The sequence below is a fragment of the Triticum urartu genome, chromosome 4A (genome assembly GCF_056163025.1).
Source record: "Triticum urartu cultivar PI428250 chromosome 4A, HENAU_Tu73, whole genome shotgun sequence".
In the NCBI taxonomy this organism is placed as follows: domain Eukaryota; kingdom Viridiplantae; phylum Streptophyta; class Magnoliopsida; order Poales; family Poaceae; genus Triticum; species Triticum urartu.
This window is the reverse complement of record NC_141876.1, coordinates 332,450,898-332,522,986: the sequence shown is the minus strand read 5'-3', so window position 1 is coordinate 332,522,986 and position 72,089 is coordinate 332,450,898. Positions and strand designations below refer to the sequence as shown.

Here is a 72,089-nt window from a genome sequence, read left to right as displayed (position 1 = left end):
TTCCTATTCGTACCTTGTTGCTTCATTCATCAACATTTATTTGAGTGGCTTCTCACCTTAATGGACGTGTGATGATTTACTTTGGAACTCATTCATTCAATCCTTGTTCGAATGTTTATTATGAAGACTATATGTTGCAATTTCTATCCGTTGATTCAGCTTGTCTATATGTATATCAAGATTCTAACGGATGTCACCCTCTTCAGGATGGCTCCTACAGCGCGTCTGAATCCGGAACGCAATGATGGGAGTCAGGTGAACCCTCCGCCACCACCTCCACCTCTGGAGGCATGGCAAGCTGTCATGGCAGCCACCAATGCCAACACCCAGATGATTTTTCAACTATTTCAAGATCACAACCAAGGTCAAGGAAACCAAGGAAATCAAGGCCAAGGGAATTTCAACAATCAGCCTCAGTTTGCTACCCTCAACTAGTTCCTTGCAAATCAGCCGAAGTCTTTCAGCAACTATGCCGAGGCCACATACGCCAATGTTTGTCTCGTGGACATCTGCAAGCATTTTGAATGTAGCAATGTCAGGCCTAAGGACTTTGTCAAGTTTGCTTTGTTTCAACTCAAGGACCAAGCTACTGATTGGTTTCAACAATACAAAGATTCCAGAGGAGGTCGTGTGATTACCTGGGATGATTTCTGCCGAGACTTCAAAGCTCATCATATTCCAACGAGTGTTGCTGAGAGCAAGCGTAAGGAGTTCCGCAATCTCAAGCAAGGCAGCATGTCCGTGTACCAATACAACATCTAGTTTTAGAAACTTGCTCGCTTCACAAGACATGATGTTCCTGATGAAAAGATCATGATCTATCACTTCAGAGGTGGCCTCAGAGAAGATCTGCAGTTAGCACTCGTGCTTCTTGAGCCTACTAAGTTCGATCAATTCTATAACATGGCCCTCAAGCAAGAAGGTGCTTAGCTCAAGTGTGAGGCTTCTAAGAAGAGAATTAGGGATGCAGTCCAGTCTTCTTCTTCCTCACAAGTGGCAGCTAAGCAGCAGAAGTTCTGGCTTCCTCCTCCTCCATTTCGTCAGCCCTACCAGCAGAAGAACAAAGGTGGCCATGGATCTTCCCACCCACCCAACCCAGGCTATCAGAATAAGTCTCAGACTCAAGCTTCAAGGTCAAGTGCTCCTTATCATCGTCCGCTCTCAGAGGTGACTTGCAAAAAGTGTTAGCAGAAAGGTCACTATGCAAACAAGTGCTTGAACCAAAGGCGCCTTCCGCCTCCTCCTCTTGTGAGATCTTCCAGCAATGCAGTGGTCAAGCATAATCCCAAGCATGCTAAGGTGAACATGATGAACGCAGCTCAGGCGGAGGATTCTTCAGATGTGATAATGGGTAAACTTTCAGTTAACTCCTTTCCTGCAAAAGTCTTATTTGATATTGGTGCATCTATTTCATTCATATCAAGACCTTTTGTGTCCATGCACAATTTGCATATTGTCGATCTGCCCAAGCCGATAGCGGTTTCCTCTCTGGGTTTGTTCATGAACACCAAAATGATGGCTCCGGATGTTTCCATCAAGATGGGCAACTATAAATTTCTGTCTTCTCCAATGGTCCTTGGTGACTTGGATATTGATCTAATTCTCAGGATGGACTGGCTTTCTAAGCACAAGGCTCAACTTGATTGTGCTGCCAGGGAAATTCAATTGACACACTCTTCTGATGATGTGATCATCTATGCCGCTCATGATGAAACCATCCGACTATTTTCCCTCAATGAGAAGGGAGAGTTGGATGCAATCTCTCAGATTCCAGTCATTTGTGAGTACCAAGACATCTTTCCAGAAGAGCTTCCGGAAATGCCTCCTCACCGGCCAGTTTAATTCGTTATCGATCTTGAGCCTGGTACGAGATCCGTTTGCAAGCATCCAAAGAAGCTTGGACCAAAGGAGTTGAAGGAATTGAAGAGACAGCTCGATGAACAAGAGCATCTGGGTTTGATCAGACCGAGTTCATCTCTGTGGGTTTGTGGTGTTCTTTTTGTCCAGAAGAAGGATGGCACGAACTGACTTTGTGTTGACTACCGTCCATTGAACAAGAAGACAATAAAGAACAAGTATTCACTTCCCAAAATCAATGATCTATTCGAGCAACTTAAAGGTGCTAAAGTATTCTCCAAGCTTGACCTCCGTATGGGTTATCATCAGATTTGCATTCGAGAACAAGATATTCCCAAGACAGCATTCAGAACAAGCTATGGTTCTTATGAATATACTGTCATGTCTTTCGATCTTGTCAATGCTCCTCCAACGTTCTCTCGCATGATGAACTTCATCTACAACCCTTACACAAATGAATTCATCCTGGTGTATCTCGATGATATCTTGGTCTTCTCCAAGAATAAGAAGGATCATGCCAAGCATTTGAGATTGGTGCTCGACAAGCTCAGAGAGCATCAATTCTATGCGAAGTTTTCCAAATGTGAGTTTTGGCTTGATGAAGTTCTTTATCTTGGTCATATCATCTTCGCCAAGGGCATCGTTGTTAATCCGGAAAAGGTTTCTGCAATTGTGAATTGGAAACCTCCTCAGAATGTCAAGCCGCTCCACAGTTTTCTTGGACTTGTGAGCTATTGCTGAAGATTCGTTGAGAATTTCTCTAAGATTGCAGAGCCTCTTTCCAACCTCCTACAGAAGCATGTCAAGTATGTCTGGACACCTGAGTGTGAATTTGCTTTCAACACCCTCAAAGAGAAGCTTGTCTCAGCTCCTGTCTTGACTCCGCCTGATGAATCCAAGCCATTCGAAGTTTTCTGTGACGCCTCTTTGCAAGGTCTAGGCACTATGTTAATGCAAGAGAAGAAAGTTGTGGCTTATACCTCTCGTCAGTTGAAGCCCAATGAAAGGAACTACCCCACTCACAACCTTGAGTTGGCGGCAGTTGTCCATGCATTAATAACATGGAGACATCTCTTGTTGGGAAGGCAAGTGGACATTTTCACAGATCACAAGAGCCTCAAGTATATCTTCACTCAAACCAACCTCAACCTCAGGCAAACTCGTTGGGTCGAAATGATTCAAGAGTACAATCCGAGTATTGAATATACTCCAGGCAAGGCCAATGTGATTGTGGATGCTTTGAGCAGAAATGCTTATTGCAACAGCTTAATCCTCAAGCCATTCCAACCGGATCTTCGTGAAGCTTTCCACAAACTCAACCTCCAAGTTGTTCCTCAAGGCTTTCTTGCCAACCTTTAAGTTACTCCTACTTTGGATGATCAAATTCGTGAGGCACAACTCCTTGATACCGTGGCGAAGAAGGTGAAATGTGGTATTGCCAAGGGCCAACCCAAATACATGTGCTATCGCATTGATGACAAAGACACTTTATTCTTCGAGGACTGGATTGTGGTTCCTAAAGGTGATCTAAGGAAGGTAATAATGAACGAAGTGCACAATTCTCTTATGTCCATTCATCCTACCAGTTCGAAGATGTACCATGACCTCAAGCAGTCGTATTGGTGGACTCGAATGAAGCGAGAGATTGCTCAGTTCGTGAATGAATGTGATGTCTGCCGAAGGGTGAAAGCAGAACACCAACGACCACCTGGTCTCCTCCAACCTCTTGCTATTCCAGAATGGGAATTTGATCATATTGAAATGGACTTCGTTACTGGATTTCCTAAGTCCAAGCGCGGGAATGATGCTATTTTCGTTGTCATTGACAAGCTTACAAAAGTGGCTCATTTCCTTCCAATCAAAGAATCTATCAGCTATACACCTCCAGAAGTGTCTACTTGCACGTTATTCTGCAATTGATCTCTTCAGACCATGGAAGAATTTTCACTTCTAAGTTCTGGGACTCCTTCCAGAAGGCCATGGGCACCAACATTCTCTTTAGCACAACCTTCCATCCTCAAGCAAGTGGGCAAGTCGAGCGAGTAAATCAAATCCTCGAAGATATGCTCAGGGCTTGTGTCATCTCTTTCGGTATGAAGTGGGAAGATTGTCTTCCATATGCTGAGTTCTCCTACAACAACAGCTTCCTTGCGAGTTCGGGCAAGGCCCCATTCGAGATCCTATATGGCAGAAAGTGCTGTACTCCTCTCAATTGGTCCGAGACTGGTGAACGCCAACTTCTTGGCAACGACTTGATCACAGAAGTTGAAGAAATATGTAAAGTCATCCGTGAAAACCTCAAAGCCGCGCAACCGCGCCAGAAGAGTTACTATGATAGCAAGCACCGTGACTTGGCTTTCGAGATTGGAGACCATGTCTACCTCCGCGTCTCCCCAATGAAAGGCACTCGTTGCTTCGGTATCAAAGGGAAGCTTTCCCCTAGATATGTGGGTCCTTTCAAGATCATTGGTAAAAGAGGCGACCTCGCCTATCAACTTGAGCTTCCGTCCAACTTCACAAACGTGCACGATGTGTTTCACGTGTCACAGCTTCACAAGTGCTTCAAGACCCCCGAACGCACTATCAACTTCGAAGAGATTGATCTTCAAGAAGATTTGTCTTATCATGAGCATCCCGTTGCTATTCTTGATGAAACCGAGCGCAAGACTCGCAACAAGTCAATCAAATTCATGAAAGTGAAGTGGTCACATCATTCCGACCGAGAAGCCACCTGGGAACGCGAGGATCACCTTCGTTCTGAATATCCAGAGTTCTTTCAGTCCTAGATCTCGGGACGAGATCCTCTTGTAGTGGTGGAGTGTTGTAACACCCCGGATGTAACTTTCCATATTTGTAACTCCGACTCTTGCCATTTTTGGATATGTGATATGATATTCCCTTCGTGGTTGAGTTTAGTCTGAGCTTTGCATTTTTTTCATGTCATGCATTTCATATCATGTCATCATGTGCACCTCATTTGCATTCATGTTCGTCTCATGCATCCGGTCTTTTTCCCCGTTGTCCATTTCACAATCCGACGCTCTCTGATGTACCCCTTGCACCCTTCTAACCTCGTTTCGTGAGTGGGAGAAAAACGTCCTCAAAATGGGCCGAGATTTGTCGAGTAGCCTTGGTACATCACTGGTAGGCCGCCTGTCAAATTTCATTCCATTTGGAGGTCGTTTGATGCCCCAATGGTTAACCGGGTAACTGTAAAAGCCCCTCTCTTGTTGCAGCCCAACACCCCTACAAACAGCCCAATAACCCATCTAAACCCCCTCCATGCTCTCCGCCGTTGGATCACGATCGTGTGGGCGAAAACCGCACCTCATTTGGACACTCCTAACTCCCTCTACCTATAAATATGTGCATCCCCTGAAATTTCGTAGTCCAAACCCTAGCCTAGGTCCCTCCGTGGCGCCGGACATGTCCGGGCGCCACCGGACGAAAATCGCCGCCGCGCCCGCGACAATCGGGAGCCACCACGTGGCATGCAGCCACCCGCGCCGCCACGGCTCGTGCAGCCCGCGGCCGACCCGCTCCCCGCCGTTCCGGGCCCACGCCTCCTCCTCTTGCGCCCGTGCCCCTCCGTCGCGCCAGCGTCGCCCGCCGTCGCGTTGCCGTCGCCACCGCCGTCCTTCGTCACCGACAGTGCCGCCGCCCCTCGTCCTCTCCTCGCGCTCCGCGCTAGATCCAGGAGCGGCCACCCGCGCTGACCCTCGCTGGCACCGCTTCGCCCCCCTCACTGGCAACGTCGTCCCCGAGCTCCGGCAATGTCTTCCTCCTCTCCGGCGCAAGTCCGGCAATGAGCTCTAGCTGCCTCGGGATGTGTGCCCTGAAACCCTAGATCCAAATCCGGAGGGTAAAAATCGCCTGTCTTTTCCCTGTGATATTTTTATGCCCCCTTTGACATGCCATATCTCAATGACCGTAGCTCTGTTTCATGCATATGATATATCAAAATGTTTGTCTCGTGATGCTCTTCATGTTAGTGTCATTTGAATGCATGTTACTATCCATTTTGATGCCATTATTGTCATTGCAAGAGTGCTATAAAATGTTAACTGCTAGTTCTTAACAGAACATGGTGATTTGTCATTTTCGTTACATTTTGGGTGTGCATCCTATGAGCATGATGTCTACATGTTTTATGATCTGCATCATACCGTATTTACAGGGGTGCAAGGCCTGTATTTTTGTGAGCTATGTGGTGACTAGAACAAGCATGCAAAGTAGGCTCCATAGTGTTGCTGATTTCAGACAGTGATTTTGCTAAGTCCTTTTCCTGATGTTATTTTGATGCCATGTAAACTTGTTGCTACCATGAGATCCATGCATATTTTAAGATAGTTTAGTAAGAGTGTTTGTAGACATGATATTGCTCTATACATTCATGCCTCGGGTTGCAATTATGGAGCACTCTAGCATGTCAGTTCCTTGCTCTACTTTTGCTAAATAGTGTTCCTGGCAGATTGTTAACATGATGATCAATATTGCCATGTGTTTCTGCTAGTGATGCATGTACCCTATGAACTTGCTCTTGCCATGTTTAGCTTAATGAACATGTCTAGTGTTGGTATGCTTGTGTTGTCATGAAATGCTTTGTAGTGAGTGGCATTAGCTTGTAAACTTGCTATCATGAATCTGTTTCTGCCATGTCCTGAAATTCCACTAAGTCTGAATCTGTTTATATAACTTGCTATGTTTGCATGGGTGTAATCATATTTTCTGTGCCTTTTTGGCTAATAATTAGTAAGGGAGTTTTGTTAAGTGTGTTTAGCACTAGCATGACATGCCTTTGTTTGCCATGATATGTTCCAGTAGCATGTTGTTTGCTTCTCTAAACAGTGCTTAATGATGTTGTTTCTGACATGTTAGTATTTTCACAAAGTTTGTGAAACTGGTATCTTTTGCACTTTTGCTATGCTTGTTTGAACCTGTTCTATTGTGATTTAGGTGTAGCTCAGTGTTTATGTTTTGTCAAGCATCTCTTGTACATCACTTCCATGTACTTTGTTGCTATGTTGGAGTGCAGTAGCTTAGTTTCGTGTTGCATTCTAAGTGCTATCATGCTATTAATCGTAGATTTGCATCATCCTTGTATTGCTTTTCATTTGCAAACCGTGCATCCGTTTCCGGGGATCCTTATATCGATTTCGACCGAAATTACCTCATCTTTCCAGCGGCTTACTTGGTTTGCCAAGTTGATGCCTTGATCATCCTTTCCCTTCTGGAGCACTCATGTGCATTGCATATCATATCTTGCATTCCATGCCATGTATTGCATCATGTTGCTTGTGCATTGCACCGTGATTGATTGTTGTTCCATTTCCTGTGTTCTTGATTTGGGTAGAGCCGGGAGACGAGTACGTGAATGAGGAACCTGTTGAGTACGCTAACGAGGAGCAACCTTTGGACAACTCAAATAACATTGCAGGCAAGATGACCATACCCTCGATATCACTTCTATCTTTGCTTTCTAATTGTTTGCTCTATCGCTAGGTCGCGCTACCTACCACTTGTTTATCATGCCTCCCATATTGCCATGTCAAGCCTCTGACCCACCTTCCTAGCGAACCATTGTTTGGCTATGTTACGGCTTTTGCTCAGCCCCTCTTATAGCGTTGTTAGTTGCAGGTGAAGTTAAAGTTTGTTCCATGTTGGAACATGGATATGTTGGGATATCACAATATCTCTTATTTTTAATGAATGCATCTATATACTTGGTAAAGGGTGGAAGGCTTGGCCTTATGCCTAGTTTTTTGTTCCACTCTTACCGCCTTAGTTTCCGTTATACCGATGTTATGTTCCTTGATTTTGCGTTCCTTATGCGGTTGGGGTTATGGGACCCCCTTGACAGTTCGCTTTGAATAAAACTCCTCCAACAAGGCCCAACCTTGGTTTTACATTTGCCTAACAACCTATAACATTCCCTTGGGTTCTGCAGACCCGAGGGTCATCTTTATTTTAACCCCCCGGGCCAATGCTCCTCTGAGTGTTGGTCCGAACCGGGCAACCTGCAGGGCCACCTCGGGGAAACTTGAGGGTTGGTTTTACTCATAGCTTGATCTATTCGGTGTGCCCTGAGAACGAGATATGTGCAGCTCCTATCAGGATTTGTCGGCACAGTCGGGTGGCTTTGCTGGTCTTGTTTTACCATTGTCGATAGTCTTGTAACCAGGATTCCAAGACTGATCGGGTCTTTCCGGGAGAAGGAATATCCTTCATTGACCATGAGAGCTTGTGATGGGCTAAGTTGGGACACCCCTATAGGGTTTAAACTTTCGAGAGCCGTGCCCGTGGTTATGTGGAAGATGGGAATTTGTTAATATCCGGTTGTAGAGAACTTGACACTTGACTTAATTAAAATGAATCAACCGCGTGTGTAGCCGTGATGGTACCTTTTCGACGGAGTCCGGGAAGTGAACACGGCTTGAGTTATGTTTGAACGTAAGTAGTTTCGGGATCACTTCTTGATCACTTATAGCTTTTCTATCGTTGCGTAGCTTCTCGTCTTACTCTTATTTGCATATGTTAGCCACCATATTTGCTTAGCGCTTGCTGCAGCTCCACCTCATTACCTTGTCCTACCCATAAGCTTAAATTGTCTTGATCTCGTGGGTGTGAGATTGCTGAGTCCTCGTGACTCACAGATATTTCCAAACAGTTGTAGGTACCGATGATACCACTGCAGGTGATGCTATCGAACTCAAGTGGGAGTTCGACGAGGACCTTGGTCGTTACTATTTTTCGTTTCCTGATGATCAGTAGTGGAGCCCAGTTGGGACGATCGGGGATCTAGCATTTTGGGTTGTCTTCTTTTATTTTGGTTCCATAGTCGGACCTTGATTGTACTCTCGTTGATGTATGTTTTACTTGTTATTTGTGTGAAGTGGCATTGTAAGCCAACTCTTTATCCCTTTCTTATTCAGTACATGGGATTGTGTGAAGACTACCCCTCTTGCGACAAAACCACCATGCGGTTATGCCTCTAAGTCGTGCCTCGACACGTGGGAGATATAGCCGCATCGTGGGCGTTACAAGTATCTAGCATAGTAAAAACACGGTCTTCAAATAAAACAGTGCTACCTCTTGGTGGAGATAGCACCCCGGTTGTACATGCATGAGAACCAGACCTACCACACATAACCTAGACTCTCGCAGATTGTACCCCTACTGCGATGGTCAGAGAACCAACTTCACCCAATCTAACCCCAACCCTAGTAGATAGTAACCCGGTTCCTGTTGACACAACACCATCTCCACCATAGAGCTCCCAAACAAGAGCAGTTAGTAAGGCAGCTCCAGTGCCCAAAGGGCCAATACTACCATGGTGAACCCCAACTCCACCAGTTAGTACGCCTATTCCCGTGGAGGAAGCACAACCAGCAAGTCATAGTTTAGCATCTATCGCATTTGATGTTGTTAAATCCTATGTGCGTATCTTCCCATCTTGGAAATGTTATACTGAAGATGAAGGAAAATGCCAGTTGCAGGTGTTTGTCTAGGAGTTATGTGTAAGTAATGTTATTCATGGCAATTACTTTGCTTTGTCCCATACATTCTACCTCCATGATGGTTATAATACAACAATTTTCCCCATTTTTCTCTATGGAGAAGGACCAATTTGGAAACTCAGGATGAGGTAACCTGTGCTAATACCTCTGCTATCTTCAAGAATTCTTGGTGGCAGTATTGGAATTACCTGAAGAAAACATACTTCACTGGCAAATAAACTCATCAAATTCCCTTATGTTCTCCTAAGACACATTTACTGGACGATGACTGGGAATGCCTTGTTCTGTACTGGCCCCGAACCAAGAATGTGGTAAGGTTTATGAGCTCATTTTTTTAAGTATTGTATCTTGTGTCTTACTATACTCTGTTCATGTAGAACAAGTGCTTAAACTTGAAGAACAACTATTCTAATTTAAGATTCCATTGCTATTGTGCATACTGCTTTGCTCTTGTATCACTGTATTTACTCATACAAACTTATTTTTAAATTGAAGGATCCAATCGAAACTCCAATGGCACAACAGGTATGTTCACACATGTTTATTTAATAGGTTTGCTCTTATCAATAGCTCTGTTGATTACAATTTCAATTGTGTATACATTTGACTTCTCATATCATGCACATTACTAGCATTACAACAGAGCCAATAGTGTTGTTGTACATGTAGATCCGTGGTACCCATCTGAAATCTCGTTGTGCCGTGTAGTTTCCCACGCTTTGTATTCTTTCACTGCTGCTTTGTCTTGAATTGATATGATTTGAACCGTGTCTCTATTTTTATTTGGCAAGACAATGCAGTGACCATAGGACGTAGATATATGTTTGTTTGATGCTTTTATTATGTACTAGTACTTGGCAATAGTAGACTTGGTAGTTTAATCCTGCCCACCTTACTAATGAACTGGTTCACCAAAATGAGTTTCATATAATAGTACATGCTAAACCTGTTATGTGTCTGCTTGTTTCTTCTTTTAGAATGCTGACAAAATATTGGGGAAGAGTGCCTTATTAAGCAATGGTAAAGGAAGTAATGCAGATAAGGTTCAGGATAGTGAGATATCCTTGTTGGTCTCCAACAAAGCTAATAAAATAGCTAAGGAAGACTACCTTGAAGACAGTGAGACAACCCCAAAGTCCTATCTTGGGTTAGTGTTCGAGTTACTGGCCACTACCGGTTGCACAAGCTATTCAAACTCACTGTTTGAATTAGTTCGGTTTCTTGAGTCTCAACTGCAAGCTGAAAGACATCGATCAGCCGTGCTGTGACAAGAAGCGGAAGGACTGCGGAAATACCTAGAGCATTCAGATGCATACTTTCTGGTGCAACAACAAGCGTTGGAGGATTTTAGCGCCAAACAGGACGAAGCTAATAAGCTTGCTAAGCTTATTGCCAGCATGGTGGATACCCAGAATAACATTTCTTGAGCTCTTCTGAAATTGTTTTAGTTATGCTCTTGTTTTGCTGCCGCATTTATTTGCACTTGTGGCCAATTTTGACGGCCAGTGTATGTAATATGCTGCTTTGTTCCCTATATTTGCACTGGTGGCGAACTTTGATGCCCAGTGTTTGTAATATGTGTAATAGCTATAATAGGCTAGCGTTAGTTGCTTGCTTATTTATTTCCTTATTGTCTTGTTTAGTTGTTTGCTTGTACTCACTGCAGTTCTTTTTCCGCGTTTTCTAGTGGACACAATAACCTATTTTTGGTAACTAGGCCACAATAATCATGGCAATACATGGACTGTTGTAACCATGGGCCTCCTGCAGGCCGTAGGATCCATGGGCCTTCTACGGGCCGTAGGATCCATGGGCCTTCTACGGGCCGTAGGATCCATGGACTTTCTACGGGCCTTATGATCCATGGGCCTTCTACGGGTCGTAGGGTCTAATGGTCTTCTACGGGCCGTATGATCCATGGGCCTTCTACGGGGCGTATAATCATTTTGCCAAACATGGGCCGTACTATTCATGGACCATAACAGGCCGTTAATAGGCCGTATTTGATAACGCTATGAAAACAACCTAACGGGTTAACGGGCCACAAACAGGCCCAATGTAACCACGGGCTAAATTTGGCCCACAAACGGAACATGCCAGTAACGGACGGTAACTAACCGAATTCTAGAAATGAGCCCAAGAATAAAATGGGCCCTTAGAAGGCCTAAAGTTAACACGGGCTGGAAATGGCTGACAAAATAATGAGCCGTTAATGGGTATAAAGCGATACACTGTTTATTATGGGCCAGTTTCATCTTGGGCCTTTATTGGGCCCAGAGTTAGGAAGGGCCTCATATGGGCCAGAAGTAACAATGGGTTGGAATCATATTGGACGGCCCAGATGAAGCTACTGGGCTTAATTCCGATTGGCCGTTACGGGCCGGGAGTTAGCGGGCCGTAAATAGGCGATATATGAACATGCCGTTAATAGGCTTTTCGTGGGCCAGCCCGTTACCTTTTGACCAAGTCAAACGGGCTGGCCTTTTCATCGGAATGGGCCTCTGTTGGGCCATGCCACGTGTCGACGTATCATAGGCGCCTCCTGTCCAATCAGTGGATGACATATGTCCCAACGGTGAGCCAAGATGTGTTTCCTCTGGACAATGAGAATTTTACACGTGGAAAATTCCCATTGGTCCGGGCTGTTAACGGGTTATCGGATCCAAAACCGGACCCTATAGCTTAACGGCGACCTGTTACGGTGGATGCCATGTGTCGGTCACCCTTGAGGAAAATATTTCTATGACGCGCGATTTACCGTCATGGAAGTGAACACTTCCGTGATGATAATTTTTTGGTAATGTCATGGAACACTTCTATGGCAGCATAGGTATGACTATCTTGATTCTGTCATAAAATCGTCATGGATGTACATGCATCACAAAAAACGTGACCTACTGTGACAAACACGTATCATCACCGAAGTGTCTTTTTTTTGTAGTGTCCCTCTTTTTTAAGTTGGTTCCAAAACAGTAGCATATTTTTTTAGGAAATCTGGTTTCATGAGTGCCCGATATCCTTTTTATGTTCATTCTCATATGTAGCAAGTTCTTGCTATGACAATTGTATTTATAAAAATTATTTTTCATGCATTTCAGGAGGTACACATTGTTTCAACATGTCAGAAATAGTGGGCTGGATTCAGTTGTACACTTTAAGTTATCATTAGTCACTATTCATGCAACAGACAACACTTTCATGCTGCCTTCCATTATCGCCTGAAATAACATATTTTAGTTCATGCAAGATGGTTCATGTTAGTACTAGCATGAAACACATTTATTTAAACTTTTAGAGTTCGTACAACAATTTATTTCAATACATGTACATTAAATTTTTTCTAAAGCATCTTCTCTTCACACACTGTAGTTGTTACTGCAAGCATGTATGTATTGATATATTGTCATTCAACCTGAATTTGCTGGCATGACCATCTAAATTAAGTTACTACATATGGATGTTCCATTTTTAATCTCTTAGTATCCTTGGATGTGTTCCATAAAGCACTTTCCTACGGTTCTTATTTCACTCTGAACTTTCATGTCTGTCAAGTGTGACAACAAGTAATATTAATGTTTGTATTCATTTGTACATGGAACAAGGATGTAAAAAAAGAGAAGCAGATCAAGTAGCACATGCAAGGAAAAGAACCAAGGTATTATACATATCGTTGCAACTATTCCTTTTTCAAAATTATTAAAATCCTCTACTGAGCTGCAATGGGCTTGTTCATTTCGTTTTATGTTTTGTTTCACTTTCTTTACATGCAGTGCAATCAACTTCAGCATGTTGAAGCATTTTTGAAGCTCACATCTGGTATATCTGATAATTGCAAGCAACGTATACATAGAATGGGTTTCAGGTCATTCCTATAAATAACTAGCATGTCCAATATAGACTCTATTTACCTATGGCTTGCAAATCATTTCAACGCAACTTCGTGCTCTATTGAAACACCAAATGGCTTCAAATTCTGAATTACACCTACAACCGTTCAATTTTTTTTGGCATTCCAATTGGTGGATATCCTATAACACTACAAAAAATACACTTCCGTGATGATACGTGTTTGTCACAGTAGGTCATGTTTTCTGTCATGCATGTACATCCATGACAAATTTATGACAGAATGAAGATAGTCATACATGTGCTGTCATAGAAGTGTTCAATGACATTACCAAAATTATCATCACAGAAGTCTCCACTTCCATGACGATAAATCGCGCATCATAGAAGTGCTTTCATCAAGGGTGACCGACACGTGCCATCCACCGTAACGGGACGCCGTTAAGCTATCGGGTCCGGTTTTCAATCCGATAACCCGCTAACAGCCACGACTAATGCCGATTTTCCACGTGTAAAATTCTCATTGGCCGACGAAACCACGCGTCAGCTCCGTGTTGGCACAGGTGTCACTCATCGAACGGTCGAGATGGGCCTATGATATGTTGACATGTGGACGGGCCCAAAAGTGGCCCATAAAGTTTAAATGGGCCGTCCCAACTAAAGGCCCACAAGATTTAGCGGACCATAATGGGCCAGCCCAGCTAAAGGCCCACAAGATTTTGCAGACCATAATGGGCCGGCCTAGCTAAAGGCCCAACATTCTCAGTTAAGGCCCGTACGGCTAGTGTCAAATCGGCCCGTCAACGGCCTGTCCTAAACTTGTCATCAACGCGGCCCATGGTCACTTCTAGCCCATTAACAGTCTGCTAAGTATATGGGACGAATTACGACCCGATGTATTTCTAGCCTATTAAAGGTCCTGCTTCATTTGGGCCCATTTACAGGCCATTGAAACTTTCGGCCCACAAACAACCATGAAGGATTTGGGTCATATTCGGCCATGTCTGACATTCGGCCTGTTAGAGGCCCACTATAGATTTGGCCACTTTCGACCTGTTGTGATTTTCGGCCTGTTGTGATTTTCGGCCTGTTAAGTTAGACAAAATCCATGGGCCATATGTGGCCCAATGTCACATCGGGCCCATTAATGGCCCATGTAAAAATGATGATAATCTAGCCCGGCCGAACTTCCGGCCTGTTAAAGGCCCGTGCATTAGGTCGGCGCATTTATGGCCCGTCCGAATTTCGTCCTGTGAAAGATCCGCATCATAAATGGGCCACCATTTAGGCCTGCTAAGACCAGTGGGTTATTTGGCACAATCAGGGCCCAATCTCACTTTCGGTCTATTAAAGGCCCATTTTTTTATGGGTTCGAGATATTTACACCTGTAAACGGCCTATTGTTACCGAGGGCCCAAATTATGTTTAGGCCTATTAAAGGCCCACTATGGGCACAGGCCTACTAGAAAAATATGAAAGCTTATGCTGATTTAGGCCCAGATATTTTTAGTGGGATACATGCAAATTTCGGCCCATAATCGTTTCTAGCCCAATTGGAATGGGCCCGACGAATGTTGGCATGTTGGGCTCCTATGAAGTTTTCGGCCAAATACATTACTAAGATAAACCTACAAACTACAAAAATAGCATCATAATTACTGCAGCCTTTGGCAGCATCATAAATGCTGTATCACAACAAAATAAATTCCAACCATACAACAAAAGGCATGTTGGCATAAAGTTTACAGTCCTTGCAGATAAAAGCACCATCAGATGTATAGAAGCACATATCATTTGACCTGAGTGCTAATGTTTCAGGCTGTAGAATCTGATGGAGCAACACGATCTTCACCTTTTTCCGCCATTACTCTTGAACAACGAAGCGAATGTCTGATAGTATGGTTTCAAAACCATTCATATCTTGATGACATTTGTCAACCACTATTCTTGTTTCCAAAATGACGTCCATTAGGGATTGGACTTATATATGGAGCACAGATATATCATTCTGTCTAGCAGGAAGATTTTGTTCAGTAGGCAATTTGGATGAGGTTACCTTGATAACCAACCCAGAATTACGCAGTAAGGTGCTTTTTTGCACTATTAGTGGAGAGATACTGACGCACTGCAACAACAAGTGACATTGTGCCTGTGTTAGCCTCGTCACCTTCAGGTGGTTGTGGTTGTTCAATCATTTGTTCCATAGCTTCCTGAAAGTTTGAACTTGTAGATTAGTGTACAGATAAGTTACTAATGAGACAAAAACAAACAAAGTAGGTTATAGTTTATACATAACTTATTTTGGTGAACTACTGTAATACATTAGCCTGTATTGTAGTGTCAACTACATAATAAAATCACTTTCGGAACATATGTGCATGTAGCATGCCTACTGTATTGTCTATTTCCTCACATTCGTTGACATCTAAGGATAAAGAGACATGGTTTAAAGTAGGATGAACACAGTATGACATCATTCATATCATGGGCAAACAGATATAAAACAAACAGGCTATTTTATCATTGTGTGCGCACGTGAACATAACAACTAGATTACAGATCAAGATCAAAAGAATATCCTTCATCTCTTTTAAACCATGTAAGGTGAAATGATACATTAAGACAACTGTGTATAAAAGTGAACAGAGTAACTGACATTGGCTGCAAACCAAGTAGTTAAATGACCACATCACAGTACCAATCAGTTCAAAGGCAGGAGGAGTAAGGACTTAGAACAGCGGCTTGAACTGGTGTGCTCATGCCCTTCATCTTGTTGGTGTGGCAATCCTTGAAGATTTGCACTACATTCGGTTCAAGTTCTTTTTGGTCCGCACAGGATTTCCTCTGTATTTGGAACAAGTCAATATAGATACGATAATATGGCACTGAAAAAAGAAGGTAGTAGCATCTATTTAGAAGAGCCTTGCAGTGTGCAATATAGCTATGAGATCCCGTTGTCTCTTGGAATTTCACTGTAAAACGGTTGGTCTTGTTCTTCAAATAGTTAGCCTAGAAGAAGATACACTTGTAAGGCACATACATAAATACAAGTTCAATATGTGGTCTGTTCAAGTACATATAGCCTACCTGATACTTTGGATCAGACCAGTGTTTAACGAGGGATGTCCAGTCTTCATCTGTAATATATTCCACTGGAGATGTTTGGGCTATTTAATTGTTAGCCTTGCGTTCAAAGTGAGATTTTCTAAGGTGGTACCGATACTGTCGCAGAGCAGACTAAAAATCATGAGTGCATGCTTGTTTAGTTGCATCATCTTTTGGATCCAACTTGAACCTCATCTGTTGAAAAAAGAATGTGAGTCTTATTAGGAGGAAGCTAGAAAGTATGGGACAGAGCAAGACAATATTACTAATTGCGATGAATAACATTACTTACGGATAAATGGTCAAGGAAGGTGTTAAACTGGGTATTGTCTTTCTCATTCCTGTACTGGATCCACGTTGGGAGGATACATGCATGACACCTAACGACAACGGCTGCCTCCGATACTAACTTGGCTGACTCTGTAGCATCACGTGGCCTTTTTAAACCTGCCTCAAAATGGATCTCCATTCTTCCTCCTTTAGATTTTGTTAATCTGCCCAGCATTATCCCTGATGTCTGTTTCCGCTTGCGCCGTGGTGCTCGTTCAACAACAAATATGGAAAGTGTTGGTGTACATCAAATTGTGAGAGTACATATAAAGGAGCATGCAACTGCAACTTGACTCGGTCAGGTACCGTCTTGGTGTTGATGCTCATGAGGTTCATCTGATCTTGCCAAGTCCTGTTGTGTCAGCAGTGCTTCGAAAGTGGTGTTAGGTGTGAAGGCAGCTTGGGAACTGGCCAGTTCTGGAGCAAATGAACGAGTAACTCGGTGAGATGCTAGTACAGTTGAAGCGGATGCTGCAGCTGGTGGAGCAGGTGATACTGTGTTTGTAGATTTAGCCGGTGGACTTGGACCTTCTACTGCACTATAAGTACCAGCAGAATCTGGATGACATATCCTTTTCCGTTTCTCCCGACGAGTAAAACCACTCCCTACTATATTATTTTCCTTGCTCTTTTTTGACTTTGCCATGTCAAGCCGTACCCACAACACAAAAGAATAAAATCGCTCTTCAGAACTCATTGATGCATGATATATACAAGCAATACTTTGATGTATGACAACCGTATGAGGATGGAATATGTAAGAAAAACAGGACGACATGACATATTCACAGCTACGATGTGTAAACTAAGCAGAAGGATTTTCAAGAAAAATAGAAGTAATGCAAGCTAGACACCATATGAAAGATGCAACCAATATTACTCTGCCAAGTTAAAAGTGTCTTGTCATAAGTGGCAATTCGAAAAATTAGAAGTAGTACAACATAGAAATCAATGCAAGATGCAACCAGTATCAAACTACCATGTTAAAAGTGTTCAATCATGAGTGACTGATGTGGGATACACAACAACAATACTTTGATGTAAGAACATGGTATGATAGATAGATGTAGTGTATTCTAGACACAGAACGCCATGTCATATGCACATGTATAACATATAAACTCAGAAGGTGCAATTTAATCAAAATATAAGAAATACAGGCTAGACAACATATGCAACATGAAACCAATTATCACATTGTCAACTTAGAGCAAGCACCTGCAATGGTGGAGTACGGGAGATGAACTCATCATGTAGACTTGGTACTTCAACTTCATTAGCAGTAGTAGTGGAAAATCTGGAGAGTCTCTGTTTGCGTCGGTGTGGAGGACCACCAACATCCCCTAACTTACTCTTTTCCTTCCTATTTTCTGATATTGCCTTATGAAGTTAAAACCACAAGAAGATGAATAAAATTAGCTCTGCATAACTGGTTGATGCATGATACAGACGAACACTACTTTGATGTAAGGCAAGCGCAGGATAGGAGGATGGAATATATACAAAAAAGACAGCGTTTCATATTCACACATACGATAGGAGGATGTAATATGTATGAAAAAACAGTAAGCAGAAGGCATTTCAACAAAATTAGAAGAAATGAAAGCTAGGCACCATATGAACATGCAGCCAATATCACTCTATCAGGTAAAAAGTGTCTCGTCGTAAGTGCCATTTCAAGAAATTAGAAGCAGTACAAGCTAGAAGACAATGGAAGATGCAACCTACATCACAGTCCCAAGTTAAATGTGTCTTATGGGTAAGTGATCGCTGCAGGTATAAGTTGTAAGCTACGCAGATGCAATTCAACATAATCAGAAGCAATACAAACTAGACATCATACGGAGAACGCAACCACATATAACAGTTCCAAGTTAGAGCAAGCACCTGTGATGGTGGAGTAGGGGAGATGTGCTCATCCTGTACACGTATGTTCTAGAAACAGGAACACATGTCATATTCACAGGCGTTATGTGTAAAGTAAGCAGATGCAATTCAACAAAGTTAGAAGCAATACAAGCTAGACATCATACGCAACATGCAACCACATATAATAGTGCCAAGTTAGAGCAAGCACCTTTGATGGTGGAGTAGGGGAGATGTGCTCATCATCTAAATAGCTACGTTGACTGTCCAGCCTTGTGTTGTCTTGCGAATCTTGTTGGGAGGATGGCCGACTAGAATCTGTAGAGACCCCCTGTTTGAGTTGCTCCGAAGGACCACCATCATCCACTGTCGGACTAATTTCCTTCAGGTGTAATGATTTTGCATTGTGAAGTCAAACCGATAAGAAAAATGAATAAAATTCGCTCTTCGGAACTCATTCATGCATGATATTGATGAACACTACTCGGATGAAAGGCAAACACATGATGCAAGGATGGAATATGTATGAAAAATAGGATGGCGTGACATATTCACACCTATGATGTGGTAACTAAGCAAAAGGCATTTCAACAAATTAGAAGAACTACAAGCTAGACACCATATGAAAGATGCAACCAATATCACTCTGCCAAGTTCAAACTGTATGGCGTTTCAACAAATTAGAAGCAGTACATGCTAGAAATCATATGCAAGACACAACCAATATCACAGTGGAGACTTAAAGGTGCCTTATCATAAGTGACTGATGCGGGATATGCAAGAACAGTAGTCTGACGTAAGAACATCGTGTGATCAGATATAGTATGTTCTAGAAATAGGAACATATGTCATATTCACAGGCATTATGTGTAAAGTAAGCAGATGCAATTTGTCAGGACCGGATTTTTGGGATATTAATTTCCCAAAAGCGGCCCTTGTGCTCACCAGCCCCAGGATTACTGTTAGCTGATGAGACACCAACTTGTTACAGAAACTCCAAGAAAAATACAAAATATGAAGTACAAGACCATTCTGGCCTATGGGTACAACAATTTGTTTCTAGAGGTTGAGGGCGGAAGCGGTTTGTGGATCATCAGCGTCTATGGTTCTCCATTCCCCATAGGAACAACTGACCAGGATAACTCCTATCTTTGCGAGGCTGCTATCACCATTACGTAGGTTCCGGGGCTTTCATCGCAACGCTCCTTTCCACGCAAGAAATCTAGCCAAGACAATAGCCAGGGACAAGCCAGTGAGTACTTTGAATGTACTCGCAAACATTAAGAACACAGGTATAATATAGCCATTGATAATCATGTTTTGAAATATTCCATGATCACTTCGTCAGTTATGAAATAAGGTTCATGATGCACGCAAGCAGATCATTCAAATAAAACATGAGTGAACAATCAAGGAGTAGAAATGAAAAGCACCGATCGGGTGTCTGAAGCGACGCCTCAAAAGGATAATAATATGAAGCATGCCTCAGTCAGGCGTCTGTGCGACACCACATAAAGGGCTTATAAGTTAATGAAATGATAAGCACGCCACAGTCGGGCATCTGTGCGACACCACATAAAGGGCTTATAAGTAAATGAAATAATACGCATGCAACAGTCGAGCGTCTGGGCGACACCACATAAAGGGCTTATATAAGAATAATCACGGTGAATATCCCGGAGGTAGAACCGTCCCAGGGATACTCATTAATTCAAATAACATAAATGATTAGTCCATAATAATAATAATCATAATCATCATACGTCACAAGTTATGATCCATGTTCTGGTTTAGTAGTTTCTCCTCCGAAGACCAACACTAAGACCGACACTTGACCCATCCCAGACTGTAGTCCTTAACCATGGACACGGCTATTCGAATAGGTATAATATCTCTGCAGAGGGTGTACTCTTTACCCACTAGCAACGGATTCCTTTAGTCCATCGGGACTAATTCCGTCCACGGTATTTTGATTGAAAACACACCTGACCGCACACACCAGCCTAACTCACCAGTGTCTGGAATCACCCTTGACACCTGTTAAGCAAAACTCTAAGTGGGGAGGCTACAACCTCGACTAGCATGGGATCACAAAATTTGTACCGCGCGCAAACTGGGGGAGCTACCCCCTTCGGCTACAACCGAAAAAACCCATGCCGCCGGACCGGATGACTGGCTTTAATCCAGGGCCATGGAACCCTCATCGCGGTCTCTCTGTATGGTGTGTGCTAGACAGGGGTTGACAACTTACTGAACCGTACCCTACCTGTGGCAGGGACAAGTGGCAGCACAAAACAAGTATGGGGGTTACTGGAACAAGACTCGATCTACGGCCGACTCAGGAGGCTTAAGTATTTCTTGCATGGTTAGCTCAAGAATTATATATTACAGTCATCAAACACAACCACCACTTATCATACCTCGCCCTGCCCTACCGGTCATAACCGTCTCGACGAGGGACAAGCTCGTGTCTACACAAGACAGAGGCTTTCCCAGGTCCTTCGAGGTAGGCATGAGAGGCATATGAGGGTGATTGCTATCACAAGTATGTCCATTTCCAACAGCAACCATTTCCATTTTTGCACTCAAAGCGTATGATCATATCGTCACATAAAAATAACTAATGCTTCATGTTGAGGTGGGGCTATAACCGTATCAAACAATCCCCAAAATATATTATGCCACGGTTCAGAATGCTTGCCTTCAAGGTGTGGAGAGGTGAGGTGCCCTCCAAAACTTTTGAAAGTTATATCTCCCTTCCAAATTCCTATTTTCAAAAATATTCAAATACCACACACTTCAAAAACAGTACAAAAAGTTGTCCTAATTATTTTTGAAATAAATCTTAAAATAAACTAGGTGAAATTTGAGAGAGGTAGGAAAAAGAATCAATTCATTTGGAGTTTTATTTAAAAAGATATAGCCAGTCAAAGTTTCAATCAAACTCTGTTTTTAAAATAAAGCAGAAAAAGAAAACGTTTCGAATACGCATACGCTTTCGGGCAGAGAAAACGTACTTTAGGTTTTGCGCTTCCACTTAAAATACGTGGAGGTGGGGCTGGGTCACCGATAGTGGGTCCCTTGGGCCCACTGGTCAGGTTTGACCAATCGTCCCCCGCCTTCCCTCTCCTTTCGCCGAACGAAGGCGGAGCTCCGGCGATCTTCGCCGGTGAACGACGGCCCCTCGAGGGCATCCGAGGGCAGGGATGATCCGCCACTCCTAGGCGGTCCTACCGGTGGTTGACTGGCCGGCGGGGACGGAGGGAGTCGCCGGCGGCGAGCTCCGCGGGGGAGGAAGCTTCGGGGGCAATGGGGGTCTGGGCTACGGTGGCTCTGGGTTGCGTTTGAGAGGTTGGGTAGCTCCGCACGGTCAAGGGGAATCGCATGGTGGCACTGGTTGGACGGGAAGGGCTCGGGTTGCTACTGAATGGGCCGGAGGGCGGCGGCAGCTGTACTGGCCGGAGATGGGGAAGAAGACCTTCCCTGGTCGATTGTCTGCTACAGGGGTGCTAGGTGGGGTGGCTTGAGGTCGCCTGAGGTTTCGGAGAGGCTCGGGGCTCCTTAAATAGGCGGTCGGGGTCGGTTCCGACGATGACCATGGATAAGAACGCCGGCGACCGTCATTCTGTTGCAGCAGGGGGACGTGGCGGCGACGAGCGCTTGCGGACAAGCTTGTGGATGAGCTCGGGCTGCTCTAGAGGGCAGCTGGCATGCGGTGGTGGCTTGGGCAGCGCCGTCCATGGCAGGGCGCACTGTGGCCGCCCGCTAGCCGCCGCTGCCGACCTGACAGCGGTGCTGTGGAGCTCCAGGGGCGGCTCTGTGGTGAGGGGAGGGGTCGGGGCATCGACTGGGAGAGGGGAAGGGCTAGAGCGAGCGCGGGGTGTTGGCAGCGGGACGCGGCAGCTCGGTGCACGCACGTGCAAAATGCGCGCTCTGGGCGTGCCTCGAGCGTGCACGCCAAGCGTTCGGTGAAATGCCAGAGCATGCTAGGCGGCGAGGGTGAAGCTGGGGGTTAGCAAGTCTAGGCTAGGGTCCCTTAGGAGATTAGCGGACATGCCAGTATGTACAGAGGGGCAAGATCACAATGCAAAACAAAAATCATGCCAAAACTGGACATGCGCACCAGGTGTTTGACAGAATGCCTATGGCACCTAGGCAATTCTTGGGGTGGCCCAAATCTCCAGATCAGAGTCTCTTTCAATGAATAAGAGAGTGGTGAGGTTAGTTTGCCATAAGCTCCAACTTGTTAGAGTAAGTTTTGCCAAACTTCCGTTTTGGACAGAAAGGAAAAGGCATGGTTGCATGCACTAAAAATCCTCCAATGGGTCCACTCTTCTGGATTTCAGGGTTTTGTAAGATGGGCTATAAGCAGGAGAAAGCACATGGTCACTAGAGCAAAAATAATTAGGGTTGCTATAGAAATCACCAAGTTGGACCAGAATGAAAAAGAGGTTGTTTCACTCAAATTTTTCAAAGAACATCAATGGGTTTTTGCATGAAGTTGAATAATATACTCCTATTAACATCCCATAATTTTGGTGGAAGCTAGAAAGAAATATTTAAAGGGGTTGTAGTGCAAAATTGCTCTCTGGACCAGATTTGGAAACTTGGTGTAGAGCTCAAAATATTAAATGAATGAAATATATTTTTGCATAAAAGTGATTTAAAAACATCTCATGACATCTCCAAATTTTGGTGAAAATTTTAAATAAATTTATCAAGTGGTTGTAGTTCAAAAGAGCTCCAAAACTAAAGGAAAAATGATGTTAGGGAATAAAGCTCAGAGAGAAATAATTGTGCAAATCAATTCCACTGATAATAGAAATGTTTTCTTGAGAGGTTAGACAAGTCCAATAATATTTTTGGAAAGTTTTTCACTTGAGGTAAAAACTCCATAATAAGGAAAAGGATGGCTCTGAAATCAAAAGAAAATCCAGAAAATTAAAAGTTTAAATTTCCTAGAAAAATTTTAATTAATAAAACAAGGTTAAAATTTTGGGGTGTCACAACACTACCCCCCTTAAGAAAAATCTCGTCCTCGAGATTTGCTAAAAGTTGCTTTAAGAAAATATAAGCAATAAAATGTGGCTACAGTGAGAGGGCAATAAGTGGTGTAAAACCACAGTGTAGAACACTGGCGCTGCGTGGGAAAATCTACGGTTAGGGGGAAAACGAGAGATTTCTACGTTGGATACAGTAAATTTAGAATAAATCCTAAATTTAAAATACGCTGGTCATACCCGAGAGCACAGTGCTCTCTTCGGCTAACAGGTGGACCCAGGGCCACTGTCAGCCTCTTCTTCTTCCTCTAGCTCTCTCTTCTTCCTCTCTCCCGCGCGCTTTCCCGCGCTTTCTCCATCGGCGACGTCTAGCGCATAGGGCATCTAGGACGTACCCATGGTAGTGCGCAGCGTGCTAGCTGCCGGTGCAGCGTGCACTCACCTCGCGGGCCAGCGTGCTGTCGGCACTGCTCATGGATTCGCCTCCGAACACCGGCGATCGCGCGACGAGCGGCGCTGGTGGACTTCGCCCACCATACACCGAGCTCGAGCTATAAAATGGCCGAGGTGCTTCTCTCTTCTTCCTCACACCTGGCCTCGCTTCTCCTTCCCCTTCTTCCTCCTCCATTTCCGTTTACAGAAGCTAGAGACGAGGTTTTAATGATGGAGGCGATGCCGGATTGGTACGTGATCCTGATGTGCGGAGGGCTGGCGGCATTGCTGGGGCTCTCCGTGCTCCTATGTGCGATGATCCTCGATGATCGTCGTGATGCTGCCGCTCGAGTGTTGGCTCTCCGCGGTGGCGGTGATCACGAGGAGTAGGTGTGGTGTCAGGTGTTGACTGTTGTCGGTATGCTGGGTAACTTGTACCCGGATGATTACCCACTAATCTCTCCTTCAGAGACTGGGTGCGTTAGGGAGATGATTAGCCAGATGCAACACGGTTACGTGGTGTTGCAAGTAGTGTATGTGTTCGAGTGGTTGCGGTTATGAGTCTGCTGCCGTGGTGCTGCGTGAATAAAATTCCATGTCGTGAGGAGACATATGCTGTAGCAACTCAGGGAAAAGAAATCTCACTCCAGGATTTCTCGCGAGGAAAAAAAATTAGTTAATCAAAATTTACAGCAGAAAAAATTACTCACTACAATTGAAACCAAATGTTCATCTCATCGCACAAGATTTAGAATAACACGCATGAGTTACAACACTTAACTAAATGCGAGAATAAAAGAACATAGCAGTGACATCTAGAATGAAAATGGAAACTGGACGGGGTCCCGAGAAAACGTCTCTGGTACCGGGGCGTACTCTTCTTCTATCGGGGGAAGTGGATTGATCAGTCGATGAACGCGTCTCTCCTGGTCGGGCCTCAGTGGTCTGCCGATGGCGATCTGAGGATTTAAATCAGCGAGGCTCTGGAGATAACCCATCACTCGCTGGGTCAAACGCTCTTGAGTGATGACATACTGGACAAGGTTGGCCAGTACTGGGTCTCTCTCAATTCGTCCACCGGGAAAAGATGTCACTTCCCTGGGTGCTGCACGGCTCGGAAAGTAATAATACCCTCGTTCGCTGGCATAGGGTACCGCGAATCAAAGGCGAACAATCGCTTCGTGTGCAGCCGCTTCTATGGCCATCTGCGGAGTCGGCATAGATTTCCCTAGGAAGGAGACTTCCATTGGGTCCTGATTTGAGTTTACGGGAGGGATGTGCACTACTGCCCAATATTTCGAGGTGGAAGAGGTGATCCTCGATTTGAGCAGCTCGTACTGGGGTGGCTGGGTAGAACCCATGGTACTGCAGGTAAAGTCCCACAATATTTTAACAAAACTACCCGGGGTTGCATCCGGGGTTCTCAGATAAATGCTAGGGCTCGGCATGGCAAGAAATGGTTGTGAGAGTTGCGCACAAGATGAGGGGTACTCAGCAAGGTCACGAGGTGTCCCTTTTATAAAGCAACTGGGCTGGGTTATTTACTGCGGTGAGGGGCACTTGTTTGCTGGTTCTGCTCTTATGGGGGTCAGGGTCAAAGCCACAGTTACACACATTTCCCAAAAGTGACGTGTTATTGTGGGTGCCGTCAGGGTTGGTTTTGGTAGTTACGCCCAGAATTAAAAATACAGCCGTACACCAACGCACTCAAGCATGGCCACTATTCAAAATAGGGATGCACAAGCAGATAGTATTCCAATATGGCGATACGAGATCACACAATTACAGGGTGTGGATATACTGAGACTCGGTACTACTCGAGTGACTTAGTCTACCTCATTTATATCTAAGCGGGTGTGCCTCGTGGCTGTCGAGTTTTCTCCATGGGCTTCACCGTCGGAGTTAGCTGCAGGGGGTTGCGGAACTGCAGGGTTGGGGTAGTGATGATGACCATCACGGGGATTGTTAGCCACAATCCCGTTGGAGTGTGTTCCCAAAAGGCGATGAAGCACTTCTGGGGTCATCAAAGCACCTTGGTTGATGGCTGGGGCTGACCTCAAGGTCTCGATCGGTTGTCCGAACAGCACAACTGGGTTGTCGGCGTCGGGCTCGGCCTCTCTTCTTGCTGGGGGTCGGCGGATCAGTTCTCCACGAGTTGCGATCAGATCTAGGGTGATTTGATCGAACAGTCCCTCTAGTGCACATACATAGCGCACCAGATGCAATAATGCAGGATCCGTCTCGTGATCTCCGTTGGCAACTTGTGGTGGTCTACCATACCCGTCACGGCTGGGGTAGTAGTAGAAGGAGGGACAGTTAACTCTGGGCGACAAGTGCCGGAGTTGAACTATAGCTTCTCGGGCAGCTAGTTGGATGGCTTGTGGCTCAAAGGAAGTTGCCCTTCCGGTGAACCTGTAGGGGCGTTCTGGCGATAGACCCCTACCATAGACGTGCACAGTGGCCCAAAATTGACGGCTCTCACCGCTCATGGACCCTTGGTACACAACATACTCCAGGGGCTCTTCTAATGCGAAGGCACGGCGGGTGAGGTTTGCTAGCACGGTCACGAAACCTCCAAGGTTGGTTGCTGTGGTCTCATTGTGAACAATGGGGCCAGGCATTATAACTCGGTTTGGGGTAGAGGCTGTGCTGTGCTGGGTTGAGGCTAGCGTGCCCTTTTATAGAAAAAGGGGCGGAGTCTTCCTTCGCATGCTTGCGAAAAGGACTGTTTAGGGGCCGGTCACTGGCGCATGATCGACAGGCTACACTGATAGGTTGGGCACCGACTGCCAAAAGGTGTCGGGTCACTGTGAGGCTATCTTACACGAGAAGCATGGCCGGGGCTTGGTTAAGATCTGGTGGGTTGGTTTACCTAGGTTTTTTGACCTGGCTAAGATAGGATTAGCCAATGGTCAGCCTGGCTCTGATACCAAGTTTGTCGGGACCGGATTTTCGTGATATTAATTTCCCAAAAGCGGCCCTTGTACTCACCAGCCCCAGGATTACTGTTAGCTGATGAGACACCAACTTGTTACAGAAACTCCAAGCAAAATACAAAATATGAAGTACAAGACTATTCTGGCCTATGGGTACAACAATTTGTTTCTAGAGGTTGAGGGCGGAAGCGGTTTGCGGATCATCAGCGTCTATGGGACTCCATTCCCCACAGGAACAGCTGACCAGGATAACTCCTATCTTCGCGAGGCTGCTATCACCATTACGTAGGTTCCGGGGCTTTCATCGCAACGCTCCTTTCCACGCAAGAAATCTGGCCAAGACAATAGCCAGGGACAAGCCAGTGAGTACTTTGAATGTACTCGCAAACATTAAGAACACAGGTATAATATAGCCATTGATAATCATGTTTTGAAATATTCCATGATCACTTCGTCAGTTACGAAATAAGGTTCATGATGCACGCAAGCAGATCATTCAAATAAAACATGAGTAAACAATCTGGGAGTAGAAATGAAAAGCACCGATCGGGTGTCTGAAGCGACGCCTCGAAAGGATAATAATATGAAGCGTGCCTCAGTCGGGCCTCTGTGCGACACCACATAAAGGGCTTATAAGTTAATGAAATGACAAGCATGCCACAGTCGGGCGTCTGTGCGACACCACATAAAGGGCTTATAAGTAAATGAAATAACATGCATGCCACAGTCGGGCGTCTGGGCGACACCACATAAAGGGCTTATATAAGAATAATCACGGTGAATATCCCGGAGGTAGAACCGTCCCAGGGATACTCATTAATTCAAATAACATAAATGATTAGTCCATAATAATAATAATCATAATCATAATACGTCACAAGTTATGATCCATGTTCTGGTTTAGTAGTTTCTCCTCCGAAGACCGACACTAAGACCGACACTTGACCCATCCCAGACTATAGTCCTTAACCATGGACACGGCTATTCGAATAGGTATAATATCTCTGCAGAGGGTGTACTCTTTACCCACTAGCAACAGATTCCTTTAGTCCATTGGGACTAATTCCGTCCACGGTCTTTTGATTGAAAACACACCTGACCGCACACACCAGCCTAACTCACCAGTGTCTGGAATCACCCTTGACACCTGTTAAGCAAAACTCTAAGTGGGGAGGCTACAACCTCGACTAGCATCGGATCACAAAATTTATACCGCGCGCAAACTGGGGGAACTACCCCCTTCGGCTACAAACGAGAACACCCATGCCCCCGGACCGGATGACTGGCTTTAATCCAGGGCAATGTAACCTCAGCGCGGTCTCTCTGTACGGTGTGTGCTAGACAGGGGTTGACAACTTACTGAACCGTACCCTACCTGCGGCAGGGACAAGTGGCAGCATGAAACAAGTATGGGGGTTACTGGAACAAGACTCGATCTACGGCCGACTCAGGAGGCTTAAGTATTTCCTGCATGGTTAGCTCAAGAATTATATATTACAGTCATCAGACACAACCACCACTTATCATACCTCCCCCTGCCCTACCGGTCATAACCGTCTCGACAAGGGACAAGGTCGTGTCTACACAAGACAGAGGCTTTCCCGGGTCCATCCCGGTAGGCATGAGAGGCATATGAGGGTGATTGCTATCACAAGTATGTCCATTTCCAACAGCAACCATTTCCATTTTTGCACTCAAAGCGTATGATCATATCGTCACATAAAAATAACTAATGCTTCATGTTGAGGTGGGGTTATAACCGTATCAAACAATCCCCAAAATATATTATGCCAGGGTTCATAATGCTTGCCTTCAAGGTGTGGAGAGGTGAGGTACCCTCCAAAACTTTTGAAAGTTATATCTCCCTTCCAAATTCCTATTTTCAAAAATATTCAAATACCACACACTTCAAAAAACAGTACAAAAAGTTGTCCTAATTATTTTTGAAATAAATCTTAAAATAAACTAGGTGAAATTTGAGAGAGGTAGGAAAAAGAATCAATTCATTTGGAGTTTTATTTAAAAAGATATAGCCAGTCAAAGTTTCAGTCAAACTCTGTTTTTAAAATAAAACAGAAAAAGAAAACGTTTCGAATACGCATACGCTTTCGGGCAGAGAAAACATACTTTAGGTTTTGCCCTTCCACTTAAAACACGTGGAGGCGGGGCTGGGTCACCGACAGTGGGTCCCTTGGGCCCACTGGTCAGGTTTGACCAGTCGTCCCCCGCCTTCCCTCTCCTTTCGCCGAACGAAGGCGGAGCTCCGGCGATCTTCACCGGCGAACGACGGCCCCTCGAGGGCATCCGAGGGCAGGGATCGATCCGCCACTCCTAGGCGGTCCTACCGGTGGTCGACTGGCCGGCGGGGACGGAGGGAGTTGCCGGCGGCGAGCTCCGTGGCGAAGGAAGCTTCGGGGGCAATGGGGTCTGGGCTACGGTGGCTCTGGGTTGCGTTTGAGAGGTTGGGCAGCTCCGCACGGTCGAGGGGAATCGCATGGTGGCACTGGTTGGACGGGAGGGGCTCGGGTTGCTACTGAATGGGCCGGAGGGCGACGGCGGCTGTAGTGGCCGGAGATGGGGAAGAAGACCTTCCCTGGTCGATTGACTGCTACGGGGGTGCTAGGTGGGGTGGCTTGAGGTCGCCTGAGGTTTCGGAGAGGCTCGGGGCTCCTTAAATAGGCAGTTGGGGTCGGTTCCGACGATGGCCGTGGATAAGAACGCCGACGATCGTCATTCTGTTGCAGCAGGGGGACGTGGCGGCGACGAGCGCCTGCGGACAAGCTTGTGGATGAGCTCGGGCTGCTCTAGAGGGAAGCTGGCATGCGGGGGTGGCTTGGGCGGCGTCGTCCATGGCAGGGCGCACTGTGGCCGCTCGCTATCCGCCGCTGTCGACCTGATGGCGGCGCTGTGGAGCTCCAGGGGCGGCTCTGCAGCGAGGGGAGGGGTCAGGGCGTCGACTAGGAGAGGGGAAGGGCCAGAGCGATTGCGGGGCGTCGGCAGTGGGACGCGGCGGCTCGGTGCACGCACGTGCGAAACGCGCGCTCTGGGCACGCCCAGAGCATGCACGCCAAGCGTTCGGCGAAATGCCAGAGCATGCTAGGCGGCGAGGGTGAAGCTGGGGGTTAGCAGGTCTAGGCTAGGGTCCCTTAGGAGATTAGCGGACATGCCGGTATGTATAGAGGGGCAAGATCACGGTGCAAAACAAAAATCATGCCAAAACTGGACATGCACACCAGGTGTTTGACAGAATGCCTATGGCACCTAGACAATTCTTGGGGTGGCCCAAATCTCCAGATCAGAGTCTCTTTGAATGTATAAGAGAGTGGTGAGGTTAGTTTGCCAAAGGCTCCAACTTGTTAGAGTAAGTTTTGCCAAACTTCAGTTTTGGACAGAAAGGAAAAGGCATGTTTGCATGCACTAAAAATCCTCCAATGGGTCCACTCTTCTGGACTTCACGGTTTTGTAAGATGGGCTATAAGCAGGAGAAAGCACATGGTCACTAGAGCAAAAATAATTAGGGTTGCTATAGAAATCACCTGGTTGGACCAGAACGGAAAAGAGGTTGTTTCACTCAAATTTTTCAAAGAACATCAATGGGTTTTTGCATGAAGTTGAATAATATACTCCTATTAACATCCCACAATTTTGGTGGAAGCTAGAAAGAAATATTTAAAGGGGCTGTAGTGCAAAATTGCTCTCTAGACCAGATTTGGAAACTTGGTGTAGAGCTCAAAATATTAAATGAATGAAATATATTTTTGCATAAAAGTGATTTAAAAACATCTCATGACATCTCCAAATTTTGGTGAAAATTTTAAATAAATTTATCAAGTGGTTGTAGTTTAAAAGAGCTCCAAAACTAAAGGAAAATCATTTTAGGGAATAAAGCTCAAAGAGAAATAATTGTGCAAATAAATTCCACTGATAATAGAAATGTTTTCTTGAGAGGTTAGACAAGTCCAATAATATTTTTGGAAAGTTTTTCACTTGAGGTAAAAATTCCATAATAAGGAAAAGGATGGCTCTGAAATCAAAAGAAAATCCAGAAAATTAAAAGTTTAAATTTCCTGGAAATTTTTTAATTAATAAAACAAGGTTAAAATTTTGGGGTGTCACACAATTCAACAAAGTTAGAAGCAATACTCCCTCTGTTTCTTTTTACTCCGCATATAAGATTTGGTCAAAGTCAAACTGCACAAAGTTTGACCAAATTTATATAAAAAAGTATGAACATCTACACTAAAACTATATAGTATGAACATACATTTCATTGTGCATCTGATAATATTGATTTCATATTGTGAACATTTATATTTTTTAATATAAAGTTAGTCAAACTCTCCAAAGCTTGACTTTGACCAAACCTTATATGCAGACTAAAAAGAAACGGAGGGAGTACAAGCTAGATATCATACGCAACATGCAACCACATATAATAGTGCCAAGTTAGAGCAAGCACCTCTTATGGTGGAGTAGGGGAGATGTGCTCATCATCTACACAACTACGTTGACTGTCTAGCCGTGCGTTGTCCTGCAAATCTTGTTGGGAGGATGACGGAGTATAATCTGTAGAGAACCTCCGTTTCAGTTGCTTGGAAGGGCCACCATCATCCAATGCCTTGCCAATTTCCTTCAACTTTATTTATTTTGCATTGTGAGGTCAAACCAACAAGAAAAAGGAATATAATTCGCTCTTCAGAACTCATTCATGCATGATACTGACGAACACTACTATGATGAAAGGCAAAGTCATGATACGAGGATGGAATATGTACGAAAAATGGACGACTTGACATATTCACACCTATGATGTGGTAACTAAGCAGAAGGCACTTCAACAAATTAGAAGCACTGCAAACTAGACACCATATGAAAGGTGCAATCAATATCACTCTGCCAAGTTAAAACTGTCTCGTCGTAGGTGGCGTTCATCAAACTAGAAGCAATACATGCTAGAAATCATCTTCAAGACGCAAACTAATATCACACTACCAACTTAAAGGTGTACCATCATAAGTGACTGATGCAGGATACACAAGAAGAGTAGTTTCATGTAAGAACATGGTGTGATAGATAGATATAGTATGTACCGAAAACAGGAAAGCATGTCATATTCACACGTATCATGTGTAAGCTAAGCAAATGCAGTTTACACTGATTAGGAGCAATACAAGCTAGACACCATATGCAACCAGATATCACACTGCCAAGTTAGAGCAAGCACCTTGGATGGTGGAGTAGGGGAGCAGAGACTTGGACCTTGTAATGCACTATCAGTACAAGGAGAATCGGTACGGATGCTCCGTTTACGTTGCTGCAGAGGACCACCATCATTGCCTTCCTTACTCTTTTCCTTCCTCTTTCTTGATTTTTCCTTGTCAAGTCAAACCCACAAGAAAAAGGGAATAAAACTTGCTCTTCAGAACTCATTGATGCATGATACTGACGAACACTACTTTCATGTAAGGCAGCCGCATGATAGGAGGATGGAATATGTATGAAAAACAGGATGGCCTTCTATACTCCATCATTAGATGGATGACGTAGAATCCATCATTGTCACTTCTTGTTGGTTGCTGGATGCAACAGAAGTCAGTCTTGTGGCCAAAACAATGACCAGCCTTATTTGTTTTTTTGCATTGGATGTAGCCACCCCGCGTGCTAAAGCCATCATAGCTCTGTCTAGAACATGCTTTATGTGTGTGTAATCTTTCTTCTGTATGTTCTTCGGCGGGTCCAAATATAGAGTGCGGGAGTAACACGGGTAAAGAACGATGAGAAGAGCACGACACCCCTCGCTGCGCAAAATACATGATCAAGTTAGCCTCCATGCGTGCAAAGTAACTATTGAAATGCATGTATGTGTTATAGTGCTATCCGCGGATGACTTACCTAGGATGATAAGGTAGGAGAATCGTTTCTTTGTCCTTCTTGCTGACCAAGAATTCTTCGAAGTACTGACTCACATATTGACGGTTGGCATCGTTGATTGACAAGACTGGTGACTTGCTCTCTCCTGACGATGTAGTTCATGTGCCGCGCATACAAGCGGACGAACGTAAAATTGAGTCTCCTCATTTGAAACATCCGGAAGATGTAATCAAACGTCAGGAAGAAGAGGTCCGCGGGGCATGTGTGGACATACATCTTGCAACTTCTCGGCACATGAACCGTGTAAAGTGGGTATCCTGGATCATCCGAGGCGAGGAGGCTTCTCTCTGTCGAAAGCACATGGTCATGGAGTCTCCTGAGATCCCCTGCTATGGCAGCTAGTGCATTCGCCTGTACCATTGGCTCTCCCTTGACATGGATTAATGGCGCATGTTTCATCGGTACATGGTCAACCTTGGTCGAAGGCGGCTGGCTGCTAGAACCAACATTCCTAGCTTTATTGGATTTTCTCGCTGTCGGTCTCTTCCTCTGCTTCTTCTTGGTGGGCTCAGGTGCTGGTTGGTCTGTCAGACCCTGCCTGAGCACCACCCCTAGTGTTGTCGGGCTCAGCATTGGACGACTCTGGCTAATTAGTTGAGCTTGTGTGGAGCCGACATCTGGAGGCGTGTCCTGCAAGGATTGCATGAACAAAGACTTCTTGCACTCCCGAGGACGTTCCGGCTCTGGTACATGCATCTCATATTCATATGGTTGACCCATTGTTACTTCGTTGTCAAAGGCTGTATTGAGATACTGGAGAGGGTCATCGGCCTCCTCCATGTCATCATCCATATCCTCTTCCATGGGGCAGATGGCATCATCTGCCGGAACGGTTGGCCCTCGTTCCTCATGTCTCTCGATCTCAGCAAGCAGCACAGACGGTGGTTGTACTTGTGTAGGTGGTGTTGTGGTCATACCTTCATGAGGTCCCATTGGTGTGCTCCCGGCCACCTCGACATGAAGAAGATTTTTCGGCCACAGGATCGGCCAATTTTTGCATTGGCCAAGCTGCGTGGGGGTCTCGTCATCCTCTCGATCGGCTTGTATCGGACGAGGGAAACCCTCGTAGCCCGCTTTCACACTCGCCACGGAGACCCTTAAGGCGTTATCAGGCATCTGCCGGCAGTGAAACAATCGATCCATAGGCTTTACTATAGTACCCTTCCCCACATCCACCAACCCACCCTTCATGTGGTAAAGGAGGGTGCAAGGAGTGGAGTCGGCCTACAATGACATATACGTGCAGCGTCAGAGATCCAAAAAGAACGGCATTTGAAGATTAATTAATTAGTTGAGTTGATGAAGGTGCGACGCGTATTTACCGTGAGGGCGTCGAGCTCAGCCAATGTCGACGGCCCGACATTCAAGCCATAGACGGAGCTAGCACTACTAGGGAAAACCTTATACATAGAAATTTAGCAGTAGCGCGTGTCAAAAATGGGCGCTAGTGCTAAATAGCAGTAGCGCGCCTGGGGAAACCGCGCTACAGATACGACAGTAGCAGTAGCGCATGCACATGAAAAAGCGCTACCACTAATATTCCCATTGCTAAAACGGTTTGTTACGCATAGCAGTAGCGGTCTTGGGGGAAGCGTGCTACCCCTAGGACATAAGTAGCAGCACGTTTCGTGCGAAGAGCGCTACTGCTAATGGAAATAAAATAAAATGAAAACAAATGGAAAAGTAAATGAAAAAGAAAGAAATAGAAAAAGCAGAAAGGAAAAAAAATAAAATGTAGAGGAAAATAAATGAAAAAGCGAAAAAAGGAGAAAGGCGTAGCAGTAGCGTCTGTCCGTAGGAGGCGCTATAGCTAACATAGCTGCAGCGCGTTTCCTAGACCCCTGCTGTAGAAATAGAAAAGGAAATAAGAAATATGAAGGAAATTACATAGCTATAGCAGTAGCGCATTTCGTGGAAATCGCTATAGCTAACTTAGCTATAGCGCGTTTCGTGAAAAGCGCTACCGCTAAGTTTGACTTAACAAAAAAACCGTTTCCCCCCAGCCACCACTTCTCCCCCAAATCCCTCAACCCACCCCACCACCGTCTGCCTGATTCACCATCGCCCCACTTCGCCGCCGTCTCCTACCGACGTCGACGCCCCCGGAGTCACTAGAGTCGTGCACCGTCGACGCCACCGGAGCCGTCCCCGATGCTGCCGGAGCCGCGCGGCCTCATCAACGCCACCGGAGCCGCAGTCGACGCCACCGGATCCTCCCTCGCCACAACTGCATCCCTCGTCGTCACCGGAGACGTCCCTGCCTCCCTCGCCAACACTGCCTCCCGCGCCACCACCGGAGCCATCCTCTGTAAGCCCCCACCCCTCCTCTCTCTCTCTAAATTAGTTAGGTTAATTTAGTTAGGAAAATAATTTAAATAAGGTTTTGACAGAGACGCCCCTGCCTCCCTCACCACATCTGCCTCCCTCGCCGTAGGAAAAAATTGTATATGCTTAACTAGGGCTCTGACAGAGATGCCCCTGCCTCCCTCGCCACATCTTCCTCCATCTATATTTGGTTTTTGAATTGAGTTTCAAAGAGCATGAGATTTGTGTAGATTTTCTTGAAGTGTCAAACACTAGGAGATGCAAATATGAAGTGGTCATGATATATAAAAATCCTCAATTGTGTTTGCTCATTGATCATAATCGACATTGAAGTGGTTTGCTTGTGCCCAAGTGGCCTTTTGTTGTTTCCAGGGAATGAAGCCGAGTGGCCTATGTTTTGCCAGAATGTTGATTCATTTCTGTTCCGGCAAAATTCAGGTTCTCGATTTGTCCACTTTTTAGCAAAGGTCATGCCGAAATTTTCCGTGAATTTCGGCATGACTTGTGCTACAAACTAGGACATATCGAGTGCGTGGGATTTGCCGCACCGGGAAGGAGTCAATGTTCCTGCAAAACAATAGGCCTTTTAATGTCATTATTCATTTTATTAGGTCTAGAATTAATTGACTATATTTAATCGTAGGAAACATGGCTAGCAACGATGAACGACAGGGTTTTGGTGATTGCGACGATGTCTACCGGGCGGCAGACGAATTTTTGAGCCTTGCCGACGAGACTGAGACCGGTGCTGAGACTGAGACCGGCGCTGAGACTAAGACCGGCATCGAGACCGGTGCTAAGACTGAGACCGGAGCTGCCTCGGGGAGCGGAGCCGGTATAGAACCGAAAGCAAAGAGGCGACGGCTTCCTAACAAGCTCAGGACTACTAGAGTGGTGGTCACGGAGGTGGACGATGGCAATTTTGAGCTAAACACGCCCGAGGAAGCGCGCGCGTGCTACAACAATCAAATTGGCTGCATCATACGGACAACCGCCACCATCAACGATGAGAAACTAAACAAGTTAGATAATATGAGGCCTGCCCTCCTAAAGAAGTTGCACCAGATATTCTTGTTCCCGGACCGGAATGAAAAGGATTATAAAGATCCAGATAAGGACCCGGCAATGAAGAAGATAAACAAACATGCCATGAGCAAGTTTAGAGACGCGTTAGCCGCTTGGAAAGCAAGGGTGAAATATCGGATCTTCAACGAAAAGGAACCCTACTCCGAGATTGTAAAGGATAATCTGACAATGACGGCAGAGCATTTTGAAATATTAAAGGCGGCTTGCGAGGCCGAAGATGCCAAAAAAAGTCAGAGTACATGAAGGGGATTCAATAGAAGAACATTGGGTGCCACCACCTCGGAAGCCGTGGTTACGGTGGGAAGATGTCCATATGGGCCAAGGAGGACGCGGAAGCCGCGATTCTGGGCATCCAAGACCCCTTGGCGGAGTTCACTGTCCCACAGGAGTGTGACGTCCTCAGGGCCCGGCACCATTGGGACCCAGTGAAGAAGGTTTTCGAGAAGAACGCGGTCATGACGGAGTTCATGAGACTGTTGGTAATTTTAGTTTCTGATCAATCCGACTGCACGCTAGTCATATTTGTAAACGATCCTTGTGCCTTTTGCAGAGAGAGCAACACAGGATTGCGGCCGAAAGCGACTCGCCGTCTGAGGCGTTGGCGAGGCCCAAGTGGTACACTCCATTCAACCGGGCGTTGAACATATTGACAAGACTCCCGGTGGAGACTCGACCGTCGTATGGACGCGTGCACGGTGTTGGAGATGGCGCCACGTGGAAGAAGTACTACCATGAGACCACGGAGGAGAGAAAGGGAAGACGGAGGTTAACTAAAGAAAACATTGACAAGAAGGTTGAGATTGCGGTTGAAAAGAAATCATCTAAGAAAGTCGCAACAGCAGTAGCTACTGCAAAACAGGTGCTTGTAGATCTGTCTACTACCTTGGTTCCGAGCATTTTCAATCGGAGCAGGCAAAATCCAGAAAAAAAATGAAGCGGACTTTTCCCTTGCTGACTTCCTCAGGAGCAGCTCGACTAGCGTTGCACCAACACCTGCACCTGCTCCCGCACCGGCTCCTGCACCTGCTCCCGCACCTGCTCCTACACCTGCTCCCGCACCGGCTCCTGCACCTGCTCCCGCACCGGCTTCCGCACCTGCTCCGGCACTAGCTCCGGTACCGGACGTGCTCGGCGGTGCTTCATCTTTGGCTGAGCTCGATGCCCTCATGGTATCTTCCACACCGGCCCCCTTCAATAAATGTATAATCTCCCGTTTTCATTGCCTTTCGGATGTCTCACGTCATAGACTTTTCTTTGCAGGCCGATGAAACCCCGTGCACCATATTGTACACCATCGGTGACCAGAAGGTGGATGTGGGGAAGGCGACGATAATGGAGCCGAAGGAACCATTGTTCCATAGCCGGCCGATCCCCCTGGAAGTGTTCAAGGTTTTCATGGCCAGTGTCAAACCGGGCCACAAGAATTTGGCTCCTCCGATACTAGTGGGGGATGACGACGAGACCCCGCGGCGGCTTGGTGATTGTTGCAATGGGTGGGTCCTGTTGTGGCCAAAGAGTCTGCTTCGTCTGGAGGCGGCCGGGAGCACACCCACAAGCACGCAGTTAGGTATGAACATCAACACCTCGCCTTCTCCATTAGTCGCTGGTGACGTCGCCATAGATGAGGATGATGATGACGATGACACTCAACAGTATGTCAATAATGGCGCCTACTTAGGGTTTGAGCCTCATGAGTCGGTGCCTGAATTGCCGCCTCCGGAGTCTGAATGTATTATGGACAACCTTCCGGTAGTAAAGAAGTCTAGGAAGAGACCGAGGAAAGGCAAAAAAGTTTCTTCTGTGATCCAGCCGCCTCAGCAGCCTCGGGTTCAAGACCGTATACATATCCCTGGTGCGGCAAAATGGCATATCCCCGGTCAACCAATCCTACCTGAAGCAGCGCTGCGGGCCAGATTCGGCGATTTAAGGAGACTTCATGACGATCTGCTGCGGATAGAGAAAGGCCTCATCGCCTCAAAAAATCCAGGATACCCACTTTATGTGGTTAACGTGCCGTGGGGATTGCCGTACGTTGACACATTCCCCGCGGAGAAGTTGTTCCTTCGATTCGATTACATCTTCGACATGTTTCACTTGAAGCAGCTGGATTTTGCGTTTGTCCGCCTTTATGCTTTGCACATGAACTACCTCATCGGGGTTGAGCAGATACCTTATATCTGTATCGCTGACCCGTACTTCATGCACGAGGCCTTCTTGGGAGTCTGCGCAAAGCACTGTGAATATGCGAGGGAATACATCGTCAATTTCATGCTTGCCAATAAGGACAAGGAGGCGATTCTCGTGCCTTATCATCCCATGTAAGTCATCCGCGCGGATATCCTTCCTTTGATTTCAATCATTCATTTGCACGGTGGAGGCTAACTAATTTGAGGTGTACTTATTTTGCACAATGGCGGGCGCACTGTCCTCATCATCCTCTACCCCCGATACTCCCACACTCTTTACTTGGACTCGTCGAAGAACATTAACAAAAAGGATTACACCCACATCAAGTTTGTTCTCGACGGTGCTATGTTTTACTACGGCGCACGGGGTGGAGAGGTCAAGGACAAGAAGAAAAAGGACGGCAGGCCCGCCTTCGGCCATAAGACCAACTTATACTGCATCCAGCAACCAAGTGATTCTCTTAATGGTGGATTCTATGTCCTACACCAGATGCTGGAGTACAGACGGGATCACCAGAACCTTCGCATGTCACCTACATCTGGCGATGCCCATATTCTGCAATGGGCAAAGAACTTAGGAGATATCGAGGATCATCGACTTCGAGCTGAGTTCTATCACATCCAGCATGAACTTGCCCAAATCATCATGAAGGAGGTCGTCGAAAATACAGGGATGTTCTACGAAGAAAAACAAATGTCGCGGGAAGACGTCCGAACACGCGTAGCCACTTAGCGTCTCGACCGAAGCCTTTCACTAAGCTCGGGGACTATCTCCCTGACTTGGATGGATGGCACGACATGAAGTGATTGTCGATATATGACAATGTGTCCGTTTAGTCCATACTATCTGTATGACGAAACTTTGAATTATGCACGACGAAACTTTATTTGTGATGTAATTAAACCGTCCTCCTAGACTAGTATAGATCACTCTGGTTAGGGCATTTTGGGTACGATGAACTTTGTTATTTATGCTTATGATATGTTGCTTCTATTTTTGCCAAGTCTGTCTCTTTCTGTTGCTCAACTATATATGTTGCATATCATCGACTCATGTGACGATGGAGGTGTATAGATCATCGATGGCAAAGAAGTGCTACGCCAGGAGTATACGACGAGTGGCCAGAATGTAAGGCCCAGGTGTACGGGTTTCCGGTTTACGAGCAACAACCAGTAGTTAGTTTGGGTTCACGCAAAGTGATGTCTCTTCTCGCGTATATCATTGTTTAGATGGATGACGATGTAGTTGCAAGTAATCGAGATTTGTATCGCTATTTTCGAGATGATGACGAGAGACCACTTTGTCTTGGATGATGATTATGATGATGACATGATTTGATGAGACTATTTGTATGTATATGCTATGATTACATTTGTATGTGTATCATATGCTAAAGATTATTGTATAAAGCCTATTAAAATACAAAACAAATATGGAGGAAAAAAACTACTAAAATTAGCAGTAGCGAGTGGAGAAAAGTTAGCAGCAGCGCCATAGTAGCAGTAGCGCGTCCAGGCAAAGCGCGCTAGAGCTATTAGCAGTAGAGAGCTTCCACGAAGCACGCTGCTGCTAAACTTGTATAGCAGTAGCGTGGGTGTGCACGCGCTACTGCTACGGGTTAGCTGTAGCGCCTTATTAGTAGCATCGGGCCCCGCGCTACTGATATACCTAGAGCTCGCGCTGCTAGTAGCCTTTTCCCTAGTAGCGTCGGGCTGCTGTGAGAGGTGGGTGCAGGAGCAGGTGCTGGAGGAGGTGCCAGTGCGGTTGCCATTCTAGGTACGGGTACGGGTGCGGTGTTCATTGAGTTGCTCTCGGTGAAGCTGGGCATGGGAAAATCACTTGGTGGCGCTTTTGGATTTCGTTGCACCCATATGACCACTATTGGAATCAAGCTTGTAAAGGCAACCAACATATCATCTCTATAGGCAGCGATTATCTTAGCTTTGGTCTCAACTTTTGCTTTCTCCACCGCCCACGCCACCGTCTTGTTGATAGTCACTTGACTGAACTTCTTTCTCTGTCTTTTGGCCTCAGGGTCCTCGTTATAATTGTACTTCCATGTGGCGCCTTCCCCGGCGCCGTGCACACATCCATATTGTGGCTACTGGCCGGGCGGTGTCCCATTATTATGTTCATGGCCCGGTTGAAAGGAGTGCCCACTTGTACTTCACCGATGACTGATTCGACTGAGTCGACGAGTCGCTTTCGGCCGCAAGCTTGTGTTGCTCTCTCTGCAAAATGGACCATGAATCATTTACGAATGCGACTACAATGTACTAGACTTCATTGATTATAAGCTAGTATGTATGGTGGTAAAAGGATAATTACCAGTAATCTCATGAATTTCCTAGTCGGCCCGTCGGTGGAAAAAAATCTTTTTGGGGGGTCCCAAGAGAATCGGGCCCTGATGAAGTCCTGCTCCTGCTGGTCGGTGAACTCAGCCAATGGGTTTTGGATCCCCTGACGTTCATGTTCTATGTCCTCCTTAGCACACACGGGCCTCTTTCCAGTGTAACCACGACTTCCAAGGCGGTGGTTCCCCATTTTCTTTGCCTGCAGCTGCTTGCCTCTCTCCGACCTGGCCCTGACAACTTCTTCATTGCAAGTCTCCTTGAACTTTTCAAAGTCCTCTATCGTAATTTTTGGACTGTTTGCAACAATCTCTGCGTAGGTTTCATGGTCTACTTCAATCGCCATTTTCACCCTAGTTTTCCGAGCGCTCAATGTGTTGCTGAACTTCCCTAGGGCTTTGTTGTTGACTTTTTTCATGGCATCATCATCCCATGGGTCAACATCGTCATTCCGACCGGGGAACAACAATCTTGCGTGCAACCTAGTTAGGAGCAGCTTCTTCAAATTTTCATCTTTCGTATTTTCATGGTGTTGATGTTAGCTGTATCCCGTAGGATGCATGCTAGTTGGTTGTCGTAACACACTGACACTTCCCACGGCTCTATTGGCTCGAACTCGGCAGGGTGCACCACCGTGACCACCAGAATTCCGGTGCGAGCTCATTTGGGCGTCGTGTCCTCTTTTCCTTCTTTCCCTCACTGGCTTGGGAGGTCCCACCTTCCGTGCTGTAGTTAGGAACATCATCAGCGCCAGTCTCAGTGCCGGTGTCGTTGGTGGCATCATTGTCGGCGCTGGCGCCACCACCGTCGTCATCCGTCATGACAAGGGGGTCCTGACACCTAGCTTGATGTCTCTCACTACAAGAAATCTTCTTATCTATGACGGTTTTCGGGTGACGGTCCTGTAATCCGTCACAGTCTATGACGGTCCTCAGTTTGCCATCACGGAAATTGTCACCGATCAGTGAGCCATGGATGGGCCTGCGTTGGGCATCTTCGTAATGACGGCCCGACGGAAACTGTCACGCAAATTGTCAGGGATTGAACAAATGGGCCTGATCGGGCTTAGTTTTTATTATATATATATATAAGTCAGACCGTCATGGATTACCACTTACGCTGATGTGGCATGCATGTGACACCCCGAGACCGATGCGCCAGGTGTCACCCAGTTATTCACTGTTGAGTGCTTTGTCATATCTTTGCTTCTTCCACCATGCTCATCTCTTTTGGTTATATTGCATTGCCATGCCCATCTCATTGTCATATTGCATTATGTTGTTGCCATGATCATCTTGTGCATTGCCCCTTATACATGTTGTGTGTTGCTCTAGTTGATGTGTGTACATCACCCCTTGACATCTCTCTCTCTCTCAAACCTGGCTCTGATACCAACTTGTAACACCCACGATGCGGCTATATCTCCCATGTGTCGAAGCACGACTTAGAGGCATAACCGCATTGTAAGCCAACTATGTATCTCTTTCCCTTATGTATTACATGGGTTGTGTGAATATTACCTCACTTGCGACTTTGCTTACAATGAAGTTATGCCTCTAAGTCGTGCTTCGACACGTGGGAGATATAGCCGCATCGTGGGCGTTACAGTGCATCGCCTTGTGTTGCCCACATGTCAGTTGGATAATACAACAGGATTAAAAAAACAGTTCGTTTATATTCCACAATTAGCCTGAGACCAGAAGAACGAAAAGAAAACCACCGCTCAATCCCCTCAGCCCTTGGTGCTGCCAGCGCCACCGCCGATTGCCCCCTCGGCCGTCGGTGCCGCCACCGACTGCCCGGGTGAGGGTTCTTAGATCCGGCGAGTTGGGAGTGTGGGCTCCATCTTCCAGATCCTATCCAATTCGCCGCCAGCGCTGACGAGCCAATCGCCAACCGCCGCCCACCATTGTCTCATGCGTAGGAGTCAGCCACCGGCCGCCGTTTCTGCAATAGTTACTCCTCATTGCCCCGCCTCCACATCGGCCCAGTTAGGTACGTCTCAGATTAAAATTTGAATTTGATCTTGTTTCTGAACGCTTGAGCATACAGAGAGAAATAAGATGGTTTTCCCCTTGGTATTGTTATTCCATTGTACTAGTTGATTGATTGAGCCGAATGTCTTTTTGGGTACTGCAAATTTGAGTGGTGTCGTTGAAAAACAAATTCCTCTTGCTGACTCCAGTGGTGTTGATAGACTGTAGAATAGGAAAAGTACTTTGCAGTCACCATGTTCTCAGTTTCTCACAGATCACCAATATTGTGTGTTAGTACAGACTAGCCAATTCGTACGAAAGTTTATCGGTTTGAACTAATCTACATGTAAGATGGAGCGATTGTGTCGTAGCTTATAATAATACCACCAGTCAGTTAGTTGTATCTACATGTAAGATAGAGAGATTGTGAAGTTTCAGAAATACACCTACTGGAGTATGCTTCAGAAATACACCTACAGTTTGTTCTTTTTTTAGCCATATTCATTCCATTAACCAAAAAGCTCAGCAACATCGCTGGCTACCAATTCGTGCACAAATTCAGGGGCACCATTCGGCCATACGGCTGGGGATGAGAAACCTGACACCGCACCATACGTCGCAAGAGCATCTGCGACTTTATTAGATACTCTCGGGCAATATGAAATGCAAAAGAAATTAAATTTTAAATAAGCAAAATATTTAATCTCCTTGAAGAGGATCCCATTAATTGCCAAATCAATATTAACCTTCAGTACATCATATCCTGGAGGAATCCATCTGTCCTGTAGCAGCGTAGTAGTATCCTTCTTTTCCTCAACCAACATAATATCCTATACTACACTCTTGACTCGCTTGATTACAGTTGTGGCATTTCTCATCGGCTCGCCTGCGTTCCTTTTATTTCTCATGTCACACCACACCCAAAGCATCGTGATGCACTTATAAACATGTAAATTTTGCTATACGTTTGTGTTGTGATTTTGTACATTATGTAATAGTAAGTGAACTTGCTTTTCCGCCTCTGTGCAAGTTGTTTTTGTAGGTCATGTATCTTACTGTGAATTGATGTTTTGCGGAGCATGTTTCCTGGGAACTGCTAGTAAACATGTTTCCTCATTGATTATTTACCTTTGGTTAAGTTGATCTTTTTTCTATAATGCAGATGGATAGATCTTGGATTCGTGGCACACTGTTCTCTCGAGAGTATGTCAATGGTGTCAAAGAGTTTATGAACTTAATTCAAGAAAAATTCAGCGAGGATGAAGAAATACTATGCCCATGTAGAGAATGCCTTAATCACAAATACTGCCATCAAGCTGTTGTGAACAAGCACATATTGACGCATGGCATGGAAAGTACATATACTCGCTGGATATATCATGGAGAAGACTTCAGTGTAGATGTTATTGAGCATCCTGTTGATGTGCATGACTCCGAGGATGGTAATAATGGTGCTGACCGATTTGAAGAGATGTTTGGCGACCTATGCACAGCAGTAGAACAAGATCAGAAGGAAACTGAAAATGAAGACGGCAACAATGATGCAAATCCTTCTGAGACAGAGTCCTTTTTGAAGAACGTGAGGAAAGAGGCAAAGTGGCATCTTTATCATGGTTGTACCATGTTTTCAAGGTTCTCATTTGTGGTGAATCTTCTTCATTTGAAGTCATGCCATAGGATCAAAAATAGTGCATCTACTCACATTTTGAAGCTACTGGCTGAAGCATTCCCTCAACCCAATACACTCCCAAAATCTTATGACGAAGCAAAGAATCTTCTAAAGGAATTAGGCCTTGGGTATGAGTCTATACAAGTGTGCATCAATAATTGTGTTTTGTTCAGAAAGCAATATTCCAAGCATGACAACTGCCCAGATTGTGGCATGTCAAGGTGGAAAGACCCTGCTAGAAAGAAGATACCACAGAAAGTTCTGAGGCATTTTCCATTGGTGCCTAGGTTGAAGAGGATGTTTCTGTAACATCCCAAAATTCTAAATTTTGGAATGTTATAATAAATAGATAAATTTGATTGATTGTTTGATTGATTGTGTGAAATTGTGAAATTCGAAACTTTTTGAAAGTTAAATGAGAGGGAATAAAAGGACTTTCCCAAACTTTCATATTTGCTTTTTGATCTCCATGAATTCAAATACTTTTCATCACAAAACCCTGGAGAGAAGATGACATGACTTCTTCCATTTATTTTAAATGAAATGGGATGTTTGAAAATATTTGAATTTCAGTAGGGAAAATATTTTCCCAATTCTGAAACTTTATGCAACTCAATGATTTTCACGAGCGAAGATAAAATGACTTCTTCAAATTATAAAATATGAGTTGGGAGTTTCAAGGATCAAATTCAAAGTCCTTTTGGAAATTAATTTTAATTTGGAGTTATTTGGGTTTTATTCAAATTATTTTTCTCCAAAAAATAAAATATATGGAAAATAGGGTAACATGATTCCCTACATTAGAAAATTGGAGAAAAATTATTTTGAAATCATTTTGGTTTTTTAAATGATTTTTATTGGATTTTATTAGACCAGTAGCACTCTTTGAATTATCTGAATAGGTGTGAAGTTTATTTAATGCTAGGAAAATGTTCATCTTGTAGAAAATATTTTTCTAAAAATTTTGATATATTATATGCCTATATAATATTTTCATTTATAAATTGTCTGGAAAATGTTTTCTTTAAAATAAAAAAATAAATAAAAAAACCCTCCGTCGCCGAACTGGGCCGGCCCAACAAGTCAAGCCCAACCCAGCGCGCCGCGCCGCTCGCCCCCGACCTCCCGTCGGACTCCAGCAACCGCACGCCGCCGCCGCTGTCGTGGCCGAGCCGGACGCCTTCCGCCGCCGCCTTTGCCTTGCCCCTCGCCCAAGCTGCCCTCCTCTCCTTAAATACCGGCCTTGGGCCCCGTTTCTCTCCTCTCCCGCCGCAACCGCCGCCCTCGCTGGAGCTCCCGCCTCCGCGCAGACCGCCGCCGTCGCACCACACACGCCGCCATTGCCGCACCGCAGCCCCGCCGCCCCTCGCCTCGCGCCGCCACCGCACCTCCGCCCACTGCCGCGCCGTCGTCGCCGCACTTCGACAGCGCCACCGCCCCGCGCAACCACCGCCCGCTCCTCGCCGGAGCCGCTTCGCGCCGCCGCTGCTGTCGCCGGAGCTCGCTCCCGCCGCCAACCACCGAAAACCGCCGGTTTTTCGATGAAAACCCACCCGGTATAAACCGCCAACCTCCCCGGTTTATTTTTATTCGTTTTCGTTTTTTTAGAAAACCAAGATCTATTTTTTATTAGGTTTAGTTATATAGCGAACGCTCGCTAGTTTAGGGTATGTAGCGAACGGTTTTCGTTCGTTAGCGTTCGGTAACGAACGTCCGCTATGTAGTCTTTCTCTTTTTATTTTTAGTTTTCTGCCAGGGACCCGTTTGTGAATATCTTATTTATAGATTAGTCCCTGTACTTCAAACGACTATAACTTTTCACCCGTGTATCCCAGTCCAACGAAACCAACGCTCACGTCTTCGTTATGATCCCCTCTATCTAGTAATCCAACTCAAACATGTTTTTGAAAGTTTTAAAATTTGAATTAGATCAGATTGGAATTCAAACTTCGTTTAATCATAACTTGAGTTTCGTAGCTCCGTTTGAGTTGATTCTTTTTGCAAATCGAAGCTCTTGACCTAAACTTTCTGATAAGGCCAAATTCACAAAATTTTGGTACTGTTAGAAATTGTTTTATGTTGCAAGAGTTATTTGCTTGGTTTGATGTTTTCCGAATCGTCTTCTTCGTTCTTTCTGATCTTTTGAGCGATTCCTTATGTGTGGTTACTATTGCTTGCTTACGATAGATTGACCGGAGTGAGACGAGTAGATCTATCAAGAGTTTTGAGTGCGAATCATCTTCATCAACATTGCAGGCAAGTTCACACTTTGATCATATCCCTTTCGTACCCAGTTTTTATGCATTAGTTTCAACCCTCAAACATTGCATGAGTAGGATTGATAACATGTGGGTATTGGGAAGTAATTACTGAGGTAGGAACCTATTGCCCTGTTACTATCAAACCCTTGGGAGTTACTTCTACGCGTTGCTTATATTGCTATGCTATGCTCGTAGACGTGGTTTGGGTATGAGTGAAATCCATGACAGATGTGAGATTGTTATTTAATGGTTCAACTTAAGGTGGCAACTTAAATAAACATCTGGGTGGATTGCTAGGGGCACCCTGGGGATATACCAGTGGACTTGCCCGGACACCTGGGGATATACCAGTGTTGTCCTAGGAGATCCCGGGGATATACCGTGTGATCATCCTACGGTCCGCCACCCAGGCTCAAAGGGATCATAAGATTATTCATGCTAGAAACTTCCGTGTGCAGCCACAAGCTATTATGGGCTCTAGCATAGTTGATTAAGTCGTGCGAACTCTTACAGTGGTAGACTAGCAGATGTAGGGGTTGTAGGTGGTACGGTCTACCCATCGTAAGGTGCAAACGCTTCTAAAAGACTATGTCTCGGTCATCCGTTTCTCAAACACCATGTAGTGCGAGAAATCCAACGGAGGAGATCGAGTCTTGTGGGGAAAAGTGCGCAAACCTCTACAGAGTGTATAAACTAATCATGGTTAGCCGTGTCCCCGGTTATGGACATCTTGAGTATCTAGTTCTTGGATTATCCTGTTGATCTCATCACGTTACTTTAAATGAATATTGTTGGGTTTAATGATGTTACTTAATTGGGATTGAGAATGCTGTCAACCATTCTCAATGTTCAACAACCACCATGATAGTTAAATAAAATTTATTCCTTTGCAGTAGGGAAAAATTGGCTTTTCGCAAAAACCTTAAAACCATAGAGCTTTTCCACCAGCCATATAAGCATGTAGTGATAGCCATTGTTCATCATTCTCTATGGTGTGAATTTGCCAGTACATTCAATGTACTGACCCTTTGTGGCTGCAACGTCTCATGTTGCAGGATTATCTTACGACGAGTAAGTGATACGTTAGGGTTACGATTTCTACACTCAACTTTGTCGTTGGTGTTGATGGGAATCCACAACCTTGTTACTTCCGCTATTTTTGGATTGAGGTAATAGTATTTACGTTACTTTTACATGTGATTTACCTCTGTTATAAATCCTCGAGTACTGTGTGTGTTAGCATACTGATCCAGGGATGACACTTAAGTACAGAGACTTGATCCATTCGGGTCGGGTCGCTACAAGATGGTATTAGAGCACATGTTGACTATAGGACGTGACCCTAGAAATTGGCAAGCCCATAGCAAAGATTTTTCTCTACAACTTTCCCTTTCAAAAAGACCTTTTACCTCTCTTCTCTTCTGAGCTTATTCAAATATTCCCTTTTATTTAGACCATACCCCTTTCCCCTTTTGACCAGACGAGGATTTGACTGATGAGACCACTCTAAGAAGTACAAGATATTGGACAACTAAGACCGCTTCGGAATGAATAGGATTTTACTATGCATCTGAATAATGGAAACTGCAACGGTTGAAGACTCCGAAGACAAGTAGAATTTGGAGGCTCTGAAGAATCCCTAGATTTGTATGAACTATTAAGACTCCCCTGATGGAACTTGATAGACTATGGAAGTTATCAATACCCGAGATCAAGGTGTGTTGGAGAAAGACTGGAACATGGAGCATAGGACTCGAAGTTTTGTCTAAGAAAACCCTAAGGTGGGAGATATCAACTATGGAATGATAGCTCATGGGAATGAAAAGAGCAGAAACACGGTTATCCGTGATGTCATCGCTTGTTGATGCTATTGTCACCATGCTGAGTTAAGGATGCATTTCTTCAAAATGGATTTGATGGAAGAAGGCTGATGGAGCACCTATTAGTAAGATGAAGTTTTAACCTTAGTCGATGTATCACCAGGATCTGGAGTAGTACATCAAGAAGTTTAAGGAGGAGCTCCATGAAGCCGTATTAGACAAGGAAGCATTTTGTGAAGAACTCGAGAACCAAAAGCTGAGAGTAGCCAAGCTGGAGGAGCTACAACCTCGAGATACCAGAGATTTGTCAGGAACTGAAGGACAATAGGACCATGGCTCATGCAAAGGATGTTGAAACCCAGAAGTTTGGAACGCAACTCCAGAATATTAAAGGACGTCACGAGAGACTTCGCGTCAATAGAGTTGATCTGGTAAAAGAACTTGAGAAATACAAGCATGATTGGAAGAAGCCATTGGAGGCCTGAACAAGGCTTGAAGAGTTGGAGACGTTGAAGATTTATTGACCTCTAGAAGACCAAACCCCTATTATATACCTACGTTAGATGCGATGGTTGTGAGCTTTCATTTGTTTGATGTTTTTTCGTCAGCCACAATGAAATCTGCCTTTTCAAAACCTTGTTTGTATTGTGTGCATCTCTCTCGATCTCTCTTATCTCACCCCATAACCCATGGACCCAATAGATGATGAATGGAGATGATCTTGTATTTTCTGGACCGATGAGTCAGTTGGAGACGGACCGATGGATTCAGAACATGGAGGATCACATGAAGAATAACCCTGTAGTTGGAAATGATATGACCTAGCATGCTCTTCAGTGCTTTGAAAGAGGTGCTGCTACTTGGTGGAGGATGTACCAAACCATCAATTGATGGCAAGGAGTAACCACTTGGAAAGAATTTAAGTTGACTTTGCCAAAGTCTCGGTTTGTGTCCCAGAAGTTGAAGCCTTATGGAAAGGATATGAAGAAACCTTGTGCATGCAAGATTTGTGGAGAAATAGGACACACCCATAAAGAACACAAGGATGAATGCCCTAATTGTGAAGGAAGTCACCCAGTTGAAGAATGCCCAACTAGGCAGATCACTTGTTTCTTGTGTGAAGGGACTACCCACTATCCTGCTCAGTGTCACATTTACCCCATGGTACAACGAACCATCCAGCAGAAGAAAGAAGTAATGAAAGGAGCCCTTATGGAAATTTTAGAAGAACCCGTGATGAAGGAAGAGGTGGAGGACACACCCAAAGAAGAACTAATTAAACCCTGCACCAAGTCATGCTATTCATGTGGAGAAGAAGGAGACATCTCCCAGAATTGTATGAATGGTGATCTAGTAGAATTCCCAACAGGGGAAGTAGAATATGACCCACAGGAAATAGAAGCCATGATTGGCATGGAAAAGTCCAGGAAGAGAAGCAGATTGGACTCCAGGAAGGACCTGAGTCATATCACCTGTTATAGGTGCAAGGAGTCAGGGCACTACCTCAACAGTTGCCCAAAAAGGAAACCTCGATACTTTTTAGAAGTAATATGTTTTAGTTGTAATGGAGCAGGGCACTTTGCCAGAGAATGCCCCAAGGAGAAGGAAACTTGTGCTAGATAGTTGAGTTTGCAACAAAAGAAATGGAGTAGTAGAAGTGAGAACATTTTCTTTTATATTGAGGTGTTGAGTTGAGACATGTAATGGAAAAGTGAGAGATTGTAATAATTTGAGAATGAATAAAGTAGCATCGTTGGTACTGATATGGATTTTATGATTTGTTACTCTATGAAGAAGGATTTTGACCATATTTGAGGATAAGAGAAATATGGTTTATGGAAGATTTGTGTATTTTAAGGGTGGTAGTACCCTGTAATGGATTTCGGACAAAATGATATGAGTTTTGTCTCGATATGTGCAATGCCCCAAGAGTATGTGGGATGAAGTTGGAGACCGTCAGTTGTTTGGACCAAATGTGATCAAGGAGTCAGAGGAGAATGTAAAGTTGATTCGAGATAGACTGAAGGTAGCTCAGTCTAGGCAGAAGAGTTATGTAGACTCAAGGAGGTAGTCTATGAAGTTGGAGACAGAGCATGTCTTCGTGTGACCCTCTGCGAGGAGTTAAACGATTTGGAGTTAAGGGACAGTTAGCCCCGAGATTTGTAGGAGCATATCGAGTTTTGGAGCGTATGAGAGAAGTGGCCTACAAGTTTGAGTTACCCGAAGGACTGTCAGGAGTTCATGATGTGTTTCACATTTCCCAGTTGAAGAAGTGCCATGCAGAGATGGCCAATATTCCCCTGTAAGGACGCGTGACCCTGGAAAGGATAATGATGTTCCACGAAGTAGAGTATGGACTTCATAAGTATAAGTTTTTACCTCAGTATGTGGGATAACCCACGAGGATGAAGAGATGAATTACTATTGGATATAAAGGAGGAATGATGTTGGTATTATGGAACGATTGTAACTCCGTGATGAGTTTGAATAATCACGTCTTAGTTTGGTGCCAATAGAAGGAAGTAAGACAGTACAATTGGATGGATTTTAGTAGAATAGGAAAACTGGAAGTTGGATGTTGGATTAGAGATCCGTTGCCCGATGATAAGTTCAAGGACTACAAGTGTTGAGATGGGCCATAACCCACATGCCCCAGGACCTACCAAGAAGCAAGCACATTTTTGCTGAAGAACCCCGGAGGAAGATACGACGTTTATCGATAGACGATCTTATAGGAATTACGCAAAACCTGAGAGTTGTGAAGGAACAATAGATGGTTGTTTGGCTTGCAGAATCTATGGATTTATGCGAACTGCGTTCATCGACAAAAGAAATTCTGCAATGCTTGTGAGGATGACCGAGTGTTAGTATGCGAGATTCGCTAAACTAGGTACATGGTAATGATTTGGGTGCGGGATGGATTGATCACCATACCGACTTACTCTTATTATTCGCCTTGCTATATGGGATGGTAAATCTGAGTGACTTACGTATAGTAGAGAGACGGCGATATTAAACCTTGTTAAACCTTAGAATGGTATAGCAAGTTTTCCCTTGTACAAGGCAGCTTTTGCCAACCGTAGGTTATATGGTGAGGATCAATCAGACCCATTTCCTGCAGCAGAAACCATAAATTGTTGACCACCATGAGATGTTGATAGTTGATTAGTATGGGCGCCAGACCCGTCCGCTAAGAAGACCCAGTCTCAGAATAACCTTACCTAGATGAAAGACAGAAGAATTGAGGAAAAGGTTATGCCACTACCGGAAGAGCTCAAAGAAGGAATTTTCTCGAGGATCTGAGAAGACCGACACTGTCAAGAATAAGGATGGAGTATATGAGTTTTGATGGAACAGTAACCATGCTTCTAAGGGTGGTAGCACCCCGGACCCCTGTGATGATCGATGGATTTTGAGGAGACCCCCAAACCCTAACCTAATTCCTGCTAGCCTCTACGAATGTCGAGGACGAGATTCATTTTAAGGGTGGTAGGTTTGTAACATCCCAAAATTCTAAATTTTGGAATGTTATAATAAATAGATAAATTTGATTGATTGTTTGATTGATTGTGTGAAATTGTGAAATTCGAAACTTTTTGAAAGTTAAATGAGAGGGAATAAAAGGACTTTCCCAAACTTTCATATTTGCTTTTTGATCTCCATGAATTCAAATACTTTTCATCACAAAACCCTGGAGAGAAGATGACATGACTTCTTCCATTTATTTTAAATGAAATGGGCTGTTTGAAAATATTAGAATTTCAGTAGGGAAAATATTTTCCCAATTCTGAAACTTTATGCAACTCAATGATTTTCACGAGCGAAGATAAAATAACTTCTTCAAATTATGAAATATGAGTTGGGAGTTTCAAGGATCAAATTCAAAGTCCTTTTGGAAATTAAATTTAATTTGGAGTTATTTGGGTTTTATTCAAATTATTTTTCTCCAAAAAATAAAATATATGGAAAATAGGGTAACATGATTCCCTACATTAGAAAATTGGAGAAAAATTATTTTGAAATCATTTTAGTTTTTTTAAATGATTTTTATTGGATTTTATTAGACCAGTAGCACTCTTTGAATTATCTAAATAGTTGTGAAATTTATTTAATGCTAGGAAAATGTTCATCTTGTAGAAAATCTTTTTCTGAAAATTTTGATATATTATATGCCTATATAATATTTTCATTTATAAATTGTCTGGAAAATGTTTTCTTTAAAATAAAAAAATAAATAAATAAACCCTCCGTCGCCGAACTGGGCCGGCCCAACAGGCCAAGCCCAACCCAGCGCGCCGCGCCGCTCGCCCCCGACCTCCCGTCGGACTCCAGCAACCGCACGCCGCCGCCGCTGTCATGGCCGAGCCGGACGCCTTCCGCCGCCGACTTTGCCTTGCACCTCGCCCAAGCTGCCCTCCTCTCCTTAAATACCGGCCTCAGGCCCCGTTTCTCTCCTCTCCCTCCGCAACCGCCGCCCTCGCTGGAGCTCCCGCCTCCGCGCAGACCGCCGCCGCCGCGCCACACATGCTGCCATTGCCGCACCGTAGCCCCGCCGCCCCTCGCCTCGCGCCGCCACCGCACCTCCGCCCGCTGCCGTGCCACCGTCGCCGCACTCCGCCAGCGCCACCGCCCCGCGCAGCCACCGCCCGCTCCTCGCCGGAGCTGCTTCGCGCCGCTGCTGCCGTCGCCGGAGCTCGCTCCCGCCGCCAACCGCCGAAAACCGCCGGTTTTTCGACGTAAACCCACCCGGTATAAACCGCGAACCTCCCCAGTTTATTTTTATTCGTTTTTGTTTTTTTTTCAGAAAACCTAGATATATTTTTTATTAGGTTTAGTTATATAGCGAACGCTCGCTAGTTTAGGGTTTGTAGCGAACGGTTTTCGTTCTTTAGCGTTCGGTAACGAACGTCCGCTATTTAGTCTTTTTCTTTTTATTTTTAGTTTTCTGCCAGGGACCCGTTTGTGAATATTTTATTTACAGATTAGTCCATGTACTTCAAATGACTATAACTTTTCACCCGTTTATCCAAATCCAACGAAACCAACGCTCACGTCTTCGTTATGATCCCCTCTATCCAGTAATCCAACTCAAACATGTTTTTGAAAGTTTTAAAATTTGAATTAGATCAGATTGGAATTCAAACTTCGTTTAATCACAACTTGAGTTTCGTAGCTCCGTTTGAGTTGATTCTTTTTGCAAATCAAAGCTCTTGACCTAAACTTTTCGATAAGGCCAAATTCACAAATTTTGGTACTGTTAGAAATTGTTTTATGTTGCAAGAGTTATTTGCTTGGTTTGATGTTTTCTGAATCGTCTTCTTCGTTCTTTCTGATCTTTTGAGTGATTGCTTATGTGTGGTTACTATTTCTTGCTTACGATAGATTGACTGGAGTGAGACGAGTAGATCTATCAAGAGTTTTGAGTGTGAATCATCTTCATCAACATTGCAGGCAAGTTCACACTTTGATCATATCCCTTTCGTACCCGGCTTTTATGCATTAGTTTTAACCCTCAAACATTGCATGAGTAGGATTGATAACATGTGGGTATTGGGAAGTAATTACTGAGGTAGGAACCTATTGCCCTGTTACTATCAAACCCTTGGGAGTTACTTCTACGCGTTGCTTATATTGCTATGCTATGCTCGTAGACGTGGTTTGGGTATGAGTGAAATCCATGACAGATGTGAGATTGTTATTTAATGGTTCAACTTAAGGTGGCAACTTAAATACACATCTGGGTGGATTGCTAGGGGCACCCTGGGGATATACCAGTGGACTTGCACGGACACCTGGGGATATACTAGTGTTGTCCTAGGAGATCCTGGGGATATACCGTGTGATCATCCTACGGTCCGCCACCCAGGCTCAAAGGGATCATAAGATTATTCATGCTAGAAACTTCCGTGTGTGGCCACAAGCTATTATGGTCTCTAGCATAGTTGATTAAGTCGTGCGAACTCTTACAGTGGTAGACTAGCAGATGTAGGGGTTGTAGGTGGTACGGTCTACCCATTGTAAGGTGCAAACGCTTCTGAAAGACTATGTCTCGGTCATCTGTTTCTCAAACACCATGTAGTGCGAGAAATCCAACGGAGGAGATCGAGTCTTGCGGGGAAAAGTGCGCAAACCTCTGCAGAGTGTATAAACTAATCATGGTTAGCCGTGTCCCCGGTTATGGACATCTTGAGTATCTAGTTCTTGGATTATCCTGTTGATCTCATCACGTTACTTTAAATGAATATTGTTGGGTTTAATGATGTTACTTAATTGGGATTGAGAATGTTGTCAACCATTCTCAATGTTCAACAACCACCATGATAGTTAAATAAAATTTATTCCTTTGCAGTAGGGAAAAATTGGCTTTTTGCAAAAACCTTAAAACCATAGAGCTTTTCCACCAGCCATATAAGCATGTAGTGATAGCCATTGTTCATTACTCTCTATGGTGTGAATTTGCCAGTACATTCAATGTACTGACCCTTTGTGGCTGCAACGTCTCATGTTGCAGGATTATCTTAGGACGAGTAAGTGATACGTTAGGGTTACGATTTCTACACTCAACTTTGCCGTTGGTGTTGATGGGAATCCACAACCTTGTTACTTCCACTATTTTGGATTGAGGTAATAGTATTTACGTTACTTTTACATGTGATTTACCTCTGTTATAAATCCTCGAGTACTGTGTGTGTCAGCATACCGATCCAGGGATGACACTTAAGAACAGAGACTTGATACATTCGGGTGTTTCGCTACACTTTCTGTCCAAAAAAGCATCAGAAGAAGCAAAGTGGCACAAGAATACCCTTTTGTGTGGTTAGGATGCCGGTGTCATGGCGATCGATTTGAGAAGGCGTGTCGGTAACTAACTTCATTGGAGTTGGCTAATACATAGTGTGTAAACAAACATATGCTTTACCAATTCTAGTAACAAATAAAATGCTTGTGCTATATATATATATATCCTTTGTAATCTTCTAAATATCATTTGGCAGCAAGAATACCCGCTCACATGTACAATTTTAGCTCCAACGGCGCCAAGCCAAAAAGTCCACCATCGTAAATTGACCGAATGACCCATCAAGGTGCCTGACAATTGCACAGAACCATTCTTCCACCAGGTGCCATCCGAAGGGCATGTTAGTAATTTGACATGCAAGAAATACTTAATCCCCACCTCACGCCCGCCCCTACCCCGCAGTTCGCCAAATCCCCTCCCAATTCCCCTTTTGCCTCCACTGCCACCGGCCACAGCTTCACCTCCTCCACCGCCGGCCACTTCTTCACATCTTCCACCTCCAAGCACGACTGTCCTCCCTCTTCCACATCCACGGCCGGTCACGACCCCACCCCCACTACCGGCCAAGACCCCCCTCCTCCCCACCATCCGCCTCCACCGAACCCTAGAACACACTGTCACCTCCTCCACCACCGAGCAAGACTCCCTCTTCCACATCCATGGCAGGTCACCACCCCACCCGACTATCGGACAAGACTCCCCCTCCCCCCTCACCTTCCGCTCCACCGAACCCTAGAACCCTGACCACGGGGAAGAAGACTGCAGGGAAGAAACACCGAGGAGGCAAGACAGCAGTAGCAGGTATAACCCCTCCCCATGCCTTTAATATTCTCTGTTTTGCTTGTGCTTGATTTAAATTGATAGTGATTCTGGTTCTAGTAATGTAATGCTAGTGTTCTGGTTCTAGTAAATGCTGCAACGGCCAAATGGATAGTGCTTCTGGTTTTTGCCAAATTGATAGTGCTTGATTTAAATTGGTAGTGCTTCTGGTTCTAATACAGTATACAAATTGATACTGCTTCTGGTTCTAGTAAATACTGCACCAAACGCCTCTCGGTTTTGCCAATACTGAAGAATACCAATGTATTTGTATAGTGTGGTATTTCTTGCCTACAAGTTCTAATATTGTGGTTTCTTAATACTATGGTTTTCTAAATATTGTGCATACAAACACAACCGAATAAGATCCTTGTGCTTCCAAGTGTATATTTGGTTCCCATATTGATGCAAACTCAATAAAAACAGTAATTTGTTATTACTCTTATGCACATAGTAATTCGTGTTTACATCTGTACTCGTCTTAGAACGACCACTACATCCTATGGAAGTGTCGCGCCTCAAAACGTTCATGAGGAACAATGCAAGGCTGCAATCACTTGGACTACCTACATTATCAACATTGTTTGCAAACAAAGCTGTCATTGCACCTGAAAAATAAAGCCCGAGCACACTTGTGATGAATCTGAAGCTGAGTACCATCCTAACGAGGAGGATACCAGTGAAGGAGACTTGTCTGATGATAGTTTAATAGATCAGAGAGAAGTACTGCAAGACTTAAAGTCCACACCATCTCCTAGCTCAAAGTTGAAGGTGCTGAAATCCTCCAACTAGTCATTCCTAGATATGTTGCTTGTTTGCTATTGCAACAGAATTTTTGTTACATTTTGTTGATTTAACCATGTTTTCCTTTCTATCAGGGGTTGAATGACTGTAAGAAGACCAGTCAAGAAACAAATAAGAAAAGATCTACTGACATGGCCCCTGGTGGAATCAAACCTCGGCCTCCTAAAAGAATTCATGCAGAGCTTCCAACAAATGCGCGAGTCACAAGGTCAAACAAAAGACTATTACTAGATGCTGATGCAAGTCCTCAAAGTGAAGGGGTGTTGGATCCTAAACACCAAACACCAATTGCAATCCAGAAGCCATCTGTTTCTGTGCCTGAAGATGAAGAAACCATTCCCAACTTTCATAACAACACACATGGTCTTGAAGGCAAGTTTTTCTATCATACTCATGTTCTGTCTTATGGATCGTTAGCCCTGTTCATTAACTTTGATTGCAATATGAGCATACTCTCACCGGATGCCTTTTTTAATATATGGCGACCGTGCCCATTCTGATGATGACCACTGGATGACCAATGGATCTGATCTCATTGCCCGTCATGATGATGGCAACCAGATGCACTTCGAAGCTGGTGGTAGTGTCGAATCTCGCGAGCAAACACAAAGTGAACCTGATAATGACACTCAAGGCATGTTATAAAACCCAGAATATTTCTAGCATGTTATTTGAGTTACAACAGTGGTGCTTTTTGTTAAACTGAACTAATGATTCGTGGTGCTTAAAATAGTTCTCTAAAATTAGACTGAAGCTATGAGCTTAATTCATGTTGTTCTAGTTACTGATTTTGAAATGATGTTCTCCATTTATCAATCCACTTTTTTACTTTCTAATTTTTATTGATATATGTATCCTTTCTTGATTTACCTTCTTTGTAGGGCCACGCTCCTATGAGGAGATAAGGGAAATGGGGGTCAATATTGGAAAAGGCCTTGAAAGGATCAGTCGACGTCGGGGGGGAGGGGCAAACTGCCGCTCGTCATTCTAGAAGGGAGGTTAAGGCCGGAGACACCTCTTCTTGCTGCAAAGTTTGCAACTTAATGCAACATCACAGTCAGAGGCCATGTGCCTGTGTTTAAACGCTAGAAAGATTACAAGGACCCAGACGGAAATGTTCGAGAATGGATCTTCCAGAACTTTGTAGGCAAAGTTGGTGTAAGTACATGATCCAACCCTTTCTCAATCAAAACGCTAGTAACCTGTCAATTTTGTGCTATTTTAATTATGTGCAATAATGATTCTTACACATGTTCCATCATCCTCCTTGCTGTCTTTGCCTTTGTGTGCGAAGCCATGGTGGGCATTGCCCCTTCCGTGGCCCTGCTTTGCCACTTCTTCTCGCTGCACCTGACAGATCCTCTCCAATGCTTGGGGTGTGTATCCCTTCAGGCTGTTGCGGCGACAGCCGGCTCGGGGATCGACTTCGAGATCTCGCCGGTCATCGGAGGCTTCAGGAAGAGGTGGGTGTTTGTGGACGTCGGCGTGCACAGCCCCATGCTGCTGCTCCCACAGATTCTAGCTGCTCCGAGCTCCAGTTGGGGGCACACGAAGCTCACTGATCGGCGGCTCGCCCACATCTGGCACCGGCTAGCCAGGCTTAAGGACCTCAGAGTGACGGCGCCCATGGCGGTGAAGGAGTTTATCCAATGTCGCATTGCTCCTCTCTAGCGCCACTCCCAGCAAATGTGGACCTTCTCCGGCTCTTCCTCCTGAAGCTTCAGGCTCCTGCTCTTCCTCCTGAGGCACGGCACACCGTGCTCGAGCTCCTGACGAGTGACCCGATGCCAGCCAACCTGCATGAGGAGGGCTGTCTTCTGTACTGCTGCTTGAACAAGGTGGAGTTCGTGAAGCAGATGCCCCTCTTCCACGAATGGGGACTGCGTCCAGCTGGCCTTGAAGGGCCTCGTGAGAGCCCCATCTTCGTGGCTCCCCTGCCTGCCACCAGCGCGATGCCCGCCCCAGGAGCGGGCGCAGGGGGACGGTCGCTGTCGAGCGACGGCGGCCCTGCTGCTGAGGAACCGGCGCCACTCGGGGCTTCTAAGGTGTCCTCCCCCGGGACCCTGGAGAGCCTTCCCGAGGAAGCGGCCGGGGGGATGACGCAGTCCGATGCTCTTGAGGCTGGAGGCCCCGAGGCCCCGGTGAACCGCCACGAAGCGAGTACCGAGGTCTTCGCGCAGGGTCGCCTCCTCGGGAGTCACACCATCCGCGCACGGCCTTGGTGACCGTGCCCATGGCTTTGGCCGGCTTTGACCAAACTTCGAGGCGCTCCGCAAGAGGAAGGGGTCTTCAATGTGCAGTGGTGACGCATTCCGGCCATTGAAGCAGTGGAACTACATTGCTATTAACGAGTAAGTACCTCATCTTTGTAATTTATTGAGTGCCACTTCTCCTCCTGACCATAGTTCTTCAGGACCCCTTTCGCTAGGGCGATGAAGTCTCCCGATAAGCAACCCTCGCCTGCTTCGAGACCTTTGCTGACCCTGAGTGCCTCAAGTCAACCCGCCACGCGCGATGCGAGGCCTGCTGGGAAGGCGGACGCACCAGCCTGGCATCCTGACCCCGTGCTCCTGTCGTCCCTCCTTCACAGTTCGGCCTGGGGTACGGGGAGTGTGCTGAGGGACCATCCAATGGTGCTTGCCTGCAGCTGGGTGCTACCTCTTGAGCTTGCGTTGGATTTCCCCGAAGAGGAAAGGATGATGCAGGAGAGTAGCGTAAGTATTTCCCTCAGTTTTTGAGAACCAAGGTATCAATCCAGTAGGAGGCCACGCTCAAGTCCCTCGTACCGCACAAAACGATAGCTACTCGCAACCAACGCGATTAGGGGTTGTCAATCCCTTCACGGTTACTTACGAGAGTGAGATCTGATATGTATAATATTTTTGGTATTTTTGGTATAGAGATGCAAAGTGAAAAGTAAAGGAAAAGTAAAAAAAGCAAAACAAGATTAAAGTGATGGAGATTGATATGATGAGAATAGACCTGGGGGCCATAGGTTTCACTAGTGGCTTCTCTCAAGAGCATAAGTATTCTACGGTGGGTGAACAAATTACTATTGAGCAATTGACAGAATTGAGCATAGTTATGAGAATATCTAGACATGATCATGTATATAGGCATCACGTCCATGACAAGTAGACCGAAACGATTCTGCATCTACTACTATTACTCCACTCATCGACCGCTATCCAGCATGCATCTAGAGTATTAAGTTAAAAATAGAGTAACGCTTTAAGCAAGATGACATGATGTAGAGAGATAAATTCATGCAATACGAAATAAACCCCATGTTGTTATCCTTGATGGCAACGATGCAATACGTGCCTTGCTGCCCCTTCTATCACTGGGAAAGGACACCGCAAGATCGAACCCAAAGCTAAGCACTTCTCCCATGGCAAGAACTACCAATCTAGTTGGCCAAACCAAACGGATAATTCGAAGAGACTTGCAAAGATAACCAATCATACATAAAAGAATTCAGAGAAGATTCAAATATTATTCATAGATAGACTTGATCATAAACCCACAATTCATTGGTCTCAACAAACACACCGCAAAAAGAAGAAGATTACATCGAATAGATCTCCATGAGAGAGGGGGAGAACTTTGTATTGAGATCCAAAAAGAGAGAAGAAGCCATCTAGCTACTAACTATGGACCCGAAGGTCTGAGGTAAACTACTCACACTTCATCAGAGAAGCTATGATGATGTAGAAGACCTCCGTGATGACGGCCCTCTCCGGTGGAGCTCCAGAACAGGCCCCAAGATGGGATCTCGTGGATACAGAAAGTTGCGGCGGTGGAATTAGGTTTTTTTGGCTCCGTATATGTTCGTTTGGGGGTACGTAGGTATATATAGGAGGAAGAAGTACATCGGTGGAGCTCCGAGGGGCCCATGAAGCAGGGGGCGCTCCCTAGGGGGGGCGCCCCCCACCCTCGTGACCGCCTCTCAGATGCCTTGGCGTAGGGTCCAAGTCTCCTGGATCACGTTCGGTGAGAAAATCACGTTCCCGAAGGTTTCATTCCGTTTGGACTCCGTTTGATATTCCGTTTCTTCGAAACACTGAAATAGGCAAAAACAACAATTCTGGGCTGGGCCTCCGGTTAATAGCTTAGTCCCAAAAATAATATAAAAGTGGAAAATAAAGCCCAATATAGTCCAAAACAGTAGATAATATAGCATGGAGCAATAAAAAATTATAGATATGTTGGAGACGTATCAGGCATCCCCAAGCTTAATTCATGCTCGTCCTCGAGTAGGTAAATGATAAAAAGAGAATTTTTGATGCGGAGTGCTACTTGGCATAATTTCAATGGAAATCTTCTTAATTGTGATATGAATATTCAGATTCTAAAGATTCAAGACAAAAGTTTATATTGACATAAAAAATAATAATACTTCAAGCATTCTAAGAAAGCAATTATGTCTTCTCAAAATAACATGGCCAAAGAAAGTTATCCCTACAAAATCATATAGTCTGGCTATGCTCTATCTTCACCACACAAAGTATTTAAATCACGCACAACCCCGATGACAAGCCAAGCAATTGTTTCATACTCTAACTTTTTCAAAACTTTTTCAATCTTCACACAATACAAGAGCGTGAGGCATGGATATAGCACTATAGGTGGAATAGATTGGTGGTTGTGGAGAAGACAAAAAGAGGGGAAGATAGTCTCACATCAATTAGGCGTATCAACGGGCTATGGAGATGCCCATCAATAGATATCAATGTGAGTGAGTAGGGATTGCCATGCAACGGATGCACTAGAGCTATAAGTATATGAAAGCTCCAAAAGAAACTAAGTGGGTGTGCATCCGACTTGCTTGCTCATGAAGACCTAGGGCAATTTGAGGAAGCCCATCATTGGAATATACAAGCCAAGTTCTATAATGTAAAATTCCCACTAGTATATGGAAGTGATAACATGAGAGACTCTCTACTATGAAGATCATGGTGCTACTTTGAAGCACAAGTGTGGTAAAAGGATAGTAACATTGTTCCTTCTCTCTTTTTCTCTAATTTTTTTATTTGGGCCTTTTCTCCCTTTTTTGGCCTCTTTTCTTTCTTTTTTTATTTGGGCTTCTTTGGCCTCTTTTATTTATTTTTCGTCCAGAGTCTCATCCCGACTTGTGGGGGAATCATAGTCTCCATCATCCTTTCCTCACTGGGACAATGCTCTAATAATGATGATCATCACACTTTTATTTTTCTTACAACTCAACAATTACAACTCGATACTTAGAACAAAATATGACTCTATATGAATGCCTCCGGCGGTGTACCGGGATATGCAATATGACAATGATGGAGTGTGTCATAATAAACAGAACGGTGGAAAGTTGCATGGAAATATATCTCAGAATGGCTATGGAAATTCCATAATAGGTAGGTATGGTGGCTGTTTTGAGGAAGGTATATGGTAGGTGTATGATACCGGCGAACGTGCGCGGTATTAGAGAGGCTAGCAAAGGTGGAAGGGTGGGAGTGCGTATAATCCATGGACTCAACATTAGTCATAAAGAACTCATATACTTATTGCAAAAATCTAGAAGTTATCAAAGCAAAGTATTATGCGCATGCTCCTAGGGGGATAGATTGGTAGAAAAAGACCACCGCTCGTCCCCGACCGCCACTCATAAGGAAGACAATCAATAAATAAATCATGCTCCGGCTTCGTCACATAACGGTTCACCATACGTGCATGCTACGGGAATCACAAACTTTAACACAAGTATTCTTTAAATTCACAACTACTCAACTAGCATGACTTTAATATTATCACCTCCATATCTCAAAACAATTATCATGCTTCTATCTGTTCTTAGTATTCAACACACTCAAAAGAAAGTTTCACAAATCTTGAATACCAAGCATATTATTATTAAGCAAATTACCATGCTATTAAGAGAATCTTAAAATGATTTAAGTGAAGCATGAGATATCAATAGTTTCTTTAAAACAAATCCACCACCGTGCTCTAAAAGATCTAAGTGAAGCACATAGAGCGAAATTACACAGCTCAAAAGATATAAGTGAAGCACACAGAGTATTCTATCGAATTTTAATTAATGTATGGATCTCTCAAAAGGTGTGTACAGAAAGGGTGATTGTGGCATACTAAAACACAAAGACACAAATAATACAAGACGCTCCAAGCAAAACACATATCATGTTGGCGAATAAAAATATAGCTCCAAGTAAATTACCGATGGAAGTGGACGGAAGAGGGGATGCCTTCCGGGGCATCCCCAAGTTTTGACTTTTTGGTGTCCTTGGATTATCTTGGGGCTGCCATGGGAATCCCCAAGCTTAGGCTCTTGCCGCTCCTTGTTCCATAATCCATCACAAGAATTCACCCAAAACTTGAAAACTTCACAACACAAAATTTAAAGTAGAAAACTCGTGAGCTCCGTTAAAGAAAGAAAACAAAAGACCACTTCAAGGTACTGTAATGAACTCATTATTTATTTATATTTGTGTTAAACCTACTGTATTCCAACTTCTCTATGGATTATAAACTATTTTACTAACCATAGATTCATCAAAATAAGCAAACAACACACGAAAAACAGAATCTATCAAAAACAGAACAGTCTGTAGTAATCTGTAGCTAGCGCAAGATCTGGAACCCCAAAAATTCGAAAATAAATTGCTTGACGTGAGGAATTTATCTATTAATCATCTGCAAAAATAATTAACTAAATATCACTCTTCAAATAAAAATGACAGCAGTTCTCGTGAGCGCTAAAGTTTCTGTTTTTTACAGCAAGTTCAACAAGACTTTCCCCAAGTCTTCCCAACGGTTCTACTTGAAACAAACACTAATTAAACACAAAAGACACAACCAAAAAAGAGGTTTAATAAATTATTTATTACTAAACAGGAGAAAAAATCAAGGAATAAAAATAAAATTGGGTTGCCTCCCAACAAGCGCTATCGTTTATGTCGGTGTACTAGAGTAGGGGTACCCTAGTATCCCGAACTTGTGCACGGGCAGTCGCAGCATCCCGCGGCAAGGCTTGCCGGGTGACCGCCAAGGTCCTCCGTGGTTCCTTTGGAGCCATTCAAGAACAAAGTATCCAAGCCAAGGCATTTCAAGACCCCGGCAAGAGGAGCTTGCCGGGAAGGCCAACCAAGGCACCTCAAGACCCCGGCAAGAGGAGCTTGCCGGGAAGGCCACCCAAGGCATCTCAAGGAACTTGCCGCGGTGCGCCACGCGTCCCGGCAAGGCCCGGTGAGCGACAAGTTCCCGGACGTGACAAGACAACGACCGCGGCAAGGCGCTTGCCGCAGCAAGCCACCACTCTGTGACCACGCTCTAGCACATCCACCAACGTGTCGCTCTGGGACCCTTCCAGGCGTACGTGGCGGGGGGCTGTGCAGCCAGCGGTGCACGGTGGCGAGCGGCGCTGACAAGATTGCCATCGTGGCGAGCGGTGGCGCCCCTGACGGTCCCTTTTTACACTTTTTAGGCGACGCAGACGGGCATTTAATGCCCTTGTCCCCTGCCGTCAGGGTTAGGTATGATACACTGTAGCAGGTAGCTGTACCTACCGCAGCACCTTTACATTTTTACCCTTCTCTACGTTGCCACCTGTCGGTGACCCCTTGAGCATATAAAAGGAGGCCCATGCGCAACGTAGAAGGGGGTTGGGAGAAACAGAACACTCAGGCTCAGTCTCGTTAGCTGCTGGTGTGTACTGTAGCACTCCACGCTCCCGAGCAAGAACTCAATACAAACCACAAAGCAGGAGTAGGGTTTTACGCATCCGTGCGGCCCGAACCTGGGTAAACAGCTCGTGTGTTTCGCCTCAATCCGCTCTTCGTGCGACCTCCGCCCCTGCCGAACCGAAAGGGACTCGGCCCGCCGGTCCCATAGGTGTTCGTGGATCAGTCCCCCGACATCTTTGGCGCGCCAGGTAGGGGGCGTCGAGGTTGTGTGAACCAGATCCGGCGTTCACGCGAGCTAGATCTTCATCATCTTCATCGACATGCCGCCGAAGAAGAAGGCTTCGGAGGCGGCTGCTCCGTTCGCCCCGCTACCACTGGAGCAAACGGCTGATGGGGCGGACGCCGGCGGAAGAACGGGCGTCGACGAGGGAGCTCACGGTGCTGCCAGGTCCAAGGACAAGGCTGCGCTGCCCATCGGCGGCGTAGCTGGCTCCCACAACGACCGGGCGCACTCCAAGACCTCGGCGTCCGTACATGCACCGCGCCCATCTCAGGAGGCGCGGGACCGGCAGCGTCATGGTACTCACAGTACCATGCGTTTGCTGGACCAAGATCGAGCTGGTGGATCTCGGAGTGCTCAAGACTAGCATGCACGCCAACATGCTGGCACGAGCGAGGCACGGTCGCCTGGACGGGATACTGCTCCTTCTAACATAGTTAGAAGTCCGAGCATATCCCGCTCCTCGCACCGTTCGCCACCGCCACCCGTCACTCCAGCAGAAGCTTTGGCGCGAGCTCAACTACTCCTGGACTACCCTCCAACGTCAAACAAGATCGACGACTGGAGGGCCACCATTCAGAATCTCATCGGCTTCGCCAACGGCGACGCTCAACGGCAGCCGAGCACGTCGCAGCCGCGGCAAGTCAGCCAGGCACGAGCCGGTGTCGACAAGACCGGTGGGGGTGCAACCACTGTGCATTCTCCGCCCCGAAGGCCAAGATCGCCGACTCGCCGGATCCACCTCGACAGCGACTCCACCGCGTCATCAGATCCACGAGCTCGTCGCGACCAGCGCCAAGTTCTTCATGAACGACAGCAAGAAGACGCTCGTACTCGCATCAAGCGCCGAAGACAAGCGCGACGTCAATCGGACCAGCGCGCTAGGCCCTCTATCGACATGCATGCGCCAGGGGAACCAGGCGACTTGCCGTACGTGGTAGGTTGCCCTGCGTTTACCCGTGAGCTGCGGCAAGTCCAGTGGCCCAGCACGAAGAATTTCAAGCCAGACGTACCAGAGAAGTACGACGGCAAGTCGCATCCGTCGGAGTTCCTCAGCATCTACACCATCGCGGTGCATGCTGCCGGGGGACGGGATGACAAGATCCTTGCCAACTACTTCCCGCTGGTGCTCAAGCCCAACGTCAGGTCCTGGCTCATGCACTTGCCGGACAACTCCATATCCTCCTGGGCAGACCTATGCCATCAGTTTGTCGGCGCCTTTACAGGCGGCCACAAACCTCATGGCCAAGAGAGTGACCTTCACCTACTCGCCCAGAAGGAGGGAGAGCCCCTGCGCAAGTACATTCAGAGATTCAGCCGTGTACAACACAACATCCCAGATATCCACCCTGCCGCGGTCATCAGCGCGTTCCATCAGAACGTGCGTAACCGCAGGATGCGGGAGGAGATGGCGATGTGCAAGATCAGAGACGTCAGTGAGCTGTATGCCCTAGCCGACAAGTGTGCACGTGCTGAGGAAGGGAGGAAACTCCCCGGAGAGAATACAGGAGCAGGAGGATCTGACAGCGAGGATGCTGCCCCGGCAAAGAAAAACCGGCGGCGGAACAGGAAGAAGAAAGGCAAAGATGTGCTAGTCGTTTAGCAGTCCGGCAACGAAGGTGGCGCCAAGAAAGCCAAGGCTGGTAGCTCCGGCAAGGAGATTGCCGCATGCACCAACTGCCAGGCTGTGGCGGTCGCCCACAAGCAGGACGGCACCGACAAGCAGTACTGCAAGATCCACCGCACCAAGGGCCATGACCTCCAAAGCTGCAAGAAGGTCGAGCAGCTTGTCCAGCAGCAAAAGGCTGAATAGGAGCGACGTGACAAGGAGAGGGCCCAAGGAGGCGCTGTAGAATCCGGCAAGAGGCGCGCCGGCCGGGGAGGACGCCGCGGCAAGGCCAAGCAGCGACAAGGGGACAGACCTCCCCGCGGCCGCGACAAGGATGAAGATGACGATGACGACGAAGACATGGATGATGTCGAGACCAGTGAGCAGGAGTTCCAGAAAGCCATAGAGGTCTTGTGCGTTGACGGCGGTGCTTCTCTGCATACTTCACACCGCCAACTCAAGCAGTGGGTGCGGGAAGTCAATGCGGCGGAACCGCCTGTCGAGTCACGCAAGCTTCTGAAATGGTCCAGCACGCCTATCATCTTTGATATTGAGGACCACCCTGATCGCACAACTGCGGTCGGGTGCTTGCCGACGTTGGTTTCACCAACTATCCGCAACCTCAAGGTCACTAAGATGCTAGTTGACGGCGGGGCCGGCTTGAACCTGATCTCCTCCGCTGTACTCCAGAAACTCCAGATCCCTGACAGCGAGCTTGAAGAGACCGACACATTCCAAGGAATCAACCTGGGAAGGAGCAAGCCGAAGGGGAAGGTCACGTTGCCAGTAAACATTTGGCAGTGAGCTGAACTTCAGGACTGAGAGGGTCACTTTTGACGTTGCCGATATTCCATTGCCTTACAATGGGATACTTGGCCGTCCAGCACTCGCCAAGTTGCGTGGCTGCTCTCAGCAGGTTTATCTCTAGGTCTGCTGAGCGCGCCCTGCCATTTTTCAAATTATTGAAAAAGGCAGGTCCAGTGAAATGGACTCCGGAAGCGGAGGCTGCGCTGCAAGACTTGAAGAGATACATGTCCTCCCCTCCAATACTTGTCGCACCTAAACCACAAGAGAAGTTGCTGCTGTATATAGCAGCAACCAATCAAGTGGTTAGTGCTGCGTTAGTAGCAGAGAGGGAGGCAGATGATGAGCCACCAACCACGGCCGACACATCCAGCGACAAGCAGGGGGCTTCCCCGACAAGCTCTGGTCCCGACAAGGATGGATCTGCGCAGAAGAAAATGGTGTAGCGCCCAGTTTACTTTGTCAGTTCCCTTCTGCAGGGGGCTAGGTCAAGGTACTCTGGCGTGCAGAAATTGCTTTTCGGCCTTCTCATGGCCTCGAGAAAGCTGCGCCATTACTTCCAAGCACATGAGATCACAGTTGTCACTCGCTTTTCGCTGAAGAGGATACTACAGAATCCAGAAGCGACAGGCAGGATTGTTGAGTGGGCACTGGAACTGTCAAGCTTTGGCCTCAAGTTTGAGAGTACTTCAACTATCCAAAGCAGAGCATTGGCAGAGTTCATAGCAGAATGGACGCCAACACCAGATGAAGAAATTCCAGAAACGAGCATCCCCGTCGAGGAAGCAAGCAAAGAGTGGCTGATGTACTTTGATGGTGCCTTTTCGCTGCAAGGCGCCGGCGCTGGCGTGCTGCTTGTCGCGCCCACCGGAGAGCACCTCAAGTACATAGTCCAGATGCATTTTCCCAAGGAGCAAGCAACAAACAATACTGCAGAGTATGAAGGCTTGCTTGCCGGTCTCAGGATCGCGGCAGACCTTGGGATCAAGAAGCTCATTGTCAGGGGTGACTCACAGCTTGTCGTCCGCCAAGTGAACAAGAGCTATCAGAGTCCGTTGATGGAAGCTTACGTCGATGAAGTGAGAAAGCTAGAAGAGCACTTTGACGGCCTACAGATGGAGCATGTTCCAAGAGCTCAGAACGCCATCGCCGATGGCCTGTCAAAGTGCGCCGCACTTAAGTTACCCGTGGAACCAGGGATCTTTGTGCTCAATCTGACTCAACCGTCCGTAACGCCATCAACTGGACAGAGAAAGAAGAGGAATTTGATTTCTGGTGACTATTTTCTAGCAGAGCTTCCTGAAGCCGCCGCCAAGAAGGTCCCCAAGCTCAACGCCAAAGGCGCTGAGGAGCAGTCTGCTCCGGCAAGCCCTAGGGTTTGTTCCGTTGAAGCAGAAGCTCCCGACAAGTTTTGCTCCGGCAAGCTTGCCAGGGAACGTCAAGCTCCGGCAGAGCCGCAGGTTCTTGCCGTAGAAGCGGATGTTCCCGCAGCAGCAGATTTGCCTTTAGTCCTTGTTGTCGAGCCACAAGCTCCAGCATGGGCACAGCAGATTGTCCGTTTCCTTCAGACAGGAGAACTTCCCGAAGAACAAGAAGAAGCGGAAAGAGTAGCCCGGCAGTCAAGTATGTACCAGTTTGTCGACAAGACACTGTACAGAAGAAGACTTAACGGTGTGAAATTGAAGTGTATTCACCGGGAAGACGGACAAAAGCTGTTGGAAGAGATACATGGAGGCATATGTGGACACCACATTGGCGCAAGAGCACTTGTCGGCAAAGCATTCCGGCAAGGTTTCTTTTGGCCGACAGCCCTCCAGGATGCAACTGCACAAGTAACCAAGTGTGAAGCGTGCCAGTTCCATTCCAAGCTGATACACCAACCAACTCAAGCTCTCCAGATGATCCCTTTGTCCTGGCCATTTTCGGTCTGGGGGCTCAACATCCTCGGCCCCTTTCCCCGAGCAGTCGGGGGCTTTGAGTACTTGTACGTTGCAATCGACAAGTTCACAAAGTGGCCGGAAGTGGAACCAGTGAGGAAGGTGACAACACAGTCAGTAGTCAAGTTCTTCAGGTCGATTGTTTGCCACTTCGGGATCCCTAACAGGATAATCACCGACAACGGTACACAATTCACGAGCCGCACCTTCATGCAGTACGTCCAAGATCTTGGTGCCAAGGTCTGCTTCGCTTCTATTGCTCACCTGAGAAGCAACGGTCAAGCGGAGAGGGCAAATGCTGAAGTGCTGCGTGGGCTCAAGACCAGAACTTTCGACAGGCTGCACAAGTGCGGAAGAAACTGGATTGAGGAGCTGCCGGTGGTTCTTTGGTCGATCAGGACGACGCCAAATCGAGCCACTGGCCAGACACCTTTCGCTCTAGTATATGGAGCAGAGGCAGTTCTCCCCACGGAACTCGTATACGGGTCACCTCGAGTGCTCGCTTATGATGAGCTTGAGCAAGAGCAGCTGTGACAAGATGACGCGCTGCTCCTTGAGGAAGACCGTCTTCAGGCTGCTGTACGAGCTGCTCGCTACCAGCAAGCTTTGCACCGCTACCATAGCCGCAAAGTTAATGCCAGAAGTCTCGAGGAAGGCGACCTTGTTCTTCGGCGTGTTCAGTCCTCCAAGAATTCCAACAAGTTGACGCCGAAGTGGGAAGGCCCTTACCGGGTGAAACGAGTCACTAGGCCTGGCGCTGTCCGCCTTGAGACCGAAGATGCCATTCCGGTGAGCAACTCCTGGAATATTGAGCATCTTCGTAAGTTTTACCCGTAAGGCGCGGTTGCCGGAACCTGTTCTGGCAACCACCTTTTGTACAAGTCTTGCCGCTGTTGCATGTAATCCTTTGTGCAAAGCCGGGCGCAGACCCCGTGCATAAGTAAAGCTCATGTGCTCCGCACATTAGGTCAATTTCACGTTTTCTATTTTTTGCATATGTGATCTGACACTTTGTGCAGCACCTACTCCCCGGTAAGCAATAACGAGCCGTAAGGCTCCATATCTTTATTTTCTCTTCTTTCTTTTTTCTCAAGGAAAGGAAGGTTCCCTCGCCCACAAGTTTGCCGGGGGGGAAAGGAGAAGATAATGGTATGGACCAGGCGTCGTTCAAGAAAGTTTCGCCTTGCCGGGAAGCAAACAACAGAAAAGCTAAGTTGCCAAAATTTGAGCAATCAGATTTTTAAAATTTTTAAGTTATCTCCCTTGAACGACCGCACTTTGTATGGAAAACCTGTGCGCGGAGGAACCAACTCATCGCTAGTTGCGCCCTTATTTTGTTTCGAGTCCGCTCAACAACTTAAGTGAGCTGCAACTAGTTGCGACAAGGTTTCTTGTCGGTAGCGGCACCGCCAGCAGGCTGCTGACGTTCCGCACTCAGCGCTCGCGGCTAAGGTGCCTGCACCGGCAAGTTCCCTAAAAGCGTAGGGCAAAAGACATACAAAGGGAGGAATCAAGTAAAGGGAATAACATTGCAATCATTACCCAGAATAGAGTTATATTACAATGATAGCTTGTCGCGGCTCTAACAGATTGTTTTCATAACATGACAAACAGTGACAAGAAAAGAAGAAACGGGCGGCCTAGTCTACGCAATCGCCTTCGATCCTCTTGATCCCGCTCACCTAGTCCATAATGGGTGCGACAAGGGTCTTGAGCGCCTCCAGATCAGCATCCGGCGGCAGGGTCTTGAGGACGTTGGAGAGGTTGAGGCCCGGATTGCGGAAGGCCACCTTCACCAACACTTTCTGAAGAGCTCCCGTGCAGATCTTGCATGACTCGTCGGCCAGTTGCTTTGGGATCTTCTCCCGGAGCCGCTGAAGGGCCGTCGCCACGCCTTTGAAGAACAAGGTGAGCTTGGAGCTGGCTTTGAGGTTCTCATCAGAGGAATACCCAAGATCCTCCACCCCCAGCTGCGCCAGCTCCCTGTCAATATCTGCGGCAGCACTCACGAGGCTCTCCGTCCAGTGCTCCACATTTTCCCTGAAAGCATTCTGGGTGGCGGCAGCACTCTCCAGCAGCGCCTTGTCGGCCTTGATCTCCTCCTTCAAGGCCACCTCTTGATCCTTGGCGCCGTCCAGCGTCTTGGTCAAAGTGGTCAGCTTCAACTCAAGATCCACGTTGGAGTCCTTGGCGGCGCTGAGCTCTTTGCCATTCTCGGCGAGATCGGCCTCCAGCTGCGCCACCTTCGTCTCCAGCTCCTTCTTGGCGGCCTCGGCGGCTGCGGCAGCATCTTCCGCTTGCTTGAGGGCTCCGCCGAATGTTCGCTCGCGCGCGGCAAGCTCCTCCTCGTGGGCGTCAAGGTTGACCTTCCGCTGCGCCAGCTCGCCTTCCTGCACAAACAGCTTCTCAGCGGCAAGCCGCCGTTGCTCTTCAACTTCGGCCCTCTCAAGGTAGAAGGCCTTCTGCTCTTCGGCAAGTTGCTCCCGCTCCTCCGCCAGGGACCGGAGAGCTTCCTGGTGGAGACCCCGGAGCTCCTCCGCGTGCTTCTCGATGTCTGCTCCCGCCTTCGCGACAAGCGCCTCGCGGGATTCCAGCTTGGCTTGCCGCGCACGGTAGAGCGACAACATGTTTTGCAGCAGCCGCTCCTCCTCAGGCTCGTTACTGCTGCTGCTCGGCGCGTCAACCAGCGTCAGCCCAGCGGAGGCAAGCACCTCCCCGTCGAAGATCTCTCCCTCGACCGGCGCCCTGGAGCTTGACGCCCAGGGGAGGTTGATGAAGACGCCATCGCCGGCCTTTAAGTAGACGCCTGGCTGGGGCTCTTCGGAGCCTGGCGGAGCGGCAGTGGCGGACGGGTCGGCGGTCAATG

At 46.1% G+C, this 72,089-nt stretch overlaps 1 pseudogene; it reads left to right on the top strand.

Annotated features, from left to right (window-relative positions):
• The first annotated feature begins 43,907 nt into the window (after positions 1-43,907).
• On the top strand, positions 43,908-44,548 carry LOC147975760 (uncharacterized; annotated as a pseudogene).
• Positions 44,549-72,089: the final 27,541 nt, after the last annotated feature.